At 49.2% G+C, this 70,707-nt stretch overlaps 9 protein-coding genes across 9 annotated transcripts; 4 read left to right on the forward strand and 5 right to left on the reverse strand.

Moving 5' to 3' along the window:
- Positions 1–16,975: 16,975 nt before the first annotated feature.
- On the forward strand, positions 16,976–17,724 carry MIND_00293300 (uncharacterized protein; the record flags this gene model as incomplete). Its single annotated transcript, XM_037359795.1, has 2 exons — positions 16,976–17,106; positions 17,157–17,724. The coding sequence occupies exons 1-2, from the start codon at positions 17,045–17,047 to the stop codon at positions 17,722–17,724; spliced, it is 630 nt and encodes a 209-aa protein (XP_037222680.1). The 5' UTR covers positions 16,976–17,044.
- Positions 17,725–18,499: 775 nt separating this feature from the next.
- Positions 18,500–19,990, forward strand: MIND_00293400 (Chitin biosynthesis protein CHS5; the record flags this gene model as incomplete). The annotated part of the gene is made up of 5 exons (XM_037359796.1): positions 18,500–18,545; positions 18,599–18,612; positions 18,663–18,863; positions 18,914–19,419; positions 19,468–19,990. 5 exons carry the CDS (start codon positions 18,500–18,502, stop codon positions 19,988–19,990), a joined length of 1,290 nt encoding a protein of 429 aa, XP_037222681.1.
- A 6,223-nt stretch (positions 19,991–26,213) lies between these two features.
- MIND_00293500 (F-box domain-containing protein) lies at positions 26,214–28,066 on the forward strand (the record flags this gene model as incomplete). The annotated part of the gene is made up of 5 exons (XM_037359797.1): positions 26,214–26,297; positions 26,344–26,469; positions 26,504–27,432; positions 27,482–27,980; positions 28,031–28,066. The coding sequence occupies 5 exons, from the start codon at positions 26,214–26,216 to the stop codon at positions 28,064–28,066; spliced, it is 1,674 nt and encodes a 557-aa protein (XP_037222682.1).
- A 6,848-nt stretch (positions 28,067–34,914) lies between these two features.
- MIND_00293600 (Zn(2)-C6 fungal-type domain-containing protein) lies at positions 34,915–35,895 on the reverse strand (the record flags this gene model as incomplete). Its single annotated transcript, XM_037359798.1, has 3 exons — positions 35,741–35,895; positions 34,999–35,693; positions 34,915–34,946 (listed from the first exon to the last, which is right to left on the reverse strand). The coding sequence occupies exons 1-3, from the start codon at positions 35,872–35,874 to the stop codon at positions 34,915–34,917; spliced, it is 861 nt and encodes a 286-aa protein (XP_037222683.1). The 5' UTR covers positions 35,875–35,895.
- Positions 35,896–60,158: 24,263 nt separating this feature from the next.
- MIND_00293700 (uncharacterized protein) lies at positions 60,159–60,763 on the reverse strand (the record flags this gene model as incomplete). The annotated part of the gene is made up of 2 exons (XM_037359799.1): positions 60,159–60,651; positions 60,714–60,763. 2 exons carry the CDS (start codon positions 60,761–60,763, stop codon positions 60,159–60,161), a joined length of 543 nt encoding a protein of 180 aa, XP_037222684.1.
- A 678-nt stretch (positions 60,764–61,441) lies between these two features.
- Positions 61,442–61,960, reverse strand: MIND_00293800 (uncharacterized protein; the record flags this gene model as incomplete). Its single annotated transcript, XM_037359800.1, has 3 exons — positions 61,442–61,508; positions 61,566–61,681; positions 61,736–61,960. 3 exons carry the CDS (start codon positions 61,958–61,960, stop codon positions 61,442–61,444), a joined length of 408 nt encoding a protein of 135 aa, XP_037222685.1.
- Positions 61,961–62,663: 703 nt separating this feature from the next.
- On the reverse strand, positions 62,664–64,900 carry MIND_00293900 (Phospho-2-dehydro-3-deoxyheptonate aldolase; the record flags this gene model as incomplete). The annotated part of the gene is made up of 16 exons (XM_037359801.1): positions 62,664–62,782; positions 62,830–63,086; positions 63,135–63,220; positions 63,268–63,329; positions 63,378–63,625; positions 63,650–63,805; positions 63,859–63,978; positions 64,030–64,074; positions 64,104–64,139; positions 64,189–64,277; positions 64,331–64,405; positions 64,455–64,483; positions 64,531–64,600; positions 64,653–64,701; positions 64,754–64,788; positions 64,844–64,900. 16 exons carry the CDS (start codon positions 64,898–64,900, stop codon positions 62,664–62,666), a joined length of 1,533 nt encoding a protein of 510 aa, XP_037222686.1.
- Positions 64,901–66,199: 1,299 nt separating this feature from the next.
- Positions 66,200–67,110, reverse strand: MIND_00294000 (ADP-ribosylation factor family-domain-containing protein; the record flags this gene model as incomplete). The annotated part of the gene is made up of 5 exons (XM_037359802.1): positions 66,990–67,110; positions 66,822–66,929; positions 66,682–66,774; positions 66,313–66,623; positions 66,200–66,259 (listed from the first exon to the last, which is right to left on the reverse strand). Exons 1-5 carry the CDS (start codon positions 67,060–67,062, stop codon positions 66,200–66,202), a joined length of 645 nt encoding a protein of 214 aa, XP_037222687.1. The 5' UTR covers positions 67,063–67,110.
- Positions 67,111–67,195: 85 nt separating this feature from the next.
- MIND_00294100 (uncharacterized protein) lies at positions 67,196–68,864 on the forward strand (the record flags this gene model as incomplete). Its single annotated transcript, XM_037359803.1, has 3 exons — positions 67,196–67,687; positions 67,743–68,778; positions 68,833–68,864. 3 exons carry the CDS (start codon positions 67,196–67,198, stop codon positions 68,862–68,864), a joined length of 1,560 nt encoding a protein of 519 aa, XP_037222688.1.
- Positions 68,865–70,707: the final 1,843 nt, after the last annotated feature.

Below are 70,707 nucleotides of genomic sequence, written 5' to 3' on the forward strand. Positions count from 1 at the left end.
GAGTTGGAGGGCAGTGATGACGGAGAGCTTCTTCTCATTAATAGAGATAAAGTGGGTCACATTGGCGGCGCTGCCTAGACCGCACAAGAGCATCCGCAGTTGGGGAGTTTCTATCAATGAAAAGAGAGAGCCGCACTCATGCGGTCGAGGAGAGGAGCAGAGGAAGGAAATGGCGCATAGCTCTGGCAATAGGACCGGTCTTTGCGACATGTCCGGTCCGTAAAGATCCGTTATCATCAACGTTTTGAGATGCGAAGCCTCGCGGAGGACGTCGAGCAAAGCTGGAAGGACCATCCCCGTCTCAGTCGGTCCATAGATGGCATCGAGATTCGTGAGGGCCAACGAGAGGAGGTTGGACCCAAAAACAAAGGACGAAATAGGTATCGCCTCTAGATGAATCTGCCGCAGACTTTGTCCAAGCCCAGGAAACGCGAGCGGTCTGAAGGTGGGATCCTCGAGGTAGTCGAAGGCATCAGGTGAAGTGGCGCAGAAATGGTCGAGCATGGCGAAGTCGATATCACTGTTGGCGGCGGAAATGTTCTGAACGAATGTGTTCCAAACAATGTGGCTATCATACTGCACACAAAGGCGCTTGATGGTTGCCGCCCGCGCTGCCAAAAGCTCAGCGACCTGCAGCAGGAAGTTTTTGAATTTGGCCTCGGTTACGTTGGAGACGACTGGGCCTTCATGAGACTCAGAGTCGAACTGAGATTCGTCGATAAGCCTGATGCCCACCGACTTTGAGGTATTGCCAGCGCAACCAAAAATTCGGTCAACATATGCAGAAGACAATTCAGGAACGAGGACAATATGAGACCAGAGGGCAGCATGTGAGTCCAGGGTGTTCTTCCAGTGATGACACGAGCCGAATGTTAGATTTGTTGGTAGCGTCGGTTTTCCATTCTGCCAAGGCGTTGGCGCAAGGAATGCATGGAATATCAGGACAAGAACGTGGGTCCAAGAGTCGCATAGACAGTGCAAAACGGCGCTGTCTTGACCTGGAATCTGTTTAATGCAAGGAGTATGTTGTGCAAGATGCGTTGAACCTAGCTGACTCCGCGAGTGTAGCGACGGAGAGGAACGCCCAGACATGCGAAAGAAATTAAGCGGGCCGAAACTGCTTCACCAAGGTGTGACCGACAGTATATATGGATTTGAACGCCACTTCTCCGGGGGAACAGGTCGAGACGGATAACACCAAGCTTTCCGGGCAACCAAACAAAGCGACGTGCTCTTCGGCCTCGACCCAAATCGGTCTGGAAGATAAGGAAGGGCCTCGTTGGAACGATAAAACCAGAGATCTTAACGTCGTCACGAAACGGCAATTTGCAGTTCAGGCGCTCATGACCAGTTGGCTCGGGCGGCGAATAAATGACTAAAAAGTCTCGGCAATGAAGTACACGTTTTGTTCGGGTGTGGTGTTCGATATTGTAGCCTGATCGTTGATAGAGTCGTCAGATTTCGCAGCTTCCTAGGACGGTATACAGATGATGGCTTGAAACGGCAAGAAAAGAGGTTATGGAGTCGATATGTACCAGTTTTCCAAGGAGGTGATGACCGATGAAAGAGGAAAAACTGGTGCAGTCAGGGCATTGAGCCGAGCTATTAATAAAGAACAGACCGACAGTCTTCGTGAAATCGCGGACGTGCAGGTATAGATTGAATCTGGCCAGCAGCGTGATTGTGGCGGAGGCGGGTTTCATCGTCTGTTTGCCTCGATACATGCCCGAGGCACTGATGGATTTGGGCAATTAAGGTGGCTGACGCTCGAAAAAAAGGGGGAGGTCAAGATTATTTGACGTTGGAAGCGGTCCATATGGAGACCAGTGACGTTTGTGAATGAAGCTGTGGCGGCGGACACTCGAATTCTAATGCTTTCTATGGTAACGTTGTTGGTATTTTCGCAATTAGTGAGCCGCAGTTATTTGTTGAGATACACGGTATGTTGGCTAACAATTTCGTTTGACGTCGATCATCTGGCCCAATTGTTCAGTAGTGGCAGGTAAGCTAGAGGATATTGGAACGGCTTAAGCAAACACACTCCCCCTTGGTGGCATTCGATGATGACCTCCCCAATGCTCAATCCAGACAGCTGTGCCACGACAGACACACGCGCAGCCGGGACAGGAGTCTTCCCAGCAGGTCTGGAAGGAGCAGGGCCCCTCCTCCGGAGGTGCTTGGGAGTAGTCCCACTTTCGCTTGTTGAAATCCTTGTGCTTGTCGACCCAGCCGCCCTGATCATCGCCACTAGAAGGTCTTGGTGTTGAGTGGAATTGGGTAAGCTGCTGTCGTCGCGCAACATCGAGCTGCGACAGCAATGATGGTGCTGTTGTTGTCGTGGCCTTGGAGGACGATTCCGCACTACCAGACCACAAGAATGACGATGATTGTGGTTTAGATGGCCCTTTCAGCTTCATCTTCGCCTTTGCCTTGGAGTACTTTGAGCCCCCCTCTAACATAGCCCTTGTCTGCGGGCGACCCTGGGAGGGTTGTTTACGTCGGGCGGCAGTCAACACTTGGATAAGTGGTGGCTTCTGACGAACAAGCAACGGACTTGGGATGTAGTTCTGCGGAGAGCGATTGGAGCCCCGGGATAGCTCAGCATATCTCCCCAGCTTTTTGTAGATGTTGGATGAGGTAGTTACTTGTTTTCGAATCGGTGTCGCGGAAGAATACGAGTAGTTTGCGTTTGGAAGTCGGTTTTTCCGAACGGGTGATGCTGGATCTTTAGGTTGAATGGGTTCGGGAGTTCTGGGCGCTTGGGGCAGAGAGGCCGGTTGGGGGTGGACACGCTGGACTGGTTTTGGAGGTCGTAGTTTCTCGGGTGCATCCCTATAATCGCAGTTAGCATGTGGATGAGTTTGGGGAATGAATACCGACCTTGGTGATACTGTTTTCTTGGCTTTTTCGCTGGCAGGGTGACTGGAAAGTGATAGGGATGAATATAGAAGTGTATACCGAGCGACTCACGTTTCCCTGTAAATACGAGAGGCTCTTCTTTCTCGTTGTTGATAGCGTTCCCGTTCTTCTAGAGGACCATTCTTGATAGATTCCCGATACTTTCGCATAAAATCTTTGTTGCTCTGAAGCCGTTTGGCCCGGTGCCTTTGCGAGTGAATGGTCAGTCGCAAAGGTAGAATGACGACGAAGTGGCCGACTTCTGGTCCCATAACCGACGCGACTCTCTGCGGCGTCGAAGGCGTTCATCTGCTGGGAGCGCTTTCCGACCCATAGGGAACGCAAAGGAGACCAAGACCGAGTGGGTGACAGTCAAGAAGAAGTTATCTATAACCGGTCACAAATCCAAACTATCTTCACCCGAGCAATGACGGCGAAAATTTGGGTTGGCGGGTAAGGGGAAGGGGGAAAAGCAATAGAAGTAGACTAAGAAGTATATTTTGTCAGAACGCAGTGTTGAGTGCACAATCTAGTAAGTAGTTGAAGCTTTGGACCAGTAGATATCTGTTCGTGATTGAGAACATGGTGTTGCAATATCAGTGGACGACACTTATTTCAGATCTTCAATGCTCTCCCGCACCTGTTGAGGGTCTGAAAGCGCTACATTTATTATGAGAGATAGATAGAGGTCTGCCCTTATTGTTTTGCCACTTCTGAGTACATAGAGACACTGGATATTTTATTATTAATTTTTCACAGCAAAAAATACAAAATTTGCCGGTGTATTGCAAGGACTCTGGAGAAGAATCTGACAAATTTTAGGAGAGTGAGCTGTTCTGTACATTTCGAAAACATCCTTTTTGCATCAGTGGACGACACTAAACATCAGTGGACGACACTAAAACGTCAGTGGACGACACTCAATAGGTGGACATTCTTAAAATGCATCATCCGCTATTGCTGCGAACCTCGTTATAAAGCACACGAGCGCAAACCTACGACTATACTCGGATTGTCTACCCCCAGCCCGCGATACTTGTCCTCTCCACTAGTCGCTCTCCCGGTTCAAGAACCTGAGCACGCCCCCCCATTTCTTCCTCAATCCCTACTTCTTCAGTCCATCGGTGTTTCCGTGCAAAAGATCGCGACCATTCGATACGCAGAACGGGAAATGAGATGTGTGATTTGAATGTCAAGAATCAGCTCTCTTGCCAGGGTTTGAAATGGAAGTTTGGGAATTGAACGGGTCTGAAAGTGACGAATAGGTTGGCGAATGTGAGACCCTGTTTATGTGTGAGTGACCCTGGCCCATTGATATAGCCTTGGTGATATAGCTGCTACCAGCGGTCGGATGCATCAAGAGAGACGTTGTGATCAAAAAAATCTACACGCGCGGAAGGTCTCGTCGACCATCAAGGCAAAAAGCTCCTGCTCGTCGATCTCGCCGTCCTGTTTGAGGTCTATCATCACTTGTTTGTCAGAGGAGTAGAGAAATGGGGGTGAGGAAACGCACTACTCGTCATCCCAATTTCTTTAGCCGCTCGAAGCAAATTCCTTTAACGATATCTTACAAGTGTTCGTTGTCGGCAGCTGAAACGCTCGCCGTCTTATATCCTTCGGGTCCGTCACTAAGGAAGGCAGGGAGGATGGCAGTCGCGGTCTTCAGACCCAGCGCTTTTAGTTTTCGACGAGCATTGCGTGGACACGTCGATGGTTTGCCTTGACCAGGGCACCATGCGAATTAGCGCGGTGGTGGGCATGCGGAACATTAGGCTTGGATGAAAATATTGGCGGAAGTTTGGCTTGCGAGGAAGAGGCAGAAGAACTGCTTGTACTCGAGTCTGACTCAGACGACGACAAGGAAGAATAGCTCCTTTTCCCTTTGGTCCCGCTCCAACCTTGTTTATTACGCCGGTCAAGCCAATGTCAAGATGCCCAGGCCACGTACCGCTACTAGCTACAACCACCAGATTTTCATCGCGCAGACCATGGGTTATTTGGCTTCTATCCAAAATTTCGAAACCATCGAGGGCCAGTTTGAGTGGCTTGACTCCGTCCAACACATTCGTTTACGCGGATTTGAGGTATGGTTGTGCAGTCCCCAGGTGCAAACCAAAATTTGAGCGGTGGTTGAGAGCATTGTATTTTGAGACGCATGTGAGCGTGTGAAAGTTTGGACGCTGTTGTCACCCACCAATGAGTAAGGTTGTGTTTGGTGTGTTTTGTGCTCGCTGGTAGCCTTCCAAATCATCCTCTACCAGTGGGTAATATCCCGTTCAAGACCAGTGAAGATGCATTGATCGACGTCTTCAACTCTGTGGGCCCAGTTGTCGCCTTCAGGTCTCTATTCCTTTCCACTTCTTTTCGTCTTATCTCCCGACGCTTCGATCGAGGTATCTGATGAGCTTTCGACAAGCAGACTGGTCTTCGATCGAGACACCAGGAAACCCAAAGGCTATGGTTTCTGCGAATTTGCTGGTGCACCTGTTATTACCTTTAATCCATGTCTATATTCAATTCAATTGCAAGACCATGCCACTGCTCTATCTGCTGCTCGCAACCTCAACAATATCGAAGTTCGTGGTCGTTTGTTACGGATTTATCTAGCGGGTTTGTTGGTTGTGGTTGCATTGTTGATGTTACTCACTCTTTTGAACTAGAAAGTGATCCATTGTGGCAAGGCAAGACGACCAAAGGCGGGGAAATTATCGAGAGTGAGGATGGTTGGAATGGCAATGACAGTGGTCAGCGCAACGGAGAAGAGATTCTTTCCACCGTACCCTCGGGCAAGCCACTGCTACCTGGCCAACAAGCGGTGGACACCATTAGACAATTCATCCATGAACGTAGCTCCGTCGAGCTGCAAGAGATCCTCGCTCAAATGAAGGTAGTTGGCACTCGAAGCCTCAGAGAGACAATCTGATCTTTCTTCTCAGGCTTTCGTATACACTCACCCAAAGCATGCATTAGTCCTTCTCCGGCATCACCCTCAGATTGCTTTTGCTGTCTTCACTGGTTTTGCCGCTAGTGGGGTTATTCCCCCAGATTTACAGCAACAGCTTCTTGATACTGCGATTGCCCGTGAAAGCTATGCTCCATCGCCTCCAACTGCCTTTTCATCGACTGGACCGGCTTCTGCGTTCAATGCATATCAACTACCTCTTCCCATCACTCAACCTCCGCTTCCACCATTGTATACTCATTCTGTAATGTCTCAGCCAACCCCGCCACCGCCAATGTCTGCATATGCCAATATGCCACTCTATCGTGAGAGATTCCCTCTAGAAGCCGCTTCCCTACTTACCAGCTCCAGCTCAACAATATAGTCTGCCTCCAACACATTTACCACGCCAACCGCCGCCAGTTTTAGGGCCCTTCCCAAATAGTGGAAACGCCGAGCAACAGGTGATTGTCAACATCGCCTGCCAACTCATTTCTGACGGAAAATCATAGCACGCACTATCGATCCTTATAAATCTGACCCCAGCACAATTAGCTGGCCTCTCGCCACAGGAACGCGCTGCTATCGAACGAATGGTTGGCTTTTCTATGTCTTGTTTTGCTGTTGGTTGATCCACTTTCAACAGCGAAATGGGATAAATCTCTGACCCTGCAGTTGTGTGCGAATGTACTTGAATACTTTGTAACGACACTGATTTGCGAACCCCAATTTTGGTGGTGACTGGAAAGTGATAGGGATGAATATAGAAGTGTATACCGAGCGACTCACGTTTCCCTGTAAATACGAGAGGCTCTTCTTTCTCGTTGTCGATAGCGTTCCCGTTCTTCTAGAGGACCATTCTTGATAGATTCCCGATACTTCCGCATAAAATCTTTGTTGCTCTGAAGCCGTTTGGCCCGGTGCCTTTGCGGGTGAATGGTCAGTCGCAAAGGTAGAATGACGACGAAGTGGCCGACTTCTGGTCCCATAACCGACGCGACTCTCTGCGGCGTCGAAGGCGTTCATCTGCTGGGAGCGCTTTCCGACCCATAGGGAACGCAAAGGAGACCAAGACCGAGTGGGTGACAGTCAAGAAGAAGTTATCTATAACCGGTCACAAATCCAAACTATCTTCACCCGAGCAATGACGGCGAAAATTTGGGTTGGCGGGTAAGGGAAGGGGGAAAAGCAATAGAAGTAGACTAAGAAGTATATTTTGTCAGAACGCAGTGTTGAGTGCACAATCTAGTAAGTAGTTGAAGCTTTGGACCAGTAGATATCTGTTCGTGATTGAGAACATGGTGTTGCAATATCAGTGGACGACACTTATTTCAGATCTTCAATGCTCTCCCGCACCTGTTGAGGGTCTGAAAGCGCTACATTTATTATGAGAGATAGATAGAGGTCTGCCCTTATTGTTTTGCCACTTCTGAGTACATAGAGACACTGGATATTTTATTATTAATTTTTCACAGCAAAAAATACAAAATTTGCCGGTGTATTGCAAGGACTCTGGAGAAGAATCTGACAAATTTTAGGAGAGTGAGCTGTTCTGTACATTTCGAAAACATCCTTTTTGCATCAGTGGACGACACTAAACATCAGTGGACGACACTAAAACGTCAGTGGACGACACTCAATAGGTGGACATTCTTAAAATGCATCATCCGCTATTGCTGCGAACCTCGTTATAAAGCACACACGGCGCAAACCTACGACTATACTCGGATTGTCTACCCCCAGCCCGCGATACTTGTCCTCTCCACTAGTCGCTCTCCCGGTTCAAGAACCTGAGCACGCCCCCCCATTTCTTCCTCAATCCCTACTTCTTCAGTCCATCGGTGTTTCCGTGCAAAAGATCGCGACCATTCGATACGCAGAACGGGAAATGAGATGTGTGATTTGAATGTCAAGAATCAGCTCTCTTGCCAGGCGCAGTCCAGATCCACGATAATACTTGTCGCGACCTGCTTGGCATGGTGCGAGGAAGTCAAGCCCCTCGTATAAGTCCTGTGGATGCGAGTTTTCAACTGGCGTCGATATCGAAGTCATTCTCGAGTCGGACGTCTTGTTGTAGACTCCCAATTTGACCCAGTGTCTGACATATGGATTGCCTTGAGGCTCTATTGTTAGGCTGTTGAGGATTCACAGGCGACATTGGTGGTAACGAGCCTAGTATGGCGACCGGTGGACCAGGGTATGAGACATTTGAAATGGAAGTTTGGGAATTGAACGGGTCTGAAAGTGACGAATAGGTTGGCGAATGTGAGACCCTCAGGAATGTCCCCGGTGCACGTCTTGGATTGCGAATAACGGGGTCTTGTCTTCTCTCTTCCTAACAGTTGCTTTAGGCATCGCCAGGTCGACCGTCCCGTTTCGCCTGCCATCAAACGGACTCGCGCAACCCTTCAGCTGGGTCAGGGTTTGGTGGGACATCGTCTTGTTGCAAAGGAGAGACATGCTTGTATGAATATGAGAATCTGGCTCAAATTCAATCTGCAAAGCATTGTTGTCAAATGAGATTTGCCAGAGCTGTTGTTCGTCAACTCACTTGCATTCCAGTGTCAAATAGGAGGAGGTGGTCCCGTCTGTGATGCCAGATGAAGGGTACTTCCACGGACTCCATGAACAGTTGTCGCAAAGTATATATCACAGCTTCAACGAGTTGCGGGCTGAAAGGGTTGAGTTCGCCGTTGGGGGTAAAATAGTCCAAGGCTTTCCTTCTTGAGATGAGCGGAGTCACCCAGATAACGGCATCGTCAAGTTCGTCGGAGGAGAGATGGAGTGTCGGTGTTATGACTGGAGTTTTGGAAAGCGTAGAAGACGCGAGTTGCATGTGCTCAGGAGCATCCTTCATGCGAATAATCTTCTGTTAGGAAGAGATTCTGTATTGCCGAGGGTTCGAAGACCTGAACGAGAGTTAATGGATAATTGTAGGGAATGCAAGTTTGCGCACATCCGTAAACGTGGCTTCAGCTTTTTCGTTACCGTCATCATCCTCCACAGCATACTCTCGTAGTCATGCCCATCGCCAAAGACATCGTATATCTCTTGCCATGAACTACGTCCATGAGAAAATGTACAGGAACCTGTAGGTGGAATAAACAAACCTTGTATCTATGCCTGTGAGTTCTGGACGAGCACGAGCCATCTTTCTACGAGCTTGTTGTTGCTTTTTTCTGCGCTCGTCACATTCCTGGTCATTCATTGCGTCAGGGTCGTCTGAATCGTCGATGAAATCGTCGGTATCTGGCCCATCGTCATCGTGATTGTCCCATATGCTTTGGAGGTCCTGTTTGTCTGGTGGTCGGGGTCGTCGTAGGAGTGAGAAGCTCGTGTCTGTTGAGTTGTGTTGACTAGTTTTCGGGGGTGAGACTTCTTCTTGCACGCGCTGGACGGCATAGAGGACGGAGGCAAGTGATGACGCGTCCGTCACAGCGTCATGATCTCGCTGTTCTTGCTTGCCTGATGCCTCGCGCCAATATGGTTGGATGCAGCAGCTACTATTTCTTGTGGCATTCCTCTGGACCATGGCCCTCTGCCGCTACTGTCATAATGACTACGAGAAAATCGTTCTTCACTCGCCACATTGCAAGGCCCGCAAAACCAGCCTGGCCCAAAACAGACCTACTGCTCGTGCTGCTGATAGAGCTCAGAAGACACCTCAGATTATCGGCTGGGAGCTCCACGATTGCATCTCCGTTCGCGGTATGTTTGCCCACCTCCGGCTGGGGATCATGCTCAACTATTCCAGCCTCATTCCATGATGAAAATCGATGATGTGCAGGGTCTGGAGGGAGAGGATGATGGGGGTTGGGCAAAAACAGGGTCATTTTGACACTGGAATGCAAGTGAGTTGACGAACAACAGCTCTGGCAAATCTCATTTGACAACAATGCTTTGCAGATTGAATTTGAGCCAGATTCTCATATTCATACAAGCATGTCTCTCCTTTGCAACAAGACGATGTCCCACCAAACCCTGACCCAGCTGAAGGGTTGCGCGAGTCCGTTTGATGGCAGGCGAAACGGGGACGGTCGACCTGGCGATGCCTAAAGCAACTGTTAGGAAGAGAGAAGACAAGACCCCGTTATTCGCAATCCAAGACGTGCACCGCCGGGACATTCCTGAGGGTCTCACATTCGCCAACCTATTCGTCACTTTCAGACCCGTTCAATTCCCAAACTTCCATTTCAAATGTCTCATACCCTGGTCCACCGGTCGCCATACTAGGCTCGTTACCACCAATGTCGCCTGTGAATCCTCAACAGCCTAACAATAGAGCCTCAAGGCAATCCATATGTCAGACACTGGGTCAAATTGGGAGTCTACAACAAGACGTCCGACTCGAGAATGACTTCGATATCGACGCCAGTTGAAAACTCGCATCCACAGGACTTATACGAGGGGCTTGACTTCCTCGCACCATGCCAAGCAGGTCGCGACAAGTATTATCGTGGATCTGGACTGCGCCTGGCAAGAGAGCTGATTCTTGACATTCAAATCACACATCTCATTTCCCGTTCTGCGATCGAATGGTCGCGATCTTTTGCACGGAAACACCGATGGACTGAAGAAGTAGGGATTGAGGAAGAAATGGGGGGGCGTGCTCAGGTTCTTGAACCGGGAGAGCGACTAGTGGAGAGGACAAGTATCGCGGGCTGGGGGTAGACAATCCGAGTATAGTCGTAGGTTTGCGCTCGTGTGCTTTATAACGAGGTTCGCAGCAATAGCGGATGATGCATTTTAAGAATGTCCACCTATTGAGTGTCGTCCACTGACGTTTTAGTGTCGTCCACTGATGTTTAGTGTCGTCCACTGATGCAAAAAGGATGTTTTCGAAATGTACAGAACAGCTCACTCTCCTAAAATTTGTCAGATTCTTCTCCAGAGTCCTTGCAATACACCTGGCAAATTTTGTATTTTTTGCTGTGAAAAATTAATAATAAAATATCCAGTGTCTCTATGTACTCAGAAGTGGCAAAACAATAAGGGCAGACCTCTATCTATCTCTCATAATAAATGTAGCGCTTTCAGACCCTCAACAGGTGCGGGAGAGCATTGAAGATCTGAAATAAGTGTCGTCCACTGATATTGCAACACCATGTTCTCAATCACGAACAGATATCTACTGGTCCAAAGCTTCAACTACTTACTAGATTGTGCACTCAACACTGCGTTCTGACAAAATATACTTCTTAGTCTACTTCTATTGCTTTTCCCCCCTTCCCCTTACCCGCCAACCCAAATTTTCGCCGTCATTGCTCGGGTGAAGATAGTTTGGATTTGTGACCGGTTATAGATAACTTCTTCTTGACTGTCACCCACTCGGTCTTGGTCTCCTTTGCGTTCCCTATGGGTCGGAAAGCGCTCCCAGCAGATGAACGCCTTCGACGCCGCAGAGAGTCGCGTCGGTTATGGGACCAGAAGTCGGCCACTTCGTCGTCATTCTACCTTTGCGACTGACCATTCACCCGCAAAGGCACCGGGCCAAACGGCTTCAGAGCAACAAAGATTTTATGCGGAAGTATCGGGAATCTATCAAGAATGGTCCTCTAGAAGAACGGGAACGCTACGTTATAGGGATGCACCCGAGAACTACGACCTTCAAAACCAGTCCAGCGTGTCCACCCCCAACCGGCCTCTCTGCCCCAAGCGCCCAGAACTCCCGAACCCATTCAACCTAAAGATCCAGCATCACCCGTTCGAAAAAACCGACTTCCAAACGCAAACTACTCGTATTCTTCCGCGACACCGATTCGAAAACAAGTAACTACCTCATCCAGCATCTACAAAAAGCTGGGGAGATATGCTGAGCTATCCCGGGGCTCCAATCGCTCTCCGCAGAACTACATCCCAAGTCCGTTGCTTGTTCGTCAGAAGCCACCACTTATCCAAGTGTTGACTGCCGCTCGACGTAAACAACCTTCCCAGGGTCGCCCGCAGACAAGGGCTATGTTAGAGGGGGGCTCAAAGTACTCCAAGGCAAAGGCGAAGGCGAAGATGAAAGGGCCGATATCAACTTCTCCGCGTGCCCGGTAGAACGAGTCGGCTCATCAAAGGCAGCGGTCCCCAGAATATGGCTCCAGCTACACAAGATGATTCGTCCAAAACTAGCCAAACAAACGTGCACTCGCCTGTCCTCAGAGCTCTCTCGGCGTTTCTCATCCTGACTCCAAGTTTTTCCAGTCGTTGAGTCATATGCCCGATACGCAAAAGCTGGCAGGGATTCAGTCTAGGTCGGGATTCCGAACACATTGGACTCCCCCTTTAACATCTTTTCACCTTGAAGCCACGCACCAATCTCTCTCTCTCTCTCTGTCAGTGATTAGCTACAGGACTGCATCTACTTACTTGACACCAAGCGATACGAGGTAGTGCACCTTCTCCCTCCCAATGCTAACATCGTTTTTGCTACACTTGCTCTCGTTGCTCCAACAGGTTGACAAGTCAGCCAATGAAGACGATAACACCATATTGCACAACATTGCACACGAAATCTTCATGTGGAAGGGCCCTCGTGAAGGCCGATAGGTCAGCTAGCTTAGCGGGGAAGGCTGCAAAACATTCTGAAAAGGTGCATGCAAGCTGAATTCAAGAAATGTCAAGCATCGCATTTGGCTAAGGCGGACCATTCATGGAGCGAATGGAAAGCGAAATCATGTGTGCATGAGCAGAAGCGGGGGTCGCATAAGGCAATGGTTTTGCGGTGGGTTTCGCTAATTAGATAGGCTGCCCGATTGTAACTTCCCGAATTGATCTGTTGGAGGTGAAGCTCACATCGTCGAATCGTTTTGCTTCCAATCGGAACAGCTGGTCGCAAGCGTCAAGTTAAAATGTGTTTAGAGGTCCAGGATAGCCTTGGAGGTGTTTTGCTTACTCACAGGGTCCAGTAAGTTTAACTTCTGGTCCGTTTAGTCCCTTCTGCTGTACGAGTTCTTGACGATAGGACGAAGGAGGAGAAGCAAATCTCGGGAATATTTGTACCACTGCAGTTTGCTCATGTAAGTGCCCGAGACCATCATGATATAAAGTCAAAGCATGCGCAATGTCCGTCATCACCTGCTAGGATGATACTCTATTTGCCCAAGACCATCATATCATCATGATAAAGTGAAAGCAATGACCGTCATCACTTACTAGTGTAAGGCGGTGACTGGATAAGAATATGTGGGCAATGATGATGTTGGCTTCAACCGTTCAGTGACCAAGCAATGATCACAGTCCTGCTCTAATGACAGCTCACGTCTATCATCAGGAATTGTCAGAAAGATATCATTGGGTTTTGTCCAGCATGGTCAGTCATAGCCATCGCTAATAGAGATGCGGCCGAGAGTGATGATGATGACAGTTCTGACTCGGACAGCGAGGAGTCTGATACAGAATCAATTGTATCTGTTCCGCCACCTACGACAATGCCTACCTACCCAACTCGTGCATCTACTGCCGCCCATTCGCGGTCTCAGTCGTCTTCATCATCAAGCACAGTCCCAGCATCTTCCCCTTCCGAGTCTTCCGAGCCCACCTGCGGAACCAATGATTCTATTGCCTTTCCCCTCCCATCGACACCTGTCCAGCAATTCTATTACGACCCAGGTCTCTTCAAGCAGATCAATGCACTGGAGTCCCAGATTGTGATGCTCACGTCGCATATGCGCCTGCTGGAGGATCAGCTATTCACCTACCAGCGTAAAATCAACACAGCCGCTCGCCCGAACAAACGGCGCAGGATCAAGAGCAGTGCTCGAGTTCTCACATCAGCAGAAGGGCGGGCAATAGCGCAGGAAGAGGAAGACGCTCGGGAGGCTAAACGACAGCAGAAGGCAGATACTGCCCAACGAAAGGCAGCAAAGCAAACGGAACGTGATGCTCGACGCGCTGCCAACACACCCTTTATAGGTGCTCTATCCAGTCAGAACAAGGACGACTTACTTGATATTGCTCGTGCACTTAACCTCCAGATTGACGAAAAAGCTCTCAAACCCGCCATCCTTGCTGCTGTCCGCGCCCATTTTGACTCTCCTGAAGGCCAAACAGACAAACAGAACCCACGGTTCTCGGGTCTGTTTGCTGCTCGTACTCGGCGTGCTGCTGCTGCACTGCTTTCTGATGAGACAAATGTGATTGCGGGGCCATCGCAACTTGCGGGGCCATCGCAAATTGCTCCATCATTTGGCAACATCGTACCAGTGAGTTTGGACTTGGTTCTTGGTCTTGACACTTTTCACATGTATATTTTAGCCTTTTTCCGCTGCGCAACTGAACTCCCTTATCCCATTGGATGACCATACTCCATACTACAACACTCCCGCTGACTACCATACCATTTATGGCTCCTACGACTTGGGTTATCCCACGCAGTTTGATGCCGCATACCCAACTACCCACCAGTGGCCGTCGTCTTAATGTTTATATATACTTATCAGTACATATTGTATGATAGTTACCCTCATAGTCAACTAGAGTCAGATTATTTCATAGATACATACTACTAGTACATGAATTCCAATGCCATTGGACTGCCGAGTGCAAGATCAATTGACCAGCAAGGCGATCAGCGGCAAAATGTGACAAAGTGTTACCATCTTCAATAATTCTCAATTTTGGCGCAACTACATCCCGGACCAGCAAAATTTTCGCACAGAGGTTGAGGCAAGAGTCCTCCTGACATCTCACACTGTTTTTTGGGCTCAAAGAGCAGCGAGGATGCTCCCAAACAGTCGAGGTTATCAGAATATTACATACCTTGATGGCTCGGTAATTGTTTTTCGTTGCTTATACTCAGCAGATTTTCTGAAACAAATGTGTACATAGATGTAAGATAGTTACAACAATGCATTCCGGGCGATACCGGAGGCTTTTATTCTCGAGGGATGGAAGGAAGTCGTGATTACACACTCAGGGGGAGATTGCACAGTCACGGGGAACCACAGTACCCTCGGCTATCTTGCCGGCCTATCACGTGACCGGCCACGTCACTGTGGCGCCTCTTCTCTTCCTCTCCACTCTGCCGTGTTGACCTCATTCTAGGCCGACATTCGGCGGAAGCCCGCCATAGCACGATCTATGCGCTCCACTCCAACATGATAAGGACAACCTGGACGAGGCCTTACGCTCGACGGCTGCCTCATCCTGCCATGGCGGCCAGAGCGCGCTTTCGCGTTTTGGCTCCGTGTAATGTCTACACCAAACCACTCACTCTGCGTTTCAACATTCTGCAGCGGGCTTCATCATATGTCATATCGCTCGCCTTCTGTCCGAGAATCGGGTCTAGGTGCCCGAGGACGCTCTGCCTCCGGTGCGCTGACTGAAGTCTCGCCTCCTCCGGCCAACTATATGATGCAGCTGCTGGCACATACTGGTATGGTGCTTATCCTGTCGGCTTTTTCTGGACGGCGAGTTTGCCAAGCAGACAGCCTCTCCACTCTGCGCGGCGCGTTAACATGCGACTTGTCGTCATATACCCACCCGGATGCCAGTAACAGGGTACAGTAACGGGTGGTCCGCCCAAGGGCCGCTGTAGCTTGTCCCGGCGACCTCCGCGCACTGCTACCCGCTTGTCCACATGCGCCACTGAGCCGTACTTATCGGTGAGTATTGTTCGTCTTCTCATACCCCTGCTGACTATTTGTTCAGATCACAACGAACCCCAGCAAGCCCCCGAACCTTCAGTTGAAGCAAGTATCATGGGCCATAAGCCCGAGCTGGCACTGCATCTGCTACAACCTGGCGCCAGCAGCGCTGGCAATTGCAACCAAGAGTACTGCATCGGCGGATCCGATGACATCGTCAAATGCTGAGCGCTGACGCGCAGTGGCGCGAGTCCGGAGAGCTCCCGAGTACAATGCACTCCCAGCGGACTTGTCTCTTTGACAACCCTGCTGATCTGGACCGCCATCTACGCAATTGGGCGGATCGCGGCGCGTTCCTCGTCTTGGCGCCACTTCACCAGTGACGAAGACCTGCTCTCAAGTCCATGGCCTAGGCTGTTGCTGCAACGAAGCTGTTGCGGCCTAAACTGACGGAAATGACTCGGACTTGGATCTTTCGACACGTTACGGCTAGGCAGGCAACACGGGCTGCTCGAGCTTTGGGATATCAAAGTTTATCGACACGCTAAAGCTGGGAACAACTGGCGCGCGCGCACAACGGCAAGCTCAGACTCAATCTCTGTGAACGACACGGGCAACACAACTAGGCCACGAAGGACTCGGCGCTTAAATGGCGACTGCAGTCTGGGGCTGTAAGTGGCGAGGGTGTAACTGCCAGTCGGCGGCGGGCCGTGGCACAAATCGATTCGGAAGAGCCGACGACGCCGTGCAGGATGAAATGAAGACGACTTTTGTCTTCTGCACTGGCATTGTGCTGGCGGTGCTAGCGAAAGCGGCACAGAACTAATGAGCACGTGGGCTTGCTCAAACGCGACCCTACACGTGTAGGATAACTTGCAAGTACTAGTACTAGTAAGTACTAGGTATTGACTAGGTAGTCATATGAAATATGTTTAGTTTTCTCTGTGGAATTGCCAATCTGAAGTACTGACAGAGCTCATTCTTAGGCTCACATTCTGCTCGAGGGATACTCAGATCCGGAACAACTTGAACCGCAGGCCAACGGCCCGGCCTGGAGTAAGTTATTATTCAACACTGGCACTGGCATGAAGGGTTTCAGCAGTGAATCCAGTGATGAGTAGCTACCTGCCCTCTGGATCTATCCCCATGCAAAATTCTGCCCAACTCGGACCGACTGGGATGTGACAAGAAAAAATGTCGGACAAACAGAACAACAATTGATGAGCCCGAGCCGCGTCGATTGTGCGGCGGTGGGCCATAGGCATGCACCGGGACTGCGTTGTGGCACCGGCATGCTTATCATCTCGGGCTCAGGAGCCTCTGCACCGGGAGGACTGGAAGCATTGCTGACCGGGACGCCGGGCACGGCTGATTCCTATCACTGGGGTCCTGATCGCTTGGCCTGTGGAGTCACCCCATCGCCTAACACCCGGCAACGCTGGCGGCATGTCAAAATCTGACATGACCACCTTCTGTTGCAATAAGCTAGGCTTCCATCCGATGGCGTCTCCCACGCACCGTTGTCGCGCACATATTTATAGTGGGCTCTGTGTAACCACGGCCATTTTTCGTCCGTCGTTTCTCTGCGCCTTCTTTATCCTCCCACTTTTTCTTTCCTTCAAATTTTTTGGTTATGCGGGCGAGCTTTTCGAGAGTTTTGTGTCTTTGTGTGTTTAACTTGAGCTTCCTCTGCTGGTGCGTCTGTCAAAGCTCCGATGGTCTTCTCTTGATTGACTAGTGGGTAGCCTGGTCCGTTCCTTGCCTATCAAGGAGGATCTCAAGCCAGGGATGCCCAGCGAGGCCGCAATATTCTCTCATCCATCCCACCATGATGACGACCGCCGACCACATGTCCCCACCGCGCGTTACGCGACGATAACACTGGTCCTCATCTGCATCGCTGGCGCTGCGGCATTGCTCAGTCTCTTCGGCTGTTTGCGGAGCTACCTTCGCACGGCGCCATACGACGCGGAGAAGGCACATGCAGACCTGGAGCGCGTCAGGCAAGAAGTCGCGGTCGCAGAGCGAGACCAGTTACTCGGCATCAACAACCGTCCCGGGCGGGTGTCGATGCCGCTACCCCCGCCACCCTATTTGCGCCCGCCGTCTTATGCTGAGAATGACCCTCACGTACCCGAAACACGGGTAGCTGGACCGCTGTTGGGCACAATAACGGAGTCGTCGCTGGCGCGGTACGAAGAAGTGCCTATGCCGCCCCCAATACACGCGCGATCCCCATCGGCGGAGTCCCAGGCGTCCGCTGATTCAGACGCGGAAGCTCCAGAGCGTCAGCGGCTGCTTACCCACTCGTAGACCTTGTTTTTTTTCGCTGTTGTCGCTCATTTTGACGGACTTTCTTGTATTTGCATTCATTTTGTATACATTTTCCGGATAATTCGATCCCTTTCGATGATGATTGGCCAGGTTTAGGAGCGTCTTGGATGAAGAGGAAGGAATCCCGAACTAGATACGCAGTTTAACAGGAGACAAGCTTGTAATCATGACACACAAATTATTCGAAAGTCCAGCCATGAACCACAGTCGGCGACAGTCCACTTTCAGTTGTGGTGTTACTTATTTCTCTGCGCGCGGTTTGGCTGAACCCTCCTCTGAATCGTTACTGGCGGTCTGGACTTGTCCTGCAAGTCATTATATGAGTGACAATGGATTCATATCGGGATGGGGAGAAAACGCGCAGTCGCAGGGCTCACGTTTTCCAGATAACACTGGCGGTGAAAGCCGCTCGTCGAAGGGAATGGATTAGTTGACAAGACTCGCGTCAGGCAGCAGAGCGTCATGCGTGGCATTGAATTGCAATCTCGGACTAGGGGCGCAAGTGGAATGTTGAGTGCGAGTTCAGTTCCCCAGGGCATTCGAGCAGAAGTCGTTTCAAACTTTTGGTGATGAGTGACGTTAAGTACAGAGACCCGAGAGAGGATTTTGAAAATGCGGATTGTCTGCTGTACCGGCTACTACTACCGGGTAGCCAGTAGAGACCTCTGGAGGAAGCACCGAACGACGTTTTCGTGGAAGCAAGCGATAAGAGTCACGATGTGACGACGCGTCTTGACGCTTGACCACAACCACGATGGACCATTCACAAGACCACTTCACGTTCACCGTTGGAAAGCTTGGTCCGTCTGAAACCCGCTCATGGACCGGCTTCTTATGTACTGCACCCTCACAGATGCTGGCATGGCGGTAAGCCTCCCTACCACCGTGTCAACAGTCGCAAACTCGACACCACACAGATCCTTCTTGGGGAACGGGCTCATTTAATCGAGTTTCCCTCGGTCCTACTCCCTCCGGGAGCCACAACTGGATCCATTGTTAATATCGCGGTCCACCAGAACCACGCAGAGGAGAAAAGGCGGGATTCAGAATTTTGGGCGCTGCAAGACCTCATTCTACAGGAGTTTGGGGTGCGGTCGCCTAATCCACCGGTGCTTCAAGTGCGTTATAACCTGCTGCTCTGGCTGAATAGACACTAACGCCTCCGCAGCTTCGACATGCGACCCAAACCTCCATCACTCTTGAATGGCCCTCTCTCGAGCTTGCCACGGCCAAACTACGTTCTCTCGACATTTACCGCAATGGCCAGCGCCTAGCGCCAATACCGTCCCCACTCACCAATACCTCCACAAAACTATCCGGCCTGGAGCTTAACACAGAATACACCTTCCAGCTCATCCTTCGCACGACTGCTGGGACTTTCCCTTCCAACGTCGTTCGCGTCAGAACTCATACTATGACCGATACATCTGGAATATCAGTGTGTTTCGGGACTATGAAAGACGAGGTCATGCTAGAAAATGCGAAGATGGCATTGAGGGAGATGAAGGCCAAATGGAGCGACAAAATTTCAATTGACACGACTCATTTCGTTTGCGCGCAACCGGGAGATATCCAGTCACCTGGGGTGCCCACCGCCGAGTACCAGCAAGCGATGCAACTCAGCATTCCCGTCGTCCAAGCCCATTGGATATTTGCCTGTCACACGCAAAGGAAGTACGTATTTGCGATCTTAATTCGACTTCAATTGACTCTTCTGCTTAGATTAGTGTCTATTGCGCAGTACGGCCTTGGTGCGACACCACCTACGCCTGCTCCCCGTCCACAATCCATGTCACAAGCCTCCCTTCCTCGTTCCCCTACCAGTCCTCGTCCTCGAGCCGATGTCCGGCAATCGATGCCTCCTCTTGCCCGAGACCATGAAGGGAGACGCGAAGCATCCGCATTCGTTAACCAGCCACCACCAGCTATCTCAGAAACACCGCCTCCGCCAGTCGTTCCAGCACCCACAGAGCCGGATTCCGATTCCGATACAGAAGACGTCGCTGTTGTTGCGCCGACCAGCAAGCTGGACAAGCGGATGAGCCATGGGCGGTCGGGCACGATGAATCGGGAGTTTAAGTTTCCGCCAGACACGCCGACAACGTCGAGCATGACGCCCGAGGTGCCGCCACCGCCGCCGGTAGGGAAGGAGGGTAGTAAAACGTCGTTGCAGAGCTCTGGAGCCGGAGTCAGAAGTGCGAGCGAAGACGAGCTCGGGGATACGGAGGAGATTTCATTGAACTGATGTATATCGTTCACTACTTCAAGTTTATCAGTTTTGCTTATACTATCCGTTCAAGAACGAAATAGACCGTATCTATGGGGCAAGAAGTGATGGCTGCCTGGATGTTGTGTTCCCTTCCGGCGTATGTCGGCTATTTCAACCTGCGTTCCGACTTAAATGCAGAAAGTATTGTCACAGTAACCCACCCGTTCTGTTTTTCCTCCCTGCAATCTACCTCTGGAAATGTCACAGCTCCCCGTCGAGCTCATTGATGCCATTGTAGAGCTCATCCCCCCCAACGCGCTACACTCCTGTGCCCTCGCCGCGTCTCTCTTCCGCGTGCTATGCCAACGGCGACTGTTCGCGCGACTGAGGCTTGGCTCTACGACTTTATCGATGATGGCGCGCGGAAGCGACACGGCAGGCCCTTCATATGGAGACGCTGCGACCTTATTCGACCGCGCGCCGTACTTGGCGAAACACGTTGTGGATATCAGCCTCGAGCTGCCGAACGCAGATCAGGAGCAATGGGCGGAGGAGAGAGGCAAAATCCAAGCAGTGCTGAATGCGCTGCACATTACGGGTCTGCGTCGCGTCCAAATCTTCAGCGGGCAGACACGCCCGTACTCGTTGGTCGCGCTGGATCTTCTCTTGGATGTGTTCGAGAGCCACGGAGTGCTGAAGCGACTGGAAGTCCTGGCTCTCGGTAACCCGACGAGGAGAATTCTGTACCGTCTGCTCAATGCGGCATTGGCGCTCAAGCTGGATGCAGTACATGATCTGAGAGAAGTCGAAGAACTTGTGCAGGATGACAGGGATAGGGACAACGACAACATTGCCTCGATTATCAGCACCTGCGCACTCCAGAAGCTAGAGGTCTACGACTGCTACAAGCTCTTTCATATCGTTCCGTCGGCGACCCACTCCTTGTGGGATATGCGCGATTTCACACTCTCTTCCGTGGACAGCGACGCCGAACTCAACGTGTACCTCGCATTGAGTGCAAAGCGCGTGGAGAACTTGCACCTCGTATGCTACTGTAAGCTATCAATTCTTCAGATGACTTCGAGTTGAATGTGATGGCATATGCTTCCAGACCTCTATGTACCAACCGCGGCCACCCTGCTCAGGCCCTTCCCGAATCTCTGCGCGCTCCATCTCCGACTTGAATTTCCAAGATTCACCGGAGCCGACGAAGCCAGCCTTCGGCTCGTCGAATTCCTCGTCGCAGTCCTGCAGCCCGCTACAACGCCGGCACTTGTCGAGTTGGAACTGACGGTGCTATCCTCGAATCATGTCGGAGAGGTCCGCGTGCCTCCACCGGCCTGGCGCGTACTTGACGCCGCACTCATGGCGAGACACGGCATCCTCGACCCACCATTGATCTTATGTATATCAGAGGCTATTGAAGACAATCAGGGTGACTGGCTCTGAGTCCCACTTTGATAGATAGAGTCCCACCATTCTTGTGTACCCTTAAATTATTAGGCCTGTGAGTGAAGTGGGCAGAGTTGAGTTAAGTTGTGTAGGCCTGGTAAGACAGTCCCTGTAGTCTGTCTAGCTGCTAAGTTACATCAGGTTATCAGGCCCAATGCATCCTTGCATAAAGAGAAGCAGTACAGTAAACAATCTGAGTGATAGATTACTGGGTAAACTATTGCATCTTATATATGTGGCCCTGCTGAGGGGTAATGAGATACCCTAACTCTTCTAGCACTCCCCTAGGCCATCCCTGTCCCTGGCCATGACAGAGATGGTTGTACATCTCTTACAGTCCAGGTGCTATACCCAACCTCCTGTCAGAGGAACCTCCCTTTCGACCCCTCGGAGACGATTCCGATTCCAGTTCCAACCTCTATGGGGGCTCAGCAGGTGCTTTTATAACCTATGCAACCACCTATCTTAGGTAGTAACCCCACCTAGGATAGGTTATATTTCAACCTAGTTAGGTTGCTTTGTAGGGTGAGAAATCAACCTAAACTAAGGGTGGAAAACTTACCTAAATCGGCCGAATCTAACCTAAGCCCTACATAGGGAGGAATAGGTTGTTACTTAGGTTGATTTCAAATATTATAAAGGAAAAGAAAGTATCGAGTTACAACCATATAGTACTCCATTACTTGCTCTAATAGAGAACATTAGACATTCTGAACTCAAAGAACAGCTAACATTTTTATACTTAAATATTTAATAAATGTGCATATAGGGGGTTTGAACCAGCCACAATAGCATTTTATCTAAACTACTTTATAACCACTAGACTAAGAGATAGTAGCCAAAACTATAGCTCTGATATTGATATTGAGACCAAACATTATAACTTGACATAAGGCCTCTGTCATTGAGGAGTGACTTTGGGACTACAATATATAGATTTGGTGCTTACAGTATGATAAGCTCTGTAATAAAGTGTGTATCAATATTCACTGACATTATGCTCTGGATAGGTTGAAATTTGATCTAACAGGTTGTTTTTGCATCAATGTGCTAAACCTCTACATGGGGAAAACAACCTACTCAGTAGGTAGAAAAAGACTTGGTATGAAATTCAACAAAATGGTGTCTATGCTTGTATAATCTATTCAACCTAAATAGGTGAATTTTCAACCTATCTAGGTTGTAAGTAACTTATCATAATTTTTTTTTTCAAAAACCACCTATCTGTTAGGTTGAAAAAATAAATGATTTAAATCTTACAGAAATGTTGTCTTTACCAGTCACCTAAGAGCCACCTAAATTAGGTTGAAGTGGGAAATACCTCCTAAAGGGGGTGGTATTCCAACCTAGATTAGCCCCATAGTGTTAACTCCAGTGCGGCCCTCCATCTTGCCCACACAATCACCAATCCGTCAATGCCCTCCTGATGGTTGCCCTGGGACCTTACCTGTAACGCCGCCCAGGCCTTCTATGCTTGACAGCAGCAGCTACAGACAAGCAGTATATAGTCAGCTATCTAGCAGGTGGACCCTTAGAGTTTCTTCTCTTTGAATCATCCCCTGCTAGGTCAGCTTTACTGTACTATTTAACTCAATTCGAATGCCATTTTTAGCGTGACATTCAATACGAAAATTTCAATTCGAATTATTGCCTAATTAGGCAACTGTTGGCGCCGGAGGCGCCCGGAAATGTCAAAAATTACCCTTTTGGGACGTCTTTTTGCTTAAATCTGCGTGACATGCGAAAAAAATTTGTATAAAATCGGCAGTGTGACGCGTGACATTCGAACTGAGTAAAATACTACAGTATTTGTATTTGCTTACCAATGACTTTGGATCCTTCCCTGCTAGACCTTGATCTCAGGCCTCCAGGTTTGCCCTTACACCTCCCAGCACTACTTCTCAATTCCGTTGGGCCTGACATGTCATGCTCAGTCATGTGCTTTTCACATGTTCATTCCATCCCTTTGTGAGACACATATTCCCATCATCATGTACTGCATATCCCAAGCCCTCAATGGCCTAGGACAGGCTAGGTCTTGTTCATGACAGAGAAGTCTGAATCACATCAGCCAGGAAATTTATAAGAGTACGTACTTATATATACACCACTAATTGGATGACAGCTGGCGAGAAGCTGATATTCACACGTGTGACAGGTGTTGGTGACCCATTTAATTGCTATCACACTGGGGTTTCTGCCCAAAAATGGGCCCCAAAGTAGGATTTATTTGTGATAAGTAGTAGACAAAAAAGAGGTATGTTTTAATTACTTTGAAAGATAACCAATAAAACTCCAGGGAAGTAGACTTGCTTTGTAAGAAATTGGGGCATATATTAAGTTATCAGCTTGGACTTAACTCAAGGTCAAGGATGGGCACGGATTGGGCCAATCCAGACGGATACACGGATTGTTTCCGGACGGATACGGATATGGATAGGACTTTATGGTGACAAAGAGTATCCATGGGTCCAAATTGAACCGCCGACCTCTGTGCCAGCAGCCAAACAGAATGTAGAAAGTTGGAAACAGAATAACTGAGCTAGTTTGCATTGATAAAGCCCGACATATGATGCCAGATAGGCCCGATCGGCCGGATTATCCTTATCCGTATCCGCGGATTGCGAATAGATGGCTGTGTGGATACGGATATGGGTAGGGGGGTCTGGTATCCACGGATTTATCCGTGCCCATCCCTAAGGTCAATATCAGCTGACAATTTTGTGGCTACAATTTGTAGCAAATAAATGCACCAAATATGCCCCAAGATATAAGACCATATATATCAAAAATCAGGGACAGCACCAAGGTGCAAAAAAGGCTATTGGGTGACTTCCCGTAAGGGAAATTTAATGAATTTTGTATGAATAAACCTCTTTGCCACAGGACCCCATCAGACTGAAATCCCCATTTGGCTCTCTAATAAACCTCAAAAGTGCTTAGATTTATTCAGAGGGTCAGGACCCCTGAATAAACTGTTTTCTTGCCTCCATCATGAAAACTTACCATTTTGGGACAACTGCGATCACTGTCACGGAGTGTCACACTGCGACATCTTGCTCAATGACGAGCTGCACCAGCAACATGGGTACTTAGTGCATCCCAGCAGCCACAAGTACACAACTATGCTGTCTCCAATTCTAATAATCCCTCGGCCTCACTCCCCTTTTCTGAACTATATTGGTCAAAACTTAAAAGAGCTATAATTGCATTGGATGATGTAATGATCTCGTCACATCTAAATTCTTTATTCTTACAGGAAGCCACAGTCTTCAAACATAAATTTCTAGCTAAAAAAGTGACAGATTGGCACTCAGAAATTGCATCTAATTTCTTTTCCCTTATGGGAAGTCACCTATTGTTTTGGACCACTACTGTAGCATTTCAATCAATTCGGCGGTCACGCGTCACACCGCCGTTAAAACGCCGAAATTTTTTCGGTGGTCACAAACGCCGAATTCACCCGGTAAACTAACCATTTTTGGCTGGTGCGGCCCTGCGGGCTGCGCTGTAATATGCTGAAAATTTTCGGCGGTCACACTCGGAGGCCTCGGACGCCGAAAATTTCCATTCGGCGCCGATGTCACACACTTTTTGGGCGCCGAATTGATTAAGATACTACAGTATTTCTCATATATAATTTCTGCTTAGGGGACCATTTTTTGGCTGAAACCCCGGTGTGTATATCATTATGTCTATCCAATCTCAAGCCATTGAAGACTTAGTACATACTCATGATCGGAATATGGAAGGTCAAGGTTAGAAGCTCATCTTTATGGTTACATACTAAGATTTTTCCTTATCTTTCCATCTTTACAATCTACTTATATTTGATAAACTGATAGAATAATATGTGTCAGACCAAGGCTCGAACTCATCTCCTCATTTACACAAATTTGTATGACTCCTTGTTTGCATCTATTTGTTTTTCACAGGTAACGTGACATGACAAACTACCAGTCTTAGGTGACATGACAAACTACCAGTCTTAGGACCTTACTAGTGTACTAGGGGGTGCATGCTGCGCGACACCCAAAGACCTTGCTTTGGTGCTGTATAGTGCTCGCTCCTCGTATAGTGCCGCTGTAGAACATTATGAACATAGATATAGAGTGGTGGTGTTCACAGGACCAACAGAAGGTTTTCTACCTTGAAAGGAATATAATTTATTTTAGTGTGGTATGGTATTTCAGATCGGAATTGATAGTGGGACATTGCTATAGACATAAGAAGGAAGGGTGCTTAAGTAGTACTCAGTGTTGCAAGAAGAGGTGACATCATTTATTTGGTACTATTTGGAAACAGCAGTTTTGATGGGAATTGTCAGGGTGGGGGACCTTGCAACTAGGGGGTGCATGCTGCGCGGCGCCTAAAGACCTTGCTTTGGTACTCTGGGTACTTAATATTGCTCAAAGAACATGGACATCAAGTGGTGGGTGCTTACTGGACCAATTGCAATAAGTAGAAGGTTTTCTGCTTTACTGGTACTAAAGGAATATAATTTCAGTCATTTATTTAGCACTGGTATGGGATGGGTATTTTAGAGAATTGAGCGGTGAACATTGCCTGGAGCATAAGAAGAAGAAAGGGTGCTTAAGCAGTTATTCAGTATTGATGTGATCATGATGTCATTGTTTGGTACTATTTGGAAACAGCATATTTGATGGTGATGGGAATTGTCAGGGTGGGGGACCTTGCAAAGCAAGGTGAAGGTGATACTTAGTACGAGTCACTGACTCACTGGGATCAATCCGATCCGATCAATCGATCCATAAACTCTTTCTTTCTGACTTGCACGATCACCGAGATGAGCTTCAACGACATCCCGCCCGAGATACTCGCCCGCGCGTTGCGACACGTGCATCCAGGCCAGTTGGCAGCGTTTCGCAGTGTGCGCTGTCTAAGTTCTCGCTTGTTCTCAGCTGACTTGTATGTAGGTATGCCGGATATGGCGCAACACCATCGACGGAGACCCGGTGCTGCAATACATGCTGGAGCTGTGGGAGGATGGGTTGTTGGAGGGCAATCCACAGGGGCTGCTGCCGCACGAGCGCATCGCCCGGGTGGGAGGCACGGGCGGCGCTGCGGTACTCACAGGCACACTTGCTCAGCACAGAGCGGCCATACGAGAGCCGCGCGTCGGAGATGGCCCAGGGCGTGTTCGCGCTGCAGGAAAGCGAGGCGATGGGCGGGCGGATGCTGGTCGTGGCCCTCGCGGGGCTAAAGCACGTGCCGTACGTTTATGCGGACGACAGCACGGCGGTGTGGACTGGGTCGGTGCACTTGCCCGGGAAGGACATCCGGCATTTCACGATGGACGCCGGGAGCGACCTGCTCGCCGTCCTCCACAGCGACGCCGACTTTCAGAAGGGGACACTCGCCGTCCGCTCGCTTGCACAGCCCACGCTTGTCCACCCGGAGGCGGTGGCAGCAGAGATAGAGTTTGCGTGTACGAGGGACGAGATGGATCAGCTGGGGCTCACAACTGTCGACGATGTTGTCGCGCTGTCCACTGGCGCGCGCCTTCTGCTCTTCGACTGGCGCGGAGGAAACTGCGTTCTGGACTGGGACTTTGCGCCAATGGAGGTGCTTGACTGCTATATGCTTGCTCCACGCCTCGTTCTCCTTGTCCACGGCCCGGCCAGCGGGGCTGTCAAGGTCTACATGCTCCCTGATGTTCTCGAGCCTGGCGTATCCGCCCCGGCATGCGTTGCGACGCTGCACCTCCCGCCGCTGAGCACGGACCACATACACATTGCAGAAGGAACTATTCTGGCCGGCCCGTACACGGCCCGCCCGCCCGCGGATGCGCCGTTCTTCCAGGCAAACGACCGGCGCGTGGTGTCCCTCGGGGTGCAGTATGTCCCCGGCGGCTGGGTGTGGCTGGTGTTCCATATACGCACAGTGTCGCGGCTTGTCACCGCGTGGCGGGCGGACCCGGGCCGACGCGAGCAGGAGCTGCAATGGGCCGACTGGGGCCCCGCAGAGACACGCGTGTCGCAGGAGAATGCGCTCTTCTGGTGGCGGTGCGTGGACCGGCTCTTCGGGTTGAAAATGGGGCGCTGATGTCTGCAGACATGTTCATGGCGAGCGGATCCTCGCTTGCAGCACCACCGACCGCCTCGTGCGCATGCTCGACTTCAATGTGCCGCGGTCCACGGATCACGGCGGTGCACCCGAGATTGATCCGGCAGCGCCGCTGGCCGCGCTCGGCGAGATCGTCGCGGTTGCGGAGCCCGACAGTGTGCTCGAGCGCGAATGCGACGTGCTGCACACAGACGGCACGTGGTGCCAGCCGCCCATCATCGCGACCGTGCGCGCCGCCGGACGACGTGAGGAGCGCACAGTAGCCGCCGGCGTGTTTGCCCGCGCACTGCACACGGCGCTGCCGGTCCGCGAGGTCCGCCGGCCGCTGCGCCCGCGCCGGAGCCCCCTCCCCGACGAGGCCCGGGTGCTCGCCGAGGGCGAAGAGGCGGACACGGACGGGGTGTTCTTCTGGGTCAACAACGACAACGGGGCCACGTACGACACCGTGGTGATGGACGAGCGCTGGATTGTCGTGGCAGATTCTGAGGTATGTTTCAATGTTGGCCAAGAGAATTTAGTGGTAACACATGTGCACAGGAGCAGGAGGTAGCGTTTCTCAGGATTGCTGATTAGGAGAGTACTAGCATGCAATCAACTTGATTGTTCATGCTGTAACTCTAACAATAATTCATTAAAAAAAGTCCGGATAGCATAGTAATACTCAGATATCATGATGGCAGTGGAAGTTCAAGTTCACAGGATAATATATATCCTTAAAACAAAGTGGTTTATGCTCACCAAATTTTGCGCACTGTCACCAGGCGGAGTCAGTTACAAGCTGGCCAGTTTCACTAAAGAATAAATAGAAAATCATAATTAATTTTGGAATTGGTTTCTCCGTTTCTTGGGAGGGCTTTTAGAAGGGGTGATGTCAGGGGAACCCCGCTTCGACCTCCTTCGGACCGTCCGAGCGCATCCGACTGGTGCCCCCTTGGACACTCAGACCAACCCCGACCCGGTGACTTCGCGCATACATAAGTAGGATCAAGTGGACAAACAAGCACGATGAGAAAGCAGCAGGGTGCGAGGGAACTGGTTTTGATGTGATGGAAGATGTGATGGGTCAATGTAGTGATATGGGTAAAGCGACAATTCGAAAGTTGGCTGGGAGGGGAACCCGGGAATCAACAAGGACAGAGAGCGGGATGATGTAGGTATGAGTCGTCGCAAGTTTATACTGTCCTATTTCGGTCAAGTGTCCGTGTTACGCGTTACACTGGCCAAAAAAGTCCCCGCCAAAAATCACCATAAATCCAAAGAAAATTTCTTGGTCCCAAATTTTGAAAAAGTGGCGGACACTTGATCGAAATAGGACAGTAGTGTGGTTAGTATCTTGTTCCCATTTGCCCAACTGTTGCGGCTGGTAAACCGTACCGGAGGATACTACTGCTGAGCCGCTGTCAGGGGAACCTCCCTTTCGGCCCGGAGACGCGCCCGATTCCGGTCCGACTCCGGTTCCGACTCCGGTCCGGCCCTCCATCTCGCCCGCACAATCACCGATCCGTCAACGCCCTCCCGACGGTCGCCCTGGGACCTCGCCTGCGACGCCGCCCAAGCCTTCTGTGCCCGACAGTGGCAGCTACGGACAAGCAGTATATAGTCAGCTACCTAGCAGGCGGACCCTTAGAGTTTCTTCTCTTTGGATCCTCCCCTGCTAGGTCAGCTTCATTTGTATTCGCTTACCAATGTTCACGCCTTTGGATCCTCCCCTGCTAGGACCTTGATCTCAGGCCTCCGGGGTTGCCCTTACAGCCGCAAGACATAGGTTTACGGGTTCTCTGTCAGGGGAACCCCCGGCTTCGGCCTCCTTCGGACCGTCCGAGCACATCCAAGGTGCATCTGACCGGCGCCCCCTCGGATGCTCCAACGCACCCCAACCCTCGTCCTCAGCCTCCTTTGCCTGCACAATCACCGATCCGTCAAGACCCTCCCAACGATCACCTTGGGACAGAGCCTGTGACACCCCTCAGGCCTTCTGCGCTCTACGTCGGCAGTTACGGACAGCCAGTATATAGTTGGCGCCCTAGCAGGTGGACCCTTGGAGTTTCTTCTCTTTGAATCCTCCCCTGCTAGGTCGGTCCCTCCATGTATTTCCTCTACCTTTATTCACTCTTTAGATCCTTCCCTGCTAGGCTTTCGTCAGAGTCTCCAGGGTTGCCCTTACAGGGTATTTTAAAAAAAAGGTATTTGTGCCAGCACAGGTGTGCATGTCATGTTGTCAAGGGGGGTTCAACTTTCAGTTCCTGAATATATGTTAGAAATTTTACTGTCAGGCCCTACACCTGCCTACCATATTTGGTAATATGTCCCCATAATAAGATGCTTCAGATAAGATTATGCATCATGTAATAGTATAAAAATGCAAACTTTGTGTTAACTCTTGCAATTTTTATGGATCTATATGGATCTATATAAACACCTCCAGCCTTCAAGATATAGGCCATATTAAGCTTGATATTGAGCCTCCAGTGGGGAAATATCACATCATGGCTATTTAAGCTTAAACTGGAAGGCAAGACACTCCGCAGGGATAGCCACTGCGAGCTCAGTCAGAGCCTCTCGCATTTAAAACTTGGAAGACCAATGCAGATTAGGGTCGAGGATATATATACCTGTCAATTCTGAGATGCTTTGGTCCAAGATTGCCTTAGATATGAATCTTACGGTCAGTTACCATATCAGGTATGTACGTACAGATAAGTAAGACAAGCAAGAGTTATAAATACTATGCTACACTTATTGCACAGATAATGGCCTACACCACCAACCCGCCATGACATTGGCACTTGATTTGCGTGATGTCAAAATAAAATTGAATGAGCATATCTTCTTGACATCACCCCTCTGCCGTCTTCACCACACCTCATGGCCGAGGGTACACTCTATAGCCGATGGCACACTCCCCGCTCCCACCCTATATGCCAGAAAGTAGTCGGGTGGGGGCCGGAGAGTGGTATAGGCAATCCGCTGGCAAACGAGAAAGGGCTCAGTGCCAAGTTCGGGACGCCGCCAAGTCCGGGACGCCTCCAAGCCAAGACTCCCGTTTCCATTGTCACTGCCAGCAGTGGCGGCTGAGCGCTTTGCAGCTAGTTCTGCTGACAACCAGGTGACTTCCTAGACGATGGCTCAGTCAGCGAGCAGGTCAACGCCAAGAGTGGAGTATGCTTACCAGGCCCAGGCAGTGAATGCTGCCCAACAACAAGGATAGTGCTGCAAACAATAGTTAGTAATGGGAGACAGCAAGCGGGGGGTGGCAGAAACAACATACTATGGCAGGCAACCTAACTCCAGTGCCAGAGACAGCGCTGAGGCAGAGCGCATGGGGTGAGGCCGAGGGGAAGGATGGGGGGAAAGATGGGGGGAAGAGAAGAGTGTGGACTTTGTGACAGACAAAATTTTTTCGCTGTCATAGTCCGATCATTTTGATTGATTCAGGCACCTAGGCACTTTCTCATCAATCATCCGCTGGACAGCGAGGGAAGATGTCAATAGAATATGTGGTTGCTACGTCCGAGGCACAGCTCCAGGATATCGATCCGGCATTTTGTGTCCGATGGCATAATGATCGTGGGATAATATCCAGTCAACACCAGCGCCTTCATCCTGCTGATGTCTGGGACTGACATCGGCTCAGTGCCACAACAGGTTGGTGGTGTAGCATCCTCTAGCTATGTTCTAGAGAAGTCTATCAACTGGCTGACATGCAATAGCTCAAACTTTTAGAGCAGTCTGAAATGTGACAAAAAGACCAATTCCTTTATTTCACAGCTTGTGCTGGATTAATTTTCTGATTTTTTTCCATATACTCTATGTTGGGAGACCTACAGGCCCAAATGTCTGGGATTTACTGCAGCATATGTAGCAGCCACTGACTTAAGAAGTTACTCTGTCATATATCTAGAATTTCTCGCAGTATTTGTTGCAGCAGTTTCCTTTTAATATGAATTGACGGTCAGATATACTATGACTTCATATTAGAAAGGATAGGTAGGAACTACAGGTGATGTTAATAACCTATAACATGTTAGTATGACTTCTTATTCTTGTTTATTTCAGCAAGACTTATGTTGGCAGTAAGTCAGAGTGGAAGTATTACTGCTTTCCAGCCAACCCAAGGCACAGAATTTACATGTGCTATTATATACTTTAAATTGGTCTGCCTCCTGATCAAACCAGAGCAGATCACTAGGGGGTATATTTTATGAGCTTTGTTTTTTCCAGCAGGGGGCTTATTTTGTTTTGTGATATATCCCTTCCAGTATATGTGAATGATTCCATGTTATTATATATGACACTGAATAAGGTTAATAATAGCTTTCCCTGAAGTGTGTACAAATCCATAATTACTCATTACATCGACTCGAAATGGGACTGCTAGAAGGCACACATAACCAGTGCCGTCCTCTGCACCACTGTCGTGGAGGGGCCTGATTGTAAACATTGTGCAGTGTTGGGCCCAAACAGGCCAATGCCGGAGCAATGCAAATTTAGGGATTAGCACCCAGCTATAATGGACATAAAACACTTCTTGCTTATTAGTGACTATGTACCTACCGTGGGTAATTTCTACTGAATTTTCTTGAATTATTTACCAACATCCTGTGCTCATTGTCGACAGCGATGGCAACCGGTGTTAATCACTGTGATGGACAGCAGCAGCAAAGATGTGATGCTGAGATCACATTGTTGATGTAGTGTCATTACGCAAGGGAGCCAGAGCCATGGGGCATCATGGGCAGGTCCGGGCTAGAGGGCTTGATTCATCAATCCTCTTCTCTCATCAGAGGAATTGATGCATAGAAGCCCCAGGTTGGGTACAGTGAAGCAGGTGAGGTTGAGTAGTTCTTGGTCATGCATGTGCTTGTTCTATCCCTTCTGAGGTGTTGTCACATGCTGTGTGTCCCAGACCATTGATGGCCCGGCACCAGCACCTAAGACAACGGGCCAGGTCTTGTTCATGATAATTGTATTTGTATTTAGGTAGCACTACATCACACAAGCCCTCTGATGCCGGAATATTTCAGTATGTCAACAGCTGGTGGTGAAGGTGCTGAAACAAGAGGGGGGGGGTTTAACCTTTGAATCATAAATATAGGAGACCCTCCTGCCATATAGGGTAAGCGGCCCTGCAGGGCCGCAGTCTCTATGTGATGAAAAATATTCAGTCATACCGTGGCTTTGCTGCTGACAAATTAAATTAAATAGTACAGTACTTGGAGCCTTGGAACACACATGCGAGGCTTAACTGCCTAATAATGGTCTTGTGACACAATGTCAATGTTTGATCACACCTTGGGCTTTCCAAGCTCATGGGCCTGAAAATTAAGATAAATAAGTAATTAATTAGTGGGGTACTGAGAGCTATAGAAATTGGAGGATATAGACTGTATTTTTAGTGTCCCAACCCTGGTCAATCAAGCTCAAATCTTTTATATGAACAAACCTTTTACCCTTTTGTGCTGAAATGTCAAATAGCTATCATGGCATAAATTTTCTTGCATGACCTTTTGGGTAGCTCCTTACCAGTGTTGCACTTAGGCTTTTAGGGCCCTAAAAGGCCCTAAAGGGCCTAAATCAAGGCCCTCAGCTAAGCTATGTTTCCCCTGTAGGGCCTATATACGGCATATCTATGTATCTAATCTTATCTACTTTGGCGTCGGCATCGGCATCGGCATTGGTGCCGGGTCCGATGACTCACTGATGACACCTGCCACTTTTTTCTTTCCCATCCCTCTCATAACTTCGGCTTGAAGATGACAATTTCCGAGCATTTCCTTCCCGGGCTCAAGGCCAATTCGGTCCAATATTGCACCTACTGCAATGGGTGTGTCGACAACTAGAAGAAGGACAACCCTGTCGACCTATCTGGCATGGAGGAAGGCAGCTTAGAGTGTTTGAATCCAAAGAAGAAGTGGGTGGAAGACGGTACGTGGTTAGCCCTGACTGATGTATTTATTGCTCATCTGCTTACGACAGCGAAGGGAGTCCTTGCACCAAAAAAAAAATTCTATGCCCATACAGATCATTATACTGAATTGAATTAATGTAATGTTACAATAATATGTTGATTGGTATAACCTTTTTAACAGTTGGCCAGAATGGATGGGCTACAAGTCAGAGTCTATACCATTGAAGCCAAGACAAGGCACACAATTCATACATGTCATTATACCTGCCTCCTGATCCGACCATAAGGCAGGCATCCTTGCCCCTCTTTTTTCAGCCAAGGGCTTAATTTTGTCCTATGCTGTAAGTTTTCCAGCCCGGCTCTTGTTAGCCATACATATACTGTACTATTTAACTCAATTCGAATGCCATTTTTAGCGTGACATTCAATACGAAAATTTCAATTCGAATTATTGCCTAATTAGGCAACTGTTGGCGCCGGAGGCGCCCGGAAATGTCAAAAATTACCCTTTTGGGACGTCTTTTTGCTTAAATCTGCGTGACATGCAAAAAAAATTTGTATAAAATCGGCAGTGTGACGCGTGACATTCGAACTGAGTAAAATACTACAGTATGGGTATGGTAGAATATTGCATATGTCCCCCAACTTGCACTGGCAGCTTTCCTGAACTGTGCACAGATCTATTGCATCAAGGTTAATCCCATTCCTCACATCGCACCCCACACTTTGCCATTTGTTCTACAAGACAGCTAGGTTTATGGTTAATCCACTCTCTATAAAAGAGCTGAACAACTTTTGTAACTATGTTCCAGCTGCGAAGTTCAGGAACTCAACTAAATCTTGTCAACTCCAGTGAACTCAGTCAGGGGTGGTTGACTTTCACAATTTTTTCTAGGGAGCAAACTGGGATTCCTTCGGCACACCCCGCCGTCAGGCCATCAGAATGCTGCGAACCAACGGCGAGATGGCCGAGCGGTCTAAGGCGCCAGACTAAGGCCCGTTGCGTATGCAACTTCCCTTGTCGAGTTGGTTCGGCAATCTGGTCTTTCGGGGCGTGGGTTCGAATCCCACTCTCGTCATTTTCATCAATTCGGCATGGTCTTTTTTTGCGCTCCATCAAGGACCCACACGCAGCCGACTTTTCAAGATGACCGACTGCTGTACGCCGCCTGGGCACACATCTCGAGGCGATCATGGAGCGGTGCATGGCAATTTGCAAATACCCCACACATATATTCGACGACGACCATACAGTGGCATACACGTGCTCCGGGCCCCGTCGACACGCGGGTCACAGACGTCCTCCCAGGCTATAGCGCCGGCCGGTGTGTCTTCCAGGCCGAATCACGCCACCCAATCCAAGGAAAAAATCTGCGGTTACAAGTTGAATCTATCCAAACGGACGCATAAATCTACTCAAACATCTGCACGTTGCAGCCGACATCCACAGCACTGGTATCGAGTTCCCCTCTGTTTCCGCATTGGATTCAGGAGCGTCGTCGCCGTTCCCTGGCTAGTTCGCGCGTGGCATCCAAAAACAACCCTCTGTATGACATTCAGTGTTCATGTTTAAAGGCGCGACTCAGTGATCACTCACCGTCGATACGGCCCTGCCGCTTATCCTCGATGAACTGCTCTGCGATCGTCCACAGATTCGGCGCGGCCCACGTGGTCTCCTCCATGTCTTCGAAAGTCGTCATCACGAACCGCGGGTTGCGGAACGGCGTCTCCGCCGCGCGCTTAATACCCTCCTCGGCGGGCCCGGAGTCCCACTGCAGCACCAGCACGCGGAGATTGGTACACGTCCGCAGGAGCTCCTCGACGGCCGGCCACGGGACATCGTTATTGAGGGACACGTGTGTCAGGCAGGGCAGTAAGGCGAGCTGGCCAACAAAGCGGAGCGCCTGCTGGTGCTCGGAGAGGTCGTCGAACACGTCATAGTGTGTCAGTGTCTGGAAGCACGGCAGCCCGAGGTCGACCCCCTCCAGGTCCGGGAACACGTGCGTGAGAGACAGCGCAATGCGCTCGAGGCGCAGACTGGCTAGGAACGGCAGGAGGTCGGGGCCGACGACCGGGCCGGCGCCGCCGATGCGCGTAATGCCGGTGCAAAGCGCGAGCGCGCAGAGGATAGCCTCGTCCGGGATATCCTCCTCGTGGATGAAGAGCCTGAGATACCGCACATGCTGGGCGAAGAACGCGGGCGGCTTCCACCCGTTCTTGGCGTTGTCGAGAAACGAAAGGAAGCGCATGGAATCGTCCACGGTCACAGTGTGGTATGCAAGCGGCTCAATCCTACAACGCGGGTTGGTGCTAGCACTGCGGTTGAAAGGAACCCTTACCACAGGTGTACGCGTTTCGCGACGAGCAGGAGCTGCGGGATCGATAACGGATCCATCTCAGCTGCGGCCTCGAAGATCTCACGTTCCAGCTCAGGCGGCAGGCGTGGCCCCAGCGACGCGTCGCTGAGCTCCATCAAGGGCAGAAGCAAGAGTGGCTGCCGATCAATGACTCATGTGACCTGACTCAGAGTGTGACTTGATCTTTTTTTTTTTTAAAAAAAATCACATTTATATACCGCGTACAAGTATGCGTGTGCTAGTAGTATCATTGAACATTAAGCTCTGGTATCCAGCTCAGCTAGATGTAACAATCAACAGCTTTTCTTAGAATGCCTTATTTTCAACCACCTAAGTATTACCAAAGTATTACTGCGAATCAAGGGGGGTTCAAGTCTTGAATCATGGATATAGGGTCGGAAAGTTTTTTTTCGACCCCTGGGGGACCCCCCCCCCTCCCCCTCCTGCCATATCGGGTAATATGTTCCCACGATTCGCGTCATGTGACCACTGATGTGATCAAAAAGTGGGATAAAAAATTTATCTTTGTGAAACTTTTTTTTTGTAAAATTATATATATATATATGTGTATGTGTATATGTGTATGTATATATATGTATGTATGTATGTATGTATGTATGTATGTATGTATGTATGTACCTGGAACCTTCAAACACACATGGCAGGCCATATCAACTCTTCTCATCAATTACCTGTCTATGGACCTATGACAGAGTGGGCTATCCAAGCTCATGGGCCTGAAAGTATATAGATATAAGTATGAGAGTTGTGAACTATAGAAATTGGAGTGTATACACTATATTTTCAGTGTCTTTACACCTATATAAGGCCCAAATCTTTCATATACAAAAAGTTTTTTTTTTACCCCCCTGGGACCGCCCCCCCTCCCCCTACCCTATGTGCCTGATAAGGATCTTGAACCCCCCTTGCTGGGAAGAAATAGTGCCCGTTTTGATTGGGGAGCTCACTCCCCAATTCAGCAACTACCAAAAAACCAAATAAAATCTCCCACACGACATCGAATGTAGGAGGTTTTCGAGGCATCGCCGAGAAAACCCGAAAGCCAAGTCCGCAAGCTCCCCATCAGTAAGCGGAGCATCAGCTTACAAGATTCATGTTCAATTATATGAAAATCAATGTCCTGAAAAAAAAGAAGAAAATGTATACCTCTATTTGCACCTAAAAAAATTTGGCCCAAATTCACCTGCTTATATGAGAAGTTAGGGATGCCACCCATTACCGTAATGGTAATGGCCATCGATTTTGACGGGAGGCTACGGCTACGGTCGTTGATCTGATCCATGGAAAAGCTAACGGTACGGGAACGGCTACGGGCCGGCCGTTACGGTTACGGGACGGGTTTATGTAGCACTGACATCTCATTAAGCTGACATTCTACCGCCCAACTGCATCACCGAGGCCTTAATGGCCTTCGCGTTATGTTCTTCACCTCCCATGGCTCAGATATACATGTCTGTCGGCTACTTTTGTGTGGCTGAAGAGCCCCGGAGGGTGTGTCACGCGCCGACACGGGGTTACCTGACTGTTCCGCGGCCATCGGACTCAATCGCAAACCCGGTCCAGATGGGAACTCGTCATCTGTACATCAGTGATTGCCTGTTGACACACTGTTCTCGCGTCAAATGACTAGTGGCAGGCCACCTACCCGTCAACCTGTACCGACAGCCATGATGGCCGTCATCTTATGGCTGTTACGGTTCCAACCCAAACCGTGCCGGTCCTGTAGCCAGAGCAACACGAATCCCTGACGGCACAGCAACGGCCACCCGTAAGCCATTACCGTCGACCTGTGGCTACAGGCATGGGCGGCATCCCTATGAGAAGTAAACAGACTCAGTTTTTGTCATCCAATTTTGGGGCAGATCAACCACCCTTTTTAAACCAGTTTTTACATCAAAACAGGGACCAAAAAAATATCACTTATATTCACTGAACAAGCAATAGTAGTCTCTGGGAAATACCTCAATTTCTTGAAGCCTTTAGCGAACTAAGCATTTCCTTTTGAGGATTCATCAAAACTCTCAGAACTGAAGGACTTATACATAATTTTGCTAGACTCTTTCTACTGTTTATCATATAATCATAAGATTTCTAATAATTTTGAGACCCTTATAGCTCTCTGGATGATTGAAGCCAGATAGCTGTTTCCATATGAGATTAGCTCAAAGAAAGCACCAGTTGACTGTTAATCTATTTTCAAAATTGTTATAAATACGCAAAAATTTCAACCACATCTCATGTCCATCCTCTGGTTCTGCTATGCTTATATAATACTTATATAATATACAAATTGGTAGTGACTAAGTGCAGGATCATTATATTCCATGCATGGGGTCCCAAGATATCAGTATATGGGCAATACACTGTAACATTAATAAACAACATCTTCTGGAAAATGACATGAGTAATTTTGAGATAACTTTAATTATTGACAACTATTTTTGATACACAAGTGGCACTTATATCAAGAAAACTTTACACCAGATCAGGACAACTTTCATATGTAACAACTTAGGTTGAGGACAACTTGGCAAAAGTATTAGACAACTTAGAAATGACAACTTTAGTTTCAGGCATGTTGATTTAAGATAAGGGCAAGTTTTCTGGAAGGTGGGTACAGCTTTCCCTTGGCCTAAGACAACTATTTCAAGTTTTAGGATAACAGCTTATTTCTCCCAGCCACGGTGTACCTAAAGACAAATTAGTAATTGCTTACTGAATAGTTGTAAGGTAAAACTGATTTTAAATAATATACACTGGGAGAGAGGGATTGCTCTACATAAGGCTTTATAGGTTCTGTTAGAATGAAGTGGCTAATACAACAGCCTATATCTTACCAAATGCATCAAATGAAATGCATTGCAAAGATGTGCATGTGTTGTGTCCCCACTGTACACTGGCAAGTGCCATGACCTTACTGTGCAAGTGCTATGGTTTAAGTCCCTTACTGGCAAATTACTAGTACAAGTCTGGAAGTGATTATACTGTTAGAAAATAGAGGTTTAACTTGATGAGAAAAACATACCCAAATTACATATATTTCTTTCCTGTTTTTTAGACTAAAATTAATTTAAAGTTGTGTCAGGATAGACACCATATGACATCACAAGTAGCATTATTAGTCAGCATTTATTCTACCTGTCAAATGGGCATAGTTGTACAAGGACTAAGTTATACCTTACCCCAATAAAATTGTATCTTTCATTTCTAAAGTTGCACTCCAATCATTTGAGTTGTCTTGCTTCAGAATCAGAGTTATACCTTGTTTCTGCAAAGTTGTCCTTAGCCCAAGTTGTTCCAGATGGAAGGTGCCTTGTCTAAATACTAAGTTGCCTATAAGTCCTAATTACTTGTTTAAGAAAATTCCAAAGTTGTTTTAAAATGACCCATGATTTTATTTCAAACTTGTTGTTTATTGATGTTACAGTATATTGCCCATATCAGTAAAGGTATTATGTTCACTTGGAATGGGGGATAGACATGTCAGAGCCTTAGTTTGAAGTCTCTGGATATATAAGTTATACATTTGGAGTACCAGATACTTATGCCCTTTTATATGAGGAAATAGTAATTATGGTGATTATATTATATAATAGTGATCAAATGGTATAATCTATCAATAATACTTTTAAGAACCTTCCTAATGGACATCTGTCTACATGACAAACATGACAAATATGCCATTTTATTACATGTGGACTTAGACCCAAATACCAGCAGAAGTGGCTGTAGCAGCATAGATAAGGACTTAATAGGGTAGGGAGAATCTTGGGCCTATGCTGCAGCAAGATATTAGAGAATTATCACAGCATAGATATCTTTAGTCATCTCTTCTAATCATAAGTGGGACCCTACTATAGCCTTACTTTTAATTAGAAGACATATGGGGGATTAACAGGTGCAAGTGGTCCATTGAGGAAAGTGGTTTTTACATCAACTTGGTGTAAGGTCATATTATGTATACAGTTGCGCACAATCAAAGTTGACAACTTGTATTACTCAAAAACTCATTGTGTAACTGGCACAAAAGTGTAAGTATAGTCTTGGTCTGGAATTTGGGTAAACCCCTTCCCCTCTAAGTATGTCAAACCCTGGGTTTAAGAATCCTTTTTTTTCGCCTTTTAAACTTTTTATTTTGGCCCTGATTGATAAAATAAGACAAGGAGAAGATAAGATAGACAATAAGATGATGATTGGATCATCAGATGTTGATGCTGATGTTGATTGACAGCGTGGAGTTGAATATGAGGAAGATAGTAAGTAAAGGCATGGTGTTAAGTGCCGCAGATCAACTGTTTAAAAAACATTCAGATACCTTCATCATGTGAAAGATTTTATCTTGTATGCCAGTCTTCAAATTCTATCATCTTTACAATACTTTATCACAGTGCTTCTTGCTTGCCTTTACTGGCCAACTGGCATCCTCTGATTTGGTGTTGCTTGTGACAAAGTGACTCTTTCCAAATAACTACTCTATTTTGCTAGTCATTAACAATTTATAATTTTAGTTTATATTTTATTACAAGTACACATTTTAATTATTATATGAATTATAATATGTTTTGCTGGGTTCTAAGCCCCTGACGCCTGTGTTTAAGGCTTTGAACATTAGATTCTAGATAGGGGTGGTAATGTCATCATTAAGTCAAGTTACAATATAGTTATAAGTATTAAAGGTTGTTAACATTGTTTTATAATGCAGTCACCTTGCTTTTTACATTGGCAATTTCTTTCTGCTGTTCTATGCAGAGAGGATCTAGATTCTACTATTAAGACCAGCTGGAGTACTGCTACATGGAGGTTAGTCAGAGATCTGGTATTTGATTGTTAGTAGCAGCAGCATCTTATGCTACCTAAAGAAGGGATGGTACTTATCTGTTATAGTCAGAAATAACAGTGCTTTATAGTAACCCATGTCTTATATGACTTTTTCCGGCTGACTTCTTTTTTAGGAATTAGCTTTTACCCTTTGAAACTTTTAAGGAGAAATCAAAGCTGCATAGAATACTAACCAATAGATTTACTTTTAAAAGTCTAACTGATAATGGGTACAAGCATGATAAGACAACAACTACAGATGAAATTAATATGAAATGTTTTAAGCTGTCCTTTAGAATAGTTAGTTGGCTGAACTAGAAAGAGAATATTTTGATAACTGATATTTTTAACACACCTGTTTAGCAAGTTATGCTGCCTCAACATGCAACACTTCTTAAGTGTTATAATTAAATATTAACCCCACATTAACAGTTCTTGTTTACACCTATAATATTAAATAGCAGCACAGTGTCCAGCCTTGAGGCTTCTCATAAGCAATATGCACTGAGAGCTGTGGGATAGCCCTACTTTCTGGTCTTAAAAAGATCCACCTTTTTTTCATCTACCTGTTTTATGCAATGCATATGTTTTGATACATTTAGCTCTTGTTATAAGATGTTAGCACTTGCTTGCTTGGGACTAGGTGTTTGTATTCTGTGACCATAGCTTGAAACAGTGTCTGGGGTTGTAGCAAAGAGGTAGAGGCAATAAGCACGCTGTTACAAGAACTAGGTAGATAATTCAATGTCTCTAGCTAATTTACAGGTGTTGTATTTATACTACTAGAGGGAGTCATAGAAGGAGGGAGTCAGAAAAAGTATGAGTCAAGTACACAGTCTGTACAAATGAGTTGGCACGCATCAGCACAGTGAGTCAGTGTGGTGGTGACTCAGGCTGACTCAAGTTTGCTGCTGAGTTGGTCATTTCAACACATGCGAGGGTCTAATAAGACCTATTAACTTAAAAGATATAAGGTTAATTGTGTTTAGTAGAGGCTCACCAGCATTGTGGAAAATTCTCTGCTTGGAATCAGTCTTGATAATCTAAGCTGCTTGTGAGTTTGCTGTCTGGTAGCTGGATATCAGCATAGGAACACCTCTAGACATGCTTATGCATTTCAGATTTAGGCCTCTGCTTGTATTCAAATCAAGGTGTGCTACTGTCAGTAGTCTGCATCCTTCTTCTGTATATAGTGTGTATATCATATTTTCAGTGACCCAATACCAATATCAGGCTGAAATCTTGCTCTCAGAAAGGGTTTTTTGCGCCTCTGGGACCACTTTATATGTCTGATAGGAATCTTAACCCTCCTCCCCTTGAACTAGGGTCTACATCCATGCAAATGTCACCAATGTGTTGGATTCTCAGACCCAAAGAATTATTTTGATTTAAGGTGATTTCTAACAATGAGTTTTTGGTCAATGTGATGCATAGTACAGACACTTGACCGAAATAGTACATTAGTAAAATGATAAAAAATGTTTTATAAACTTGTAAGGGCAACCTGGTCCTAGCAGGGGAGTATCCAAAGAGAAGAAACTCCAAGGGTCCACCTGTGAGGTAGCTGACTATATACTGTGCTCCTTATGGGCCAAGTGTGATTGTTACTCCAAGTCAGGGGGGGCAGGCGTGGGTTCGAGCCCGCGCACACCTCCATAGAGACCTCGGGCCGCATCATTGTTTTATTTGTGCCAGTCTTCCAGGCCCGGAATATGTGACATCATTCAAGACAAAAAACTTCGTCGACACGAATGTAAAGACGGGCATGCGGTGCGAACGCACGCCGGGTGTCACGGTCGCCAACAGGGGGGCGTCCGTTTGGATCCGGGGTCCAAGAAATCGACGGTGTGATATTTTGTTTTCCCGCTGGCAGGGCTGAGTCAGGGAAGGTGACGTGCTGGCAAGTTCGCGGCGCGCAATTCACCGGCGGGTGAATCGGGACCACTGATGGTGATTACCAACCACTTGAAAGCAGGGAACGACGCGTCGCAGCGGCGGCCCACCGTTCGAGGTGCCTGTAACTCCAGCGCCGCACCGTGACGATGAATATAAGTAGACCTCTCCGTCTCGCTGTCCTGCCAAAGTCTACCGTAGAGCATGGACACACAGCAAGAACTCCCCGAGTCCACGACGGTGTGCATCGTCGGCGCCGGCCCGAGCGGGCTCGCGTGTGCGCTGGGCCTCGCCGCGCAGAACGTGCCGTTCGTGATCGTGGACGCGCTCGCGGCGGGGCAGAACGGCTCGCGCGCGATGGGCGTGCACGCGAGCGGAATGGAGGTGCCCTTCCTTTGCTCTCTCCCATGACTCGATGGCTGACGCCGCTGGCAGGCGCTGCACGGGGTCGCGCCGGCGCTCGCGGGCCGGCTCGTCGCCGCCGGGATCCCCACCGGGACGTTCCGCACGATGGACCTCTACGAGCGCGAGATCTCGCGCATCGACCTCGGCGTGCTCGCGCCGTACACCCGCTTCCCGTTCATGCTCGTCCTCCCGCAGCACAAGTTTGAGGCGGAGATGCGCGGCGCACTCGCGCAGCCGATCCACTGGGCCCGCCGCGTCGTCGGCCTGCGCGAGACGCCCGACGGACGTGCGTACGCGCTTTCTTTCGAGGACGGGCAAGTCCTGCGCGCCACGTACGTCGTCGCTGCCGACGGATCAAACTCCACCGTCCGGCAGCTCGCGGGCATCCGCTACCTCGACCCGCACACCAGTCTTCCCTCCGCCGCCTCGCCCGCGGACCCGCAGTTCGTCGTCGCAGACGTGCGCCTCCGCGCGCCCGTCCCGCCGAACATCCCGGCGGACAGGGTGCAGGTCATGATCAGCGCCGGCGGGATGGTCCTCTCCGCGCCGCTCCGCACCAATCCCGACGGCCCGCACGACGCCTTCCGGCTGTACTTCGCCGTCCCCGGCCCGGGCGCCCCGCCGCGCGCGCCCGACGCGGCGTACCTCCAGGCGCTGCTCGCCGCGCGCGGGCCCGGGTCGCACACGGCCGCCCCCGTGCCGCAGATCGCGCACGTGCTGCACAGCGCGCGGTACCGCACGCGCTCGGCGCTCGCGGAGCGCTTCGTCGTCCGCCCCGGGCCCGGCCCCGGCGCCGCGGTCGTGCTCATCGGCGATGCCGCACACAAGCACGGGCCGGCGGGCGGGCAGGGCATGGGGCTGGGCATCGCGGACGGGTGTGCGCTGGCTGGAGCGATTGCGGATGACATGCGCGCCGGTGCCGGGCCGGGTGACGCGCTGGAGGCGTATGCGCAGCGGCGGCGGGCCGTGGCGCGGGGCGTGATCGCGGTGGTCGAGAACATCATGGAGGCCGAGAGGGGCCGGCAGGACTGGGTGTCCTGGGCCCGCATGTATGCCTTCTGGGCACTCGCAAAGCTGCCATTTGTCCGTCGGGCGCTGGCGTGGCGTATCAGTGGGCTTGCAAATGTAGTCAGGGCCAGTAGAACAAGTAATTAGATACAATGTTTAAAATGCAACCTACTCACTCATGTTGTGAACTTTGTTGGTACAGCAAACAAGATGGCTCCTCCAAGTGGTGTTGATTCTTGAAAGCCAAAAGAAGGCCCAAAACATAATGATGTATTGCATAGTTCACATCAAAGACTCCAACAAGAGAACTGGGCACAGAAGGCCAGCTGTGTCTATCCCAAGGTGACTGTTGGGAAATTCTTGACTAAAGCTCAGCACGAGTGTCAATACCTGTGGATGTTTGCACAGGTACCTGCAAGAAAACATCCGCAGGTTTGACATCTGCGGATACTGGTTCCTCTACTAGGACCCTGTACTGTAATTAGTTATAGTTATGGCATGTGTTACAAAAGGTAGCTGAAGAGATGGTAGGTACCTATAGAGCGGAAAAGAGTGTATTACAACTGGTCAGAAAATAATTTTAAGTACTTATAATCTAAGACTTCAATGTAGGATGGTATAGACCTTCAAATGAACCTGTCCTGCACTTGGATCAACCTCCTAGCTATCCTCGATCTCTCACAGTAGCAGTATCAGTATTATCTATTCCAAAAATGATGGGTTCGCCATGGTATGGCCTGTGGAGGTCTGAGAGATTTCAGTATATTTAATGGTAAGGGTAGGATCCACCTCCCATAAAGTGGTGCCCCTGTCTCTCTGACATATGTCCATCCTGGGTTATGTGGCACCTAAGGTCTTTAACTAACTGTCAGGGGAACCCCCCGCTTTGGCCTTCTTCAGACCGTCCGAGCGCATCCGACCGGCGCCCCCTCGGCCCTCCCAACGATCACCTTGGACAGAGCTTGTGATGCCACTCAGGCCTTCTGCACTCTATGTCGGTGGAGACGTGCGGGCGGACTGGTCACACGCGAATCGGACGTGGAAGTAACTGGGAAAGAGGTCTTTCCGCCTCGAGGCGTTACATCTGCCTGTCAGTATCTACATAATCTAATCTCTTCTTCAGCCCCACTCCATCCGCCCACCCTCTCAAATCGCAACGTCCTCGTTGCGCAACTCCAACTCTTCATTGACCATCTCCATTCCCCTCACTCCCACATTTCCTTCTTCTTCCGCGTTTTCGATAACCTCCCTACTTTCTCTCTCAATTGCTGCCTGCGCGTCTGCGAGCATTGTTCCCGTGCATGGTATAAACCTTCGCAACCGCCGTGCGTGAAATTTCCCCAACATTGGCAACCCTTCCAACGTTTCCAACAGGTATGAATTCCTGATTCGGTGTAGGATGCGTCGTGGGGCGGACCACTTCAATACCATCTTCCTTTTTACGCTGACCGTATTGTCCATGTCGCTTTGGTACACTTGTACGAGCTGCCCTGGCTTGAATATGACTTCTTTTGGTGACCTTGCCTGGACGCGAGCATCGAATTGTGCCTTTCGTTGCCCTGCGTGTTCCACTATTTTTGAGTACCCATCGAGCCATTGTTGATCCACGTATGCCATTTGAATCTCGACTTCCTCATTGCTCGGCGGTTCTCCAGCGACATCTGTCGGCGTACGATTAGTGTTAACAACAAGTCCAAAGAGAAGCTCATTTGGGGAATACCGCAAATGCGGTAAGATTCCGTTGTTCAGCATCTCCACGGCATCATCCAGATACTCATAGGGATGAGCACGGGTCAACCCGCGGGTGACCGGAGGTTGACTCGGACCCGGACCTGCACAGCCACTGACCTGTGACCCGCGGGTCCGGGTCCGGATCACCCGCCGGGTTAGAAGGTGAAGGGCGACACAAATATGTCGGGAAAAAAAGGAGAGGAGGCAGAGTTAAACCAGGGATCTCTTGATGAAGTGCAGACCAGCAGGGCGGCGGAAATCAAGCATAAACCAGCTAGACTGAATAGGCACGGGTCAAGTGCAAGCTGACCCGTACCCGTACCCGTACGGGTCAAACCCGCCAACCCGCGCGGGTCAGCCGGACCCGTGCTCATCCCTAGATACTCAGGCCACTTCTCTGGAAGTTCGTCCCATCCTGCGTCCTCTCCCAAATCAGGTGCACACAAGCGCTTCAAGATAGCCAAGAGCTTTGCATTCATCCCCTCTACAAGTCCGTTGACCCATGGCGAATATGCTGGCGTGATATGCAGTCTTGTTCCTTTTGACTCGCAAAAGTTTCGGACTTCTTCATTATCAAATTCGGGGCCGCCGTCCGCCATTAGTGTTTCTGGTGCTGGGTATTCGGTGAACAGGTGTTCAAGTGCCGTTTTCGTTGACCGCCCCGATGCTGCCGTCTTTAATTTTCGTGCCCACACTCACTGTGCATAAACATCAATGAATAACGATATTTTTGTGAACCCTCCCTTTCCCCGTGGCATTGACAACGTATCCGTTACCATGAGTTCGAACGGGTGCCTCCTTGTGATTGGTTCCAGCAGTGAGTGCAGATGAGCTGGTCCAAAGCCCTTGCACTTGCCGCAGTCAGCGATCGCCGCTACGATTGACTGGTCCAGTCTTGGGCTTGAAATCTTGCTCAGCATTTGTATCTTGATTAAATCTCGTCCGAAGTGCCCGTTATTGCGATGGATATCCCAAGCCATTTCCTTTGCCTCTGCTTGAGTTATGCACTCTTGCCTCGTTTCTGCCCGTATGGACCTGTACCCTGGTATGCGCCACAGTTTACCATTTGTGATGATGTAATTCTTTGCGCGATGCCTTGCTCGCTTTTTCTCGCGCAGGCTCTCGCCATATTCCACCTCGAGTATTGCGTCGATAACTTGTAAGAATAGCTTTTCATCCTTAAAGCGTTCCCGAAGTGCCTGTTCTTCCGTGGTCAGTGTGTGAGTTGAGACAGCAAAGATATCATGCTGAATCTGACTGCGCGCCTCCCAGTCCTCCGAGACAGTCCATTCGTGACCATCTCCCTTTTCTGGAGGCTTGTCTGTGTACTGTCTGCTCAGCCCATCTGCCGCTGGGTTTAGCAATCCCGGGCGGTGTCGCACGTCAGTAATATGGTATGCCAACACTCCATCTCGCCAGCGTGCGTGTGTCGCGTTCAACTTTTCATTGAGTAAGTTGTCCCGGAGTGCCCGGCAGTCGGTTTCTATTTCAACTGGAAAACCCCATATGATGTCGGCGAATTTGTCGAGACTGAACTTGAGTGCCGCAAACTCAAGGAGAAATGGCTTGTACTTTTCTTCACTGTCGGATGTTCGTTTGGATGCAAAAGCGACGGGGTGTGTTCTTGTTATCTCTTTGCCTTTCTTGTCTGTCGAGACAAACCGTTGAGATAGCATTCCAGCGAAGCCTGTTTTGCAACCATCAGTTGTGACGATAAAAGGAGTTCCATCGAACTTTGGGCCCTTCAGGACTGGCTCATTCGTGAGCGCAGCCTTCAGCCGCAAAAACGCCTGTGTGTGTTGTTGTTGCCACACCCCATCGAGCTTGAACTGTTGCATTGCGTGTCTATACGCGTTGCGACTTCCATGCTTGGGCATCTGTACAAGCTTGCACAGGTCTGTGAGCGGTTGAGCAATCGCTGCGTAGCCTTTGAGCAATCGCTGCATAGCCTTTGATGAGTGCGTGGAAGTATCCAGTAAGCCCTAGGAATGCACCAAGGTTCTGGACATTCTGTGGCCGTTCCCAATTCACAACCGCTGTTAGCTTCTTGAAGTCTGGTGCAATGCCATCCTTGCTCACCCGTCCGCCAGCAAATACTGCGCTTGACAAGAAAAAGCCTGATTTTGCTGCCGACAGTGATAGATGCTTCTCGCGGACTCGAGTCAATAATGTGACTGTATCTTGCAGCATCTGTTCGAAGTTATCGCCCGCCATTCCCCCATCATCTACGACCAGCTCAAATAGGAGTCCGACTAAGTCGCCTAGTGCGTCTGCTGTGAGCTGCGCAAATGTCGATGGCGCTCCTGTAAGTCCGAATGGCATTCGCAGGTATTTGAAGAATCCACGACCTTCGACATAGAAGCAAATGTATGGTTGATCTTCCTCTGCGATTGCGCACGCGTAGAACCCAGATGTAAAGTCGAATGTGTTCAGCCATCTGTGTCCACTCAGACGCTGTTGTTTCAGCCGAATGTCGCCCTGCGGCATTGGTGGTACCTCCGTGACTTTGTTCAGGTCGTTGAAATCCTGGCAGATCCGCCACTTTGGTTCAACTTCACCTTCCACTGGTTGGCTGTCTCCCGACGCCCTTTCCGGCAGCCCATCAAAGATGCTTGGGTATCCATTGGCTACGCACTCGTCATTGACACGTCGTTTTAGTTTGTCTAGTGTCAGGCCACCTCCATCGTGCGCTTTCTTCGCCAAAGTTGTCATGCCGCAACACTTGACGTCCCGGTGGTTAATAGGTGCGATGACACCCGCATCCAACATCTTGTCCACCGCTTTGTACAGGTACTTCCGCTGTGGTGCTGTCATTGGTCGTTGGCGGGGGTTAGTTCGGAATTTGGCGCTTTCGCGATTTGGTATGTTCAGTTGGTGCTCTGCTCCTTCTACTGGCAACACTTCCCCCCATTGACAACGCGAAGCAGTCTGCAAATGAGCGCAGGACATCCTCTACGCGCCCACGTTCTTCAGTTGTAAGATCTTCGCCTATTTGAATCTGGCTCATTATCGCCTCGACACGCTCCGGCAAGAATGGGTTTGTTTTTGCGAGTTAAGATAGCAGGGTTGGATATGTCGACATTGATAGGCTGCTCTTGTCCCAATTCCGTTTCGTCCTCGGTTGTCAACCATATGTCGGTTTGGGCCAACAGTGGGTTTGTCTGTAACTCTGATTCAATATCGGGCTGGCTGACGTGTGTTGGTAGTCTATTGAGGATGACTTCCCTTGCGGGGGACACTACACTGTCCCCCTCACTGCTTGTGTGGTTGTTTCGGATGTTAACTGGTCCTTGGTGTTCATCCTGTACATCGTCATCGCAGACTGCATTTGGGCTTATACAGCTGGTAATAAAATCTACTCGCCTCGCGGGGGCTGCGCGCTGAGTCCCCCGAGGTAGTATGACGCGCTCTTCACGTACGGCAGGGCTTTGTATCTCTCCTATTCTTTCATCAGCTCTATTGACTATGGTGCTTGGTGTGATTTGTACTCCCCCCGTGGGGAGCGCGCATTGACTCCCCCGAGGACTTGTGCGCTTTGTGTACTGTGGTTTTTCCGTCCCCATTTCTCCCTCGCAATCCACCCGAATTCCTGCACATGTAGTTTTATCATTGCCCTCTCGGAAGAAATTTTCGTTTTGAACTTGCCTCGCGGGGGGTGCACAAAACCCCCCCGGAAACACTGTGCGTTGCTTGATATCAGTTGTATAGCCAACAAGATTCCCCGTTTTCTCGTCTTGGGTCAGGAACTGGTTTTCGACAGATGTCGCGTTTTGTCCACTCGCATTAAGCCACAATGTGTCTGTCGCGTAGTCGTGGACTGCATGAAACGCCTCCAGCAGTGGCTTCCCAAACAGCATGGCCCATGCGCCTTTGCTGTCGAATATCTCGAATATGCCGTCTTGTTTTGACCCTGCAAGTTCGACTATTCCTTGCCACGTCCCCTCTGACGCGACTACTCTGCCATCGGCCATTCGCAATGTTCGTGTTGACCTTGCAGCTGGCGCCAGTCGGTGCTTCACTTGCTTGAATAGTCCCCAGTCAATCGCGTTGATCATAGCTCCATCGTCGAAGACTGCTCTGATTCGGACTACTTCTCCCTTGGGCCCCGCCAGTAAAACCTGATGCACAAATGGCACTGATTCTCGTTTCTCTGAGCTTACATCTCCCACCGCATACAAGTCAATCGTGTCGTTATTTGCAAGCGAGTACATAGTTTCTGTTGATAAAAGAGAATCAGGCGTTACATTGTCCCCGAGACGAGCCTCCGCAACCTTGGGGACTTGTGAGCATTTATCAGTGTTCGTGGTTCGGGCCACCGGCTGAGCACGCTCTAAGCCGACGGCCCTTCCCCTTTTCCCTGTTCTCCGTACATCTCTCCCGCCATCTGGCCATAGGCATCATACATGCCAGGTATCATGCCCGGCGGCGCGAACATGTACACTGGCTGGGCCGCATATGCGTTGTTGTGACGTTCGGGCAGCGCGATATATCGAACTGGGACTGGCTCTCGACCTCCTTCCTGTTGCGCTTGCCCTGCATCTCGGTATATGCTGCCTGCAATTCTTCGCCACTTGTTTTCTAGCTCCGGCATCGATGGGTTCTGGCAATTTGTTGCCAGGTGTCCTGTGAACCCGCAGTTAAAGCATGCCCTGTGTGCGTTTAGAGCAGCCGAGCCGGGACGAAGGGGGTACGGTTGGTATTCATTTGTGCGTCTGTTTTGCTTGCCAATCCTGGACTTGAGCTTGGTATGCTTGCCGACCTGCCTCGTCGTTCTCGTAGTGCCGCGGGATGTTCTTCTCCAAATCCGCTAGCCGTTCTGCTGCCGGCCGATTGACGCGTGGTTGTGCCATCGCCACTGGCCGTTGCGCCATCCCAGCTCGTGCGTATGGTGCCCCATTAACAGGTCCAGTGAAGACATATGGATACTGAGCTTGAACTATTCGTTGTAGCGTGTTTGCTGGTGGCGTCGAATACGTTCTTGTTGTAGGTACTTTCGGAATATTTTGCTGCTGCTTCTGTTTCAGGAATTCGATTTTGGCGATGAGTAGCGCATTACATGCGGTTTGGAACGCTTGCCAATCCGTGTATGTCGTGCCTGGTTCCAGCAATTCCTGCATTACCAATGGCAGTTTCGTCCGCACTTGGTCGATTAGCAGGCCTGCCGTGTCGGGGATTCGTTCTGCGATCTCCCTCATTCGCCTTGCCCACACTACATGTCCCCACTGCTCAACTCCTCCGTCTTGAATCTTGGTCCCAATGTCCTCTGCCTTCAGCTTCGCCGCCTCCTCCATGAGCTCTCTCACAGCTTGTGCGCCCGTCGCTTTAACGTGAACGCGTGGTGGCCATCGTCTTTCGAACTCAGTTGTCAGTCTCGCCCATGAGAGCGCCACCGGCGGGTTTGCGGCTGCAGCTGCTGCTTTCTGCGCCATCAGCCAATCCTCGGCCTGGCTCGCCGATGCGACCGAGAGTTCGAAGTGCTCGACTTTTTGCGCGTCAGTGAACGCGGTCGTGCGCTTCAGAAAAAACCTCTTCATCGCCTTCAAAAAGTCCTGGGGATTCTCTCCCGGTCGTGCATCGCCATAAAACACAACCTCTGTGTCTGGCATATCGTCGTCGTCGTCTGGTGTAGGCTGTGGTTGTAGCCTCTTTTTCGATTGGGGTCGTGGTAATGGGAGCGGATGTGGAAGCGGGGGATGAGCTGATGTTGATGAATCGGGGCCTGCGGATGGTGATGGTGGTAGTGGGATAGATTCTGGTGTGAGGTTGAATGTTGATATTGACTCCCAACCCACTCCGATTCCAGTGTAAACTGTTGGTGGTGGTGTTCTAAGTCCCGTCTGGTCGCGACTTCTCGGGAGATATTGACCGTCTGGTCCTCTTGGTTGTACTGCTTTTGGCGGCACCTTGTCTGTAGGCCTCGTCGCTGGCCTCGTGTTTGTCGCGTGTTTCGGTGTCGGTGTCGGTGCGGTGCAACAGTCGGTGGTTAACTTTGTAAGCCGTCTTTCGGTGTGACGTCGTTCAATGTCACCTCAGGCTACCCCTACCTGGTACCTCTTAGGCTTAATCGAACCCACGGAACCCTGGGCCTAAGAGGTACCAAATCCATGGTATCACCCATGGGGGTGGTACTATCCACAAATTGTGGATGGTACCATGGGTGTCACACAACCCATGACCATGGTGCCATCCATGCAGCCTTGGGTGCATCTATGGCCGTGTGGATGGTACCATGGTGCTTTGCCTGATTTGGGTGGCGGGGTGAATGGCTTGTAGCTCGCTCAAAACTGGCTCAAAAAATAAGCGCTTTGGTGCAGCCGGTAGGTCTCCTCCTGGGCTCTTTGATCCAATCACCTAGTGATGGGGAAGTTGCTGGTTTGACTGGAGGATGGCTTTTGCATATTTTGGGAAAAATACCCTTGCAATAATTTTTGCCTTGGCTTTTGGGTTGTCGGCTTAGCACTAGAAAATGAGATGTTTTTGCTCTTCAAAACAGGCCAAGTCTCATGAGATTTGCTGGGCAGACTATGGAGTTTTGAATATTTTTTTCATTTTTCTGGCTTTTGATTAGTTGGCAGTTCAGGCATGATAGATGGGCAGTGGGCAGCCTAAAGTACATGGAAAGTGATGTACAGTATGTGTGGAGTATGGACTACATGCCCCCCCCACCCAGTTGGCCATGCTCCTACCCCTTGGACTTTGCAGGGTATTGGGCACTGGGAGCCGATCGGCTATCACTGATGGCATCAAGCCGACCGGCATGTTTGATTTGGATGCATCCATGGTGCCAGGCAGATGGGGCCATGGATGCATCCATCGCTAGGCTTGATACCATGCATGGATGCATCCATAGGTAGTTTTGAAATTATTTGTGGTACCATCCATCTCACATGGATGGTACCACAGTCATGGTTAATACCATATATGGATGCAACCACAGTCATATATGGATGCAACCACAGTCATATGTGGATGCAGCCATAGGCAACTTGAATCAAACTGTGGGTACATCCATATGGACATGGTTGCATCCACATATGGATGGTACCATAGCACATGGTTGCATCCATGATATGTTCCAAATTGGGACATGGATGTATCCATGGGACATGGTGGCATCCACACTTCCTGTATGGATACATCCATGGACCAGTGGTACTATCCAAGGCCTATATGGTCCTCTATGTCCCTGGTAATACCAAGTAACCTTACATCTCAGAAGGCTTTCAATATGTGGAGAAGAGTGAATTCTATAATAATTTATCAATCAGTAGGTAATGTCAGATATGCAGTATATATGAAACTAAGTACACCACTAATGGGCCTGTAGCTGATGCACAGCTGTTGTTTCCAGCTGGCACTGGCTTACATGACACCCACCTGGCAGTAGCTGTTGGCCATGAGAATGCCAGATGCACGATCCAGAGGCCTGAGGACCTCCTGGAAAATTCCGCACTGGATGTCAATCAGATAATTGATAAGCTTTTTTTATGACAGCGCTTATCTCGCGCTTATCTTGTGCTGTCTTCTTCCCTCTTCCCTCTTCCCTCTTCCCTCTTCCCTCTTCCCTCTTCCCTCTTCCCTCTTCCCTCTTCCCTCTTCCCTCTTCCCTCTTCCCTCTTCCCTCTTCCCTCTTCCCTCTTCCCTCTTCCCTCTTCCCTCTTCCCTCTTCCCTCTTCCCTCTTCCCTCTTCCCTCTTCCCTCTTCCCTCTTCCCTCTTCCCTCTTCCCTCTTCCCTCTTCCCTCTTCCCTCTTCCCTTCCTTCACCACTACCCTCTACTCCTCTTCTTCACTACTTCTGTTCTTAGAATCATGCATTTCTATCTATCTAATATATTTTGTGCTTTATTTCCTATTTGTGGCTGCTGAAAAGCCAGATTTGTCAACCTGTACTGAACCTGAATCACCATCAATATCACTTGATAGCCGGCTAAAGCTGGTGACAAGTTGGGTCCATTTGTGTAGAAAGCTGGAATCCAGCTTATGACAATAGTGTAAAGCTTTAGCATGTCTATTTTTCAACTGAGAATGTAAGATATGATCTTCAGCTAGCCCTGATGGATGATACTAGGAAAGAGATCATCATTTAAGGGGCATAACAGCTTGCCATCATTTATCCCATTCAGCTATATCATTTGTCGCTATTATCTCAATTTAGTCACTGCCAAGCATGCTTGAATACTAAAAGAGACAGTATTTTACAGATATCTAAGAACTATGAATGTAGAATGTACCATAGCCCTATAGATTAATAACCTTACTAGCTAGGATTGAGCTCTACTACAAGGACAAGAACACTACTGGCTACCAGATAAAGAATACCCAAATAGTTAATATCTACTTAGACTGCTAAAACTTACAAAAGCCATTCTTCATTCTTAGATAGGATAACACTGATAATAGTACTACAAGAGATTCCCATATTCAACTCTTGCATTTTACTTAAAATTAAACAATGACTAGTTGTAATAGCTAAGACCTCTCTTTCATCCTCTGCCCAGCTACCTTTGCTATGGTGAACTTATTATTGAATAGATGGATAATACTGATAATCGTACTAAGAGAGATTCCTAGGTTCAAGAGTTTAAGAGTGGAATCACACTTAAAATTGCTCTTTCACCCTATTCAGCTACCTTTATAATACATTTTAGGTGTTGAATCGATTACAGGAGAGAGAGAGTGCTACTAGAAATTTAGAGCTCCTCTGAAGGTCTGTTACTCAGTCTATCAACCTTATCATTCATATAAACCACTTCACACTCAATCTGTCTTTTACTATTCCCCAGTTCATCCCAGAAATCAATTCAAGTATGTGGGTGTGTGTGTATACTGAGTTAACTGGACTTGATCCCTTCGGATCTATAATCAACTAGCAGATTACAGCTAGACTGCATATATCATGAGTCATAGTATTCATAGGTCTAGAGGGGAATCACTAGAGATTACATAGCTAAAAGATATGGTATGAGAGATGTGAACTGTAAGATGTGTCCTAATAGAAGCAACTCTCTGTATGTACTTCCAACTTTAACTTTAGTGAGAACTCCCTATCTATGAGTAAGTTATTGACAGATTGATATTAAAATACTAGGTATGATAGTCAAACTTACATATGGTTAGTAAACCTATGATAAATATCCATTATGACAAAAGAGTCAAGACAACTGAAATCAGACAATAAGTGCACCTTATTTGAACCCAATTAGTTGTCAAAACATGGTGTCACATTATTATGACTTAATTGCATTTTGTCACTGATTTCTGATATATCAGGTACACTTTGGTGCTGTCTCTGATTTTTAATATATATGATCTTATATCTTGTGGCATATTTAGTCCATTTAAAAAATTGTTAGCTCATATCAGCTTTAAGTTGAGTCCAATATGATAACTCAATATAAGTATTCCCCAATTTTCTAAAGATCAAGTCTACTTTCCTAGAGTTTTATTGCTATTTTTATGAGTCATTGAAATCTACATCTTTTTTGTCCAGTATTTTAATATATATGTTTTTTTTTTTGTCCACTGTTTATTATGAATCAATCCTATATAAGCACCTATTTTTAGGTGGAAATCCTGGTATGAATAATAATCACATTGTTAGGGGAACCTCCCCTTCGGTCCGCCAATTCCGATTCCAATCCGATTCTGACTCCAGTAATCACATCACCGCCTCCATCAGGCACATCACTGCCCTTCCCTGGAGATTCCCCTGGGACCTGGCCTGTATGACATGGCACAGGCATACTGCTCAGAGCAATGATCACACTTGGTGTGTTAAGAGTGTAGTATATAGTTCAGCTACCTAGCAGGCAGACCCTTAGGGTTTCTTCTCTTTGGATCCTCCCTGCTAGGTCAGCTTCCTTTGTATTTGCCTACCACTATTCACTCTTTGGATGGTACCACAAATAATTTCAAAACTACCTATGGATGCATCCATGCATGGTATCAAGCCTAGCGATGGATGCATCCATGGCCCCATCTGCCTGGCACCATGGATGCATCCAAATCAAACATGCCGGTCGGCTTGATGCCATCAGTGATAGCCGATCGGCTCCCAGTGCCCAATACCCTGCAAAGTCCAAGGGGTAGGAGCATGGCCAACTGGGTGGGGGGGCATGTAGTCCATACTCCACACATACTGTACATCACTTTCCATGTACTTTAGGCTGCCCACTGCCCATCTATCATGCCTGAACTGCCAACTAATCAAAAGCCAGAAAAATGAAAAAAATATTCAAAACTCCATAGTCTGCCCAGCAAATCTCATGAGACTTGGCCTGTTTTGAAGAGCAAAAACATCTCATTTTCTAGTGCTAAGCCGACAACCCAAAAGCCAAGGCAAAAATTATTGCAAGGGTATTTTTCCCAAAATATGCAAAAGCCATCCTCCAGTCAAACCAGCAACTTCCCCATCACTAGGTGATTGGATCAAAGAGCCCAGGAGGAGACCTACCGGCTGCACCAAAGCGCTTATTTTTTGAGCCAGTTTTGAGCGAGCTACAAGCCATTCACCCCGCCACCCAAATCAGGCAAAGCACCATGGTACCATCCACACGGCCATAGATGCACCCAAGGCTGCATGGATGGCACCATGGTCATGGGTTGTGTGACACCCATGGTACCATCCACAATTTGTGGATAGTACCACCCCCATGGGTGATACCATGGATTTGGTACCTCTTAGGCCCAGGGTTCCGTGGGTTCGATTAAGCCTAAGAGGTACCAGGTAGGGGTAGCCTGAGGTGTCAATGTGTGGGTTCGAATTGCACTCTCGTCACCAAGATGGAGACGTGCGGGCGGACTGGTCACACGCGAATCGGACGTGGAAGTAACTGGGAAAGAGGTCTTTCCGCCTCCAGGCGTTACATCTGCCTGTCAGTATCTACATAATCTAATCTCTTCTTCAGCCCCACTCCATCGGCAGTTACGGACAACCAGTATATAGTTGCAGGTGGACCCTTAGTGTCAGGGGAGCCTCCCATTCAGCCCCTCGGAGACAATTCCGATTCCAGCCAACTCTGGCTCCGACTCCGGTCTGGCCCTCCATCTCGCCCGCACAATCACTGATCTGTCAATGCCCTCCCGACGGTCGCCCTGGGACCTCACCTGCAATGCCACCCAGGCCTTCTGTGCCTGACAGCGGCAGCTACGGACAAGCAGTATATAGTCAGCTACCTAGCAGGCAGACCCTTAGAGTTTCTTTCTTTGGATCCTCCCCTGCTAGGACCTTGATCTCAGGCCTCCAGGGTTGCTCTTACAGTTGTATAGAAATCTTGTCCAGACAGGATATAAAGTATTTTCCAGAAGTGCCTAGAATTATTATACATTTAACAACCACAAGAAAGACCACATACTTGGAGATAGTAGTATGAGAGTGCTGAAAACGCTCTGCAACATGATCAATAGCCAAACCAGTGACACAGATGTAGAGGAAGATAGCCAAAGACTTGTCAAGCAGAATCAGTGATTGTTGAAGCTGGATCCATGGGTGTGATCTTCCCTTATCTACTGCCTCCTCGATCAATGTTTCTGATTACCTGCTTATATACCATGTATTGATAACTGACATAATCAAGTGTTTCTTTCTTTCATCCTCCAGCCAGCCAGCCTGTTTCTACAGTGATTGTTCTGATTCCAAGTAGCCCATAGCACAAATCTGGACAAAAAGTGCTAGGAAAACATGTCTCCACATACCCAGGGCAATGTAGATCCGGTCTGGATGCTTGCTAGTTAATAGCTCATTGAGCCATGCTCGCCCAGTAAGTGTTGAATCATGTAAGTTTGTTTTGTTGTACTGGGGTTCAATATAGAGAGCAACTCCAAGTATGATATACTGCAGCAGTGGCATTACCATACAGGCAGCCCATCTAGCCTGTGCAGCTGGAGCTCTAGGTTGTGTAGGCATAGGGAGATAGTGGAAGATGTGTAAGTTACACAGAAAGTCACGGGCCATCAATTACATTACATTACAGCGACATCCAGAGTGGCTCTAAGTGGATAGAGACTTGAGTTTCACTGCTATTGGTGGGTTATTACATCTAGTTCAACAATATCTTAAGTATTTATCTTAAGGTATCCTAAGATTTTTTTCACATACTAAAAAGAGGGGTTTATATCTAAAGTCAAGTTAACCCCAGAAAAATAACAATAAGGTATCTGAAAAATGAGATATATTGAATCAAATTGCATTGAATATTGTAATTATGTAATATATATGAATGTTATGTGTCACACCTATGTTATTATGAAAATTGTTTTAACCTGTCATACATATTTTTTAGTATTTTTTCAATTGGTCTGTCATCTCTGTGCCCAGAGTTTCAAAATAAGGAAATAGTTCAAATTCCTATTTGGTATATGAGGTCATGCTAAAATTGCCATTCAAATTAAGTAAAATACTATATTTACTGGTTAGCTATGCTGGCTGACAAATAAATTGTTATTGATAAAAGACTTGACTGACTATTTGTTATGTTATGACTATACTATATTAATGTCACAGAATATTCAAATATAGTAAGATGGATGATCACAGTTATCTTCACAGTCTATGTACTGACTATTAGAATTGTACTAATCTTAGTCTGATGTAGCTGTCAGGAGAACCTTCCTTTTGCCCCCCAGAGACATCTCCAGTCTGTTGTCAGGGGAACCCCCAACCCACCTTGGCATCTGTCCATCGCATCTTGGCATCAGACACCTGTCCATCAATTACCTACATGATGCCCAAGATGGTCGTTTTGTCCACCGATAGGAATCAATGTAGGTAATGCATCAGAATCTGCAAGAAGATCCTCCTGGGACCTAGCATGCGATATGGCTCGGGCATATCATGGAGCAACGATCATTCTTGGCGCATCAAGAGCGCGGTATATAGTTGGCTACCTGGCAGGTGGACCCTCAGAGTTTCTTCTCTTTGGATCCTCCCCTGCCAGACCTTGATCTCAGGCCTCCGGGGTTGCTCTTACATCTGTCTCCAACTCTGGTGAGTGCATCCCTGCTTCCATCAAGTATATCACTACCTGCCCTGGAGACCCCCCCCCTGAAACCTAGTGCACAACATGGCACTGGTTATATTGGCTCACTTGATTTATAAACCCCAAAACCGGTTTATAAACAGGGTTTCGGTGGCTATCTTTATCAAACTGCTTGATAACTCTCAAAATTTTTAAAAACCCACTTGAAGCTCTACTAGTAAAACTTTATTTCAGCATAAGAGCTTATTAGCAGCCTCAGATTTAACAAAAAATAGCGTGTAGATCTAAAGGAAATCCAAGTGTTTCATTGCTCCACTAGGAAAATTTGGAAAGAAAATGCGCCGCAGGGTGGCCGGCCGTAGAGCGGTAACGTGATGTTGACAGAGGCCAATGCTCTCCTGTTAATTCCCTCATGCCTTCCGTCTGACGGAGTCTGCTATGTCACATGCCTCTGGGCAACGCATGCTGCTGGGGAGAGACAAAAGCTGTCGAGTGATTCAGCAGCATCACCGGCGTCAGCGCCCGGTCGCCCCATATTCGGATGACAGGAGCGGGCCGAGCGGCTGATAGCAAAACTCTCAAGAAAATCCGCTCCACCCCTCAAATTTTTGGAAGGAATATAGAAGGGAAATAGAAAGAAAAAAAAACATGTTTTTTTCCAGCAGCTAATAAGCTCTATAGCACATTTGGGGGTCATCCCTCCATATTAGAAAGTGCAGCTGTAAAATGGAATTAGTAGGTGAGATACTATTTTCCTCAATTTGAATAGCATTTTTTGGTGTGACAGACAAGGGGGGTTCAAGATCCTTATCAGGCACATGGGGTAGGGGGGAGGGGGGGGGGTCCCCAGGGGGTAAAAAAAACTTTTTATATATAAAAGATTTGGGCCTTATATGGGTGTAAAGACACTGAAAATATAGTGCATACACTCTCATTTCTATAGTTCACAACCCCCATACTTATATCTATATACTTTCGGGCCCATGAGCCTGGATAGCACACCCTATCACAGGCCCATCATCAGGTAATGGATGAGAGGTGAACATATTGAACAGTGATATGGCCTGCCATGTGTATTTAAGGGTTCCAGGTATATAGATACCTACACACATACATATACAAATACATAAATTTTTTTGAAAAAAAAAAAGTTTCACAAAGATTAAATTTTTATGCCAATTTTTGATCGCATCAGTGGTCACATGATGCTAATCGTGGGAACATATTACCCTATATGGCAGGAGGGGGGGAGGGGGGGTCCCCGGAGGGTCGGAAAAAAACTTTCCGACCCTATATCCGTGATTCGGATCTTGAACCCCCCTTGGTGACAGAGTCAAATACTATATCCATATACGGAATAGATTTTATAAACTGACACCTAAGACTATGTAGCTGGTGACATCCGCAGTCGGTGGCGCATAATATACCCTACTAGTAATCGTTACTTGAGCAATATACATAATAATGCATTATATGATAAATTATAACTAAGTATAATGTCCGTCTGTCCAACGCAAGTCCAACGACTACCAAAGGAAAAAAGGAATCTAGAACGCCTGAGGGCCATCTTTTTTTGTATCGAACCTGATCGTGTACTGAGACTTGCTGGGCACATGCAGCGGGTGCGGCATCGACCCGTCGTCCGAGTCTTGCTGTCTCGTCGATTCGGCCATCTTCAACGGGGACGGTGATGGCCCTCGCTCGCTGGACTGCTCCGAGGCACGCGGATCATACGCGGGAGGAGGTAGATGGGGTATGTCGCCGCGCACCGATAAGGACAGCGGCCTGCCGCCGCTCGCTCGCCAGCTCGCAGCGCTCGCTATCGCAGCCTCCCGTCTTAGGTTCTCGAGGTCCTTCTGGGCGGCGACTTTGTCGTACGATGGTGTGCGTAGATAGCTTCGCAGACAGCAGAAGGTGGCGCACAGGACAGTTATGCCCACGATTGAGACGACGACGATGATGGTCACTCCGTAGCGTCCTCCTGGGAGAGACGAGTGCGGATGGCCATGCTCTTCCTTCGTTGGCGCTGAACGTGCAATCCTGTCGATAGAAGGAAGTCCATCAGTGTGCCTGATTCGACTCCGATACTTGGGCCGACGCACCCAAACAATGTAGACGCCGCTAATAAAACCAGTCGTAACAATCCCGGCATGGCGAGGGAAGAGCGCAAGAGAGTCTGAGAGGGAGCGATTAGGAAGGGGGAGGCGAAAGACGCGGGGACCGCTTAAATACGGGTAGCACCCACCGCATGAGCCTAGCTTTGGCGGTAGGGTCCATAAATTCAAATCCGTGGTTGTCACGTCAGGTGATGTTGTCACAGATGGCCGAGACTGCGATCAGAACTTTCGGGGGACGGATCGCAATGTAGAGGAGCTCCCGAAAACTCAGTCCCTTACCCTGGGTGATCCGGCGGAGACTTGATTGGAGCATAGCCACGCCTGGATGTGGACGCTGTGCTTCGAAACCGGTTTCGAAGATGAGATTTGCGCCAGGCACCCTAAATGCCAAGAAGATGCATAACTTCGCTGCGAAGAACAGCCAACAGGTCAACATGTTCCAGGATAGGGACGCGGAAAAATGCTGCCATATATCGAATCCCGTCAAGGGTCAAGTGTGCCTTGACGACCCAATGGCGATTCCGTCAACGTGGGTGACATTGCGCCTCCAATCCGATGCTCCAATGATCTCAACGCGGCCTTGGTCCGTCTTTCCATTAGACACTCCCTTACTGTAGACAAGGTATAAACCGAATAGATAATTCTCCGCGGGCTGCGCAGACCAACACTCGTGGGCCAAGATCCCTTCCTTCTTTCATATTGTCGTTCATTCGTTAATCCCGCACCGGGGTGGGCACGACGATCGCGATCGTCTTCGTTACGACGACGGTAATGCGCTCACTGGGATGCCATGGCATTAGGCGGCAGGATCTCAAACAGACAGGGGACACCACTCACGTTACAGTGGTGGTCTTGGTCTCTTCGGTCTTGGCAGCGCCGCCTTTATTGAAGACCTCGAGGTTCTGTGGCAGACCGTCGGGACAGGTGCTTGCGCCGGAGGAGAATGAACCGTCCTGTTCAGTCATTCAGTTATAGGATAGAGGAAGCAGCTACTCATGATTACGCACCGCAGCGAAGTACTGGCATTGTTTTGCATCCTCGTACGTGCACGACGAGAATTGGCCTTCGTCAGCGACGCCGGACGCGAGGAGAGGCGACCCATTGTCATCCTTGTCGGGGCAGTTGACGGTAGGATCCAATGCCCGGCGCAGTGGTGCCACCCGCCGGATGGGGACAGTGTTAGCGAGGGTAAGGCACAGCGCAAGCGTGAAAGCGGTGGTGAAGTAACGCATGGGAAGTGATTGTGGAGGGTTTAAACGAGGGCAGGCGGTTCGGTGGTGTCGGAAGTACAGTGGGGGGGGGTATGTGTGTCACAGGGAAAGAACGGCAATGTGGAGAGCGGAAACAGGCGTCCAACCGGTGGAGGGCGTCTAGCGCGAGGCCTGCGTTGAGGGTCAAGGTGAAGGGCGGAGGAAGAGAAGAGTGGGAAAACAGAGACCTGACAAGGGCGAAGAAGAAGAAGGGGAAAAGGCCTCAGTGCCAAGCCAAAGGTCATTCGACCGGTTAAGTATCAAGTCTCATTTTGATCCGCATGTGAGAAACGTATGGTCATCAAGTGATGCGCACCAGTCCGGCAGAGAGCGCCGCCACGCAATGCCGCAGTGATTCTGCTAGAAGGTGGACTACAGCTCAAAAGCATTCGTGAGCTCCAATGTCTTACCTTCTTTGCTTTAAAGCTTCGTCCCCCCCAAAATAGTTCGCTCAGAGTCAAAAGGCACAAGACACATCAGAGATCGGCGACAACCAACTGTCAGAGCCAGTCGAATTGATTGTGCTCATCGTCGCCGCCGCGCCCATCAACACGTAAGCCTAATGAGGACGAGCTCCGACTAGACTTGCTTTGCTTCGATATCTGGTTATAAATCACAGTTCTAGACACAATCCGTGTGGAGGCCGTAGAAACGGCAGCATGACTCGCGAGCAACTGGCAAGTCTTCATCCAGAACGCGATGCCTGGCGACTCAACTCCTTATACAAGACGTCCGCAGCACCGTCAACGTGTCCCTGTCCCCGACGTTCTTTTTGGAAGTGGTTGGATATTAGAAAGGCGACATCTGTGGCAGGATTCAGCAGGAGAAACTAGAATCGCACTGCACCTTACCGAGACTTTGCTCAAAATTCAGCCGTGGGTCGCAGAAACTCTGGTATCGCAGGCCGAGCTCGTCTTCGCTCAGTTCCATGCTCCCGCCAAGACACTCGGTCACGCTGAAGCCATCCTCGGCAAGCTCGCCTGTGAACTCGAGCGAGACGCCGCCGAGTCTAGAGTTGCACTCGGCGTGGATCCGCAAGGAGGCCGTCAGCTCCGCGATGATAGTGCCAAAGTTACGGGTCTTCAACCCCGTGGAGGAAGTCAGAGTGCTAGCAAGCACTTGAGCAACAATGATGAGAAGGATATAACAAGCATACTTTCCGTGCATTGGATCGCAAATCCAAACAACAGGATGGTTCGTTTTTTGAACGGCTTGGATGTGGCCGGCAAGGTGATCTTGGACCTGATGGCGAGTCAGGCTGTGAAGGTGAGAGAGCAGAGCGACCGCACCTTCCCCGCGCCATAACGCGTAATGAGAGTAACTCTCCCCGCTTCTTTGTCGGGGTTTACCACTATGCAGACTGGATTAATTTTGACTTCAAAGACAACGACAAACACACCATCCAATAGCCTGACTAACTCGTCGCCCTGCATACTCGGACCCACTTTGATTCCTATCGGATTCCTAATGCCCCGGAAGTACTCGACATGCGCTCCAGTAAGTTGTCGAGTACGATCACCTATCCACAGGAAATGCGCAGAGGTATTGTAATGCGCTGTTGGCGAACTATGGGCCATCGTCACGCCGGCTGGGACCGGCAGAAGACGAGTAAGAGCCTGCTCGTATTCGAGCATTAAGCCCTCGTGACTGTGATACATCAAGCGTCTTCACACGAAGGCTGAAAGAGCTTGCCTTGTGTAGAAGTCAACTTCCCCCACCGTGCCCCTCGCTCCGCCCTGCTCGAAAACAGGGCCATTCTCGACTCCAATGGTGCGACTGAAGTCTAATGCGTCCGACAAGCTATCTACAATTTGCTCGAATTCCTTGCTGTGGCGAAGGAGTCATTGCTTGGGTCAAAATAGCGAAGAGGAATCTGATACCGCAGAGATGGTGAGCGAACATGGCTCAAAGACCAATCGCGTGGGTGGTGAAGTGACGCAAATCCAGAAGTAAGCAGTCCGCGAACATAATTGAGCGTCGTGGTCGAATGGAAATATGCACTACGTGACGTTCATTCGGACGGACATATACTCCAAACTCAACAAACGAACCTCAAAAGCCGCTCTGGATTGGGGTTGCGGTCATTAGGATCGAGACTGAGGAAAGGTTAGCAGAGTAGATAGACCAAAGGAAGGCACCTTGCCCGTTGACGTTGTCTCCTCTATCTAATCGTCAGCAATCACCATCGCACATGAACCAAAACTGCTTACCGAAAGCTAAGGACAACCTTTCCGTCAATAGTCTCCTTTGGACTACTACGCGGCTTTGCATATTGACCTGCGATTCGACCGATTCGCACCTGCGAGCATGAATTTATAAAATAATCGAGAAGATAACGGTAAATAAGCTTACAACAGGCCGCCGTGCGCCCCATATGAGGATCAAAGAGAATGAGAGTATAAGGCCAATCTTAGCCGATATATTTTCCTGTCATTGAATGAGTAATTTCCGAAAGGAACGAAATCGTCGGGCATACGTGTGTGCAAGCATCAAAGCTTTCTGCACCTGGATATCGTAAACGCACCGCCCATATGACATGAGTAGTAGCTCACAGTCCCCTGCATGCAGCAGGAATGCCTCGTTACGCTGCACCATAGCTAACTGGTGCCTCAAACGCTCGATCTTCGTGGAGACGATCAATTCACGAAACTAGATTCGGAAATTGCAATCGCACTTCAGACGGCGTTACCAATGGCGGCAACCGCTCGATCTTGGAGAGAACCCTTCATGTCCTGGTCAGTGCATAAGCCAATGGATACTGGGTTGGACACATACTTGGTCAGATGCGCGGTGTCCTCGTACTCCACATCCTACAGAAGTCACCGTTTAGACAGCAAAACTAAAGGTGCGGCGCGAGTGCAGTACCTGGGCGATTGGTTTCGATTTCCATGAGGATGGCGACCAAGGTTCGGTCGGGGACATGGTGAGCAAGGAGAAAGTGAGGAAAATGTCAAATTGTGACGTGGCGGAAAATGACTCATCCGAGTCGCATCACCGTCCGGTCCGAAGGCCCGCGTGATTAGGTGGTCTTTCTCTCGGCTGTAGAGAGCTTGGTAGAGAGTGCGTTTCAGAAGGAAGGACCGTCACGGACGACGGTCCAGTGGCCATGACCTTTGCGTGCCTTCTGTCCTTGCATTCTCTGGTAACTGTCGCTGAGCATTGAGCAGCTTGGCGTCGGAGGACATAACGATGGCATGTCCAAGTAGGTAGGTAATAGTCGATCCATATGTGTAAACCAGACCTCGAAAAGCAGAGGTTCCTGTATCTAATGCAGCCCGGGCTGGCTCGCTAATGCCCACAATGCATCCCATAACTCCGCCCTCCGCTGTTGTGCAAACACCCATTATTCTTCCTGTGCAATGACTCTGAGCCGAGCGAGTTTTCGATTCCCCCATTTTAGAGCGCAACGCAGCCTCAAAACCCTATACCACCTGGCGGGTCGAAAGAAAACATCATTTGCCCATTCCCCCCAAAGTATCAGGCAGAACCGTGTTTGCAGTTCTGTTGGGAATAAAATGTATAAGCCAGTCAGCGTCGAAAGGATGGGCAAGGTAGCTGGCGGACCTGATGGGATGTTTCCTTAGGGTCCCTTTCCACCCCCACAAGGCCACCAGAGCCACGCCCAACAAACAGACAAGGCTGACAACGACGGAGATGATGACCCAGTGGGTCACTTGCGATAGTTGGCTAAGAGAAGGGGGAGCGACGGGCGTGGCGGGGGCTTCGGAGAACAGCGACGCTACGAAGGAAGATTTTGAATACACGATAGTAGATAGAATAACACGCACACTTTTCGAGGAATGACGAGGGCATCAGGACCAACAGCATGAGACTATTGTTATAAGGAACCCTAAGGCAATGCCTGGGCGACCCCCGCCTTCCAATATGTACTATTGATAGTACTTCGATCCGGCCCAAGATGTAGATAAAGGCGGTGGAAACAACTGGAGGGCTTATCAGTCGAGAAGGAGAACAAAAGTGAAGAGAAAGTGCAACACAAGTCCGAGCCTTGCTGCTTGAGCGGGGAAGAACGACATGGAACAGAACGGAGCAGAGTTGGGAGGAAGAATGAACAGAAATTTTTACTCACTCGGAGCTTTTGGACAACTCATAAATGGACAATTCCTATTCCGATTGGGAAGACTGGGAAGATGTAGCAATCGAGACTGAAATGTGGCCGAATGTACTTCAAAGACCGGGATTCCATGATAGTCGTGTCGTTTATTCCTCTATGCGTGCATTATGGGTAGCGATATGGTAGTGAGATACTCGAGCGACCAGCTGAAGATTGGGTTATCAAACACATTGCGATGGAGAGAACCAGTATAACGCACGGAATCCAACACGCTCTTTAACCCTGCCCCAGTCAAGGCAGACGTAGCCAGCAGTGGCACCTCCCCGCCACAACGCAGTTTCGTCAGTCCTTCAATGTCCATCGCTGCGGCTACGTCCTTCAAGCTGGGAGTGCCAGCGACATCGATTTTGTTCACCAGCACAAATAGCGGGAAGTCGGGGTCGGCACAGGTCCAGGTTTTGGGAGAGGTGCATAGCCCATGGAGTGTTTCTTTGGCCTTGTCCAAAGAGGAAGCGGGAGCGGTGGATGTAGCGTCGACGATGAAAAGAAATGCATGCGCGTGAGGAAAAGCTGAGGACGAAATCCAAAGTCAGCGCAAGAATGGTCGGTAACGAGCGGTATAACACACACAACGGCCACAGGTTGCGCATCCTCTCATGTCCACTCGGGTTCCAGAAGTGGATGCGATGAGAACCATACGACACGTCGACTCTGTCGAGTGCTGCCCAGTTGGTCAGCAGACGCAAGAGGACATGGGTTTTGACATACCTAGAGTAGGGCTGGTTGGTGGAAGCTCAGGCTGCTCGTCTGTTGGGACTAGAAGACGGCTGAGTAGACTAGTGCAGCCTGCACCTTCGAGTCCGAGCATAACCACCGCTATTCAATGTTGTAAGTTAGTATGTGAAGACCTTGAAGGCGTAGTACTCAATGACATACTGAATATCTTTGGGGCGTTGGGCAGTAGCAGGTCGGTCGCCACAGCATCGGCGGATGAGAATGCGGCGCCCATTCCCGTTGCGCGCCGGAAGAAGCTGGGGAGATGGTGGCAGTAGAAGTCAAGAGCAGTTGATCACGGAATGGGAGATGATGACCACAACTTGAAGCTCGCTTGAAACTTTCACCAACTGCTTCAAACCCAGACGATGCCTGTATTCACGCATACCGTCTCAACCTCTGATCTATTACCGTCGCCTCTCGCAGATAGCAGCCACCAGCGAGAAGCTCTTGCACGCATAGAAAACGAGATCGTTCTTCTAAGCCAACACTTCGACAAGGTGCAGGCAATCCTTGCCGAGTTGAAGAAGGAGGCTGCTGCGAGGCTGGCCCGCGTCATTTACCCAGTCCTGACTCTACCGGTCGAACTCACCGTCGCGATATTTCTTCGATGTCTCCCGCACTGGCCACGACAACGATACACCGTGCCGTTAATCAACTGGGCCCCGCTCGTTCTAACTCGGGTGTGCCACGCATGGAGGGACATTGCAATAAACACGCCTGAGCTCTGGAGGTCTATTTTCATCCAGCTTGCTGCTAATACCGAGCTGACGGATGCCGAATCTGCTTCGAAGAAAAAACTTGGCCTTCAACAATGGGTTGCGCGGGCAAAGTCGGTTAGTATCGCGGTCCAGCTGCAGGTATGGGCTCTTCACCTTATCAATATGTTCTACCAATCTCACAGCTGCACCACAGCAAATTTCACACGATACAACCATAATACTCCCCGAATTCATGATGAACCCTGCGCAGAACATCAAGTCGCTGTGTATCGACTTCTTCCCCGAGGGTATCGAAGCGGTGTCTCAGATTCCTCGCACGATTCTCTCCCAAGTACACCATCTGGACGTCTATCTCGCAGACTTTGTCCGCTCACCAAACATTCCTCTGGCCCGCCTTTCTGTCCTGCACATTACGAATAGCCTCCCATTTCCGGAAATCGTTGGGGTCATGAGAGAGTGTCATGAGCTCACCGAACTTCGTGCTAATTGCACAGCGAGGCGTCATTGTTCGAATAACTCCCATGATCCTCCCAGCCAGGACTTGTACGATCTTCATGTTCCCACTCTGCGGGTTCTGGATCTTATGGTCGACCATCAAATTAGTGAAGAACAACTGCTGTTTGGCTCGCTGACACTCCCGAATCTGGTTTCCCTTTCCCTGGATACTGCGTACAGCACGCATACGACCTGGGACTTGCAACTTTGTAGCTTGACACAAAGGGCTCCTCGCATCCGGCACCTCAACTACAGTTTTACTGATCGTGATTCCACAATCCAAGTCCTGAAACTCCTTCCCGATCTCGTGTTTCTTGGGGCGGTCTTCAGGAACTCCGGCCACAAGCACGTCGAGCCATTTCTCGGCTTGCTGGGACGCTCTGCTGAGCTAGATGTTCCAAATATGCTCCCCAATCTCCGTGCCTTGCGTATCCAGCTTGAGGGCTCCATTTCACGCCGTAGCTATCTTCCATGTGGCCTCGCGGAAGTCATCGACATGTGGGGGATCCTGGACATTTTAGCCGCCCGGCGCCAGCGACCCCCAGTGCACCATACAAGCACATTGCGGTCATTGCGGGTTGCGGTATCGCAGGTCTCCCCTCCCGATGCTCTCAACCCGCTGCAACCAATTCCCCTTTCGCTGTCCACTGCACTCGACGAATATATGTCACATGGACTGGACTTTGCGATATTCCACAGCGATTCAGACCTCGTTTGGCCACCACATGCATATGGTGCATTCTTTCTCTTTCACCTAATGTACAACTTTCTGACCAACGATGCCGTAGCCGATAGGCTTGAAGATTGGGTTATATGGTGACAATGTGCCCAACGACGTAAATTGACATCATTCATGTATAGCCTACAGTGTCTCATTTTGTTTAACAGATTGTCTCTCATGTTACAGAAAGTATGCAGTTTCAATAGTGGAGTCGGAAGTCGTCAGACTTCAGTGCCGCCACCCTCATCTCTTAATTTAAACCTTGCCGTGAGCTCGTCAGTGGCGTGGCCCCGGTGCTGGCTTCTCCGGCTGGAAGCCTATCTCCAAGAGGGCTGTCATTGAAGAAGGCCGGTGAAGTCGTCCACGCTATCCGACTCGATCGTCCATTGCGGCCCTATCAACCGGACAGACGGCGCGCATGACGGAACTGGGGTGGCGGTTATCGAATTCACAAATACTAGTAAAGCATCCGAAAGAAATTCCCAGACTCTCCGTGCGACATGCGAGTAGCGACGCCCCGCCGCGCCACCGGCCGCCACTGGCCTTGGAACCACCTTTTACTGTTCGCGAGGTGACTGTCTCCGGTGTAGCTCTGGCGCCGGCGCCGCTTCCACGTCGGTTGCGCATGTCGATATCTGGATGCTCGAGTGAACTATATCTAATAGTAACATGCAGCGTATCGGCTTGTCGACTTCGAGTTCGACAACGAGACAAACGTCCTAGTGGTGGCAGAAGTTCCAGAAATTGGTGCTGGTGCCAGAGGCTCGGGACTTGCGGAAGGATCGGACGTGCCTGCTGTAGATATCGGTTAATGCGGGGGTCGTCTGCAACCACGGTGAGTCCTTGACGTTGTCCAAGGCGAGTACAGGAACGGGGGTGGTGTGATGGTATAAGTAGCTCTGCTCGCGCCGGACCGCTTCTAGTTTTGCACTACTTATGTGCGCGCACGGATGCAGCAGCCCGCGGGAGCCCGGAGCCGGGGCATAGCGCTTCATTCTCGAATCTCAACGCTTCCGAATGCAGATGACGCGTAAATCGGGTGGGCGAGCCTCGGTCCCGGACGGGACGCGGAAATTACTCCAGAGTATGCTTCTAGCGCGCAATACGCGGAGCCGTCAAAGAAGGGGAGGAAGCACGACTCGGACGCGGACGGACTTAGCGGACTCCGGAGGGAAGCGGTCATCACTGTCGAACCGCCATTTGGCTGGTCTATGTCCAAGCTGCAACTTGAAGCCGCCAGAACCTGCATATCTGGACGAGCTAGCAGTCTTCGCGTCTAGAAGTACTGGTCGAGCGCCGATCCAGATCGTGAGCACTCTACATTCGGTCATTAGTGTTGTCCAAAGATACGATACGGAAAATATATTTTGAATATATCGTGTGAAACTTGAATAGAGCTAGCTTATTGCCAGCTAGCGGGGCGAGGCACGAGCCACCGCTAGCGTTAGATAAGCTAGCGTGGGGAGTGCTCGGCCAAAGCCGACACTGACATCATCTTTTAGCGGCTGACATCATTTCAGCGCTTGCTCGACACCACCATATTGTGTGGCTTCAAGACTTTTTTGCGCATTCCCTTCTCACTCTACCACTCTCTCCTGCCTTCCATTCTCTTCTCTTATGTCCTTCCTTCAAGCATACCAGCCTTTGTGGCTGGAATTCACCTCTAGGACGTGCTCTGACCTCAAGCATTGGTTAGGGCTTTCCCTTGGGTGGAGAACTATCTTTGGCTGTCCCTGGGCCTTCCCTGAGGGACAGGGTAGTTCCTGTCAACCTCCTTCCCATCAGGAAAAACCTCCCTGAGAAATTGTTTCAAATTTCATAAAATTTCCGTTGGCTAAGAAAATTTTTCCAAAATTTTACTAAATTTTATGAAATTGTCCAAAAAATCGGAAAATTGTCTAAAGTATACTTAGTACAGACACACCGGATTTGGTAAAATATC

Source organism: Mycena indigotica, assembly GCF_014461135.1.
Source record: "Mycena indigotica strain 171206Taipei chromosome Unknown Mind.scaff0003, whole genome shotgun sequence".
Taxonomy (NCBI): Eukaryota; Fungi; Basidiomycota; class Agaricomycetes; order Agaricales; family Mycenaceae; genus Mycena; species Mycena indigotica.